General features: G+C 46.2%; 5 protein-coding genes and 1 long non-coding RNA gene across 7 annotated transcripts in view; 3 read left to right on the top strand and 3 right to left on the bottom strand.

Annotated features, from left to right (window-relative positions):
- Positions 1 to 14,796: 14,796 nt before the first annotated feature.
- On the top strand, positions 14,797 to 19,559 carry LOC124485583. The gene is made up of 3 exons (XR_006958075.1): positions 14,797 to 14,877; positions 18,229 to 18,503; positions 19,168 to 19,559. It is a non-coding gene; the product is annotated as an uncharacterized LOC124485583 (long non-coding RNA).
- A 48-nt stretch (positions 19,560 to 19,607) lies between these two features.
- sh2d4bb (SH2 domain containing 4Bb) lies at positions 19,608 to 28,692 on the top strand (the record flags this gene model as incomplete). The annotated part of the gene is given in 6 exon segments (XM_047047199.1): positions 19,608 to 19,750; positions 20,721 to 20,865; positions 21,513 to 21,617; positions 21,619 to 21,646; positions 23,800 to 23,928; positions 28,484 to 28,692. Coding segments are annotated over 6 exon segments (759 nt in total), but the record flags the coding sequence as incomplete, so codon positions are not given.
- Positions 28,693 to 28,899: 207 nt separating this feature from the next.
- bms1 (BMS1 ribosome biogenesis factor) lies at positions 28,900 to 44,249 on the bottom strand. The gene is made up of 24 exons (XM_047047198.1): positions 44,097 to 44,249; positions 43,540 to 43,721; positions 43,148 to 43,338; positions 42,564 to 42,643; positions 42,227 to 42,415; positions 41,974 to 42,116; positions 41,706 to 41,827; positions 38,897 to 39,090; positions 38,670 to 38,812; positions 38,153 to 38,546; positions 37,795 to 38,038; positions 37,556 to 37,657; positions 35,647 to 35,795; positions 34,510 to 34,591; positions 34,311 to 34,381; positions 33,997 to 34,167; positions 33,570 to 33,758; positions 33,126 to 33,306; positions 32,748 to 32,806; positions 31,263 to 31,385; positions 30,943 to 31,090; positions 30,517 to 30,692; positions 29,892 to 30,053; positions 28,900 to 29,507 (listed from the first exon to the last, which is right to left on the bottom strand). The coding sequence occupies exons 2-24, from the start codon at positions 43,713 to 43,715 to the stop codon at positions 29,280 to 29,282; spliced, it is 3,717 nt and encodes a 1,238-aa protein (XP_046903154.1). The 5' UTR covers positions 43,716 to 43,721; positions 44,097 to 44,249; the 3' UTR covers positions 28,900 to 29,279.
- Positions 44,250 to 44,781: 532 nt separating this feature from the next.
- On the bottom strand, positions 44,782 to 48,631 carry mxtx2 (mix-type homeobox gene 2). Its single transcript, XM_047047188.1, has 4 exons — positions 48,426 to 48,631; positions 48,164 to 48,213; positions 45,656 to 45,831; positions 44,782 to 45,504 (listed from the first exon to the last, which is right to left on the bottom strand). Coding segments are annotated over exons 1-4 (951 nt in total). The 5' UTR covers positions 48,428 to 48,631.
- On the top strand, positions 47,920 to 56,038 carry si:ch211-214e3.5 (zinc finger protein 518A). Of its 2 annotated transcripts, XM_047047107.1 has the most exons (4): positions 47,920 to 48,054; positions 48,154 to 48,237; positions 49,382 to 49,464; positions 50,289 to 56,038. In XM_047047107.1, the coding sequence occupies exon 4, from the start codon at positions 50,314 to 50,316 to the stop codon at positions 54,625 to 54,627; it is 4,314 nt and encodes a 1,437-aa protein (XP_046903063.1). In that variant the 5' UTR covers positions 47,920 to 48,054; positions 48,154 to 48,237; positions 49,382 to 49,464; positions 50,289 to 50,313; the 3' UTR covers positions 54,628 to 56,038. The 2 variants fall into 2 exon arrangements, with proteins under 2 accessions (XP_046903063.1, XP_046903062.1); XM_047047106.1 differs by having other exon boundaries at positions 47,920 to 48,237.
- Positions 56,039 to 62,055: 6,017 nt separating this feature from the next.
- adgra1a (adhesion G protein-coupled receptor A1a) overlaps positions 62,056 to 66,890 on the bottom strand; it is an 11,920-nt gene continuing 7,085 nt past the window's right edge. Inside the window, exon 6 of the mRNA XM_047046044.1 lies at positions 62,056 to 66,762. Within this exon, the coding sequence (XP_046902000.1) occupies positions 65,331 to 66,762 (1,432 nt within the window). The 3' untranslated portion in view covers positions 62,056 to 65,330. The remainder of the gene's footprint in view (positions 66,763 to 66,890) is intronic.

Here is a 66,890-nt window from a genome sequence, read left to right as displayed (position 1 = left end):
TAGATTATCTAGACAGGCGTTAGCAATAAGCCAGACTGCAGTTCGTTTTCTGGCTATTTTTCGGAAGCTTCCCTTAATGCCGACTACAGCTAGTCTAGCTAGAGTCATTTGATGTGTGTAGAAACGTATTTAGCATTCTACCTGGTATGCTATATACAGGAAACGTTAGCATTGCTAATAACTGTTAGCACAACATCATACTGTCCTTAGAGCTTGCGGTTGCAATGAGCATACGGTTGGAACAGCACCTCTTTCCAGGTTCAGCTTCCTAGCATATCCTGCTTGAAATTGTCCAAGGTTGTCAAAACTGTCTTGGGTGAAATGTTCAGAGCAAATGAATGATTGAGTGTCGAACTTCGCGGGGATCTTCTCATAGACAACAGCAGCCATGCCTGTTGAATGTTTGGCTCCTTGGGAAGACTGTGAGTGTTAGCCTTCCCTGTACAGCCTGGAACACAGCATTTACGACCGTGGTCCATTTTCAATATCCTTGTTATAATTCAAAACGTTCTTCTTTGTAATTCCTTATAAGTAGCCTACACAGAGCAGCGCGCAACTAAACTAGTATCGGAGATAGACGCTACCTCGGGCTGGTCTGAATGTAAATTCTGGGGCGTGACAAAGATACAGACCAGAGCCAATAAGAGGGCGATCACCGGTCCTACGTAGGACCGGTGGCTTTGTTGAAAAGCTAGCGTTTTACAGCCACATTTTTTCTTTTTGAGATTTGAATAGGAAAAAGGTGTCAATGGACTTTGATATTCACGGTATGTTCAGTTTACCCTCCGAACTGTCGTTTTTCAACAATGACAAGGTAAAATCGGTTTTGCAGTCAATTGCCCCTTTAACGTTTAACTATAAACTATTAACTATATTTACTACAGGAATACAAATGATTGTGTTTGGTTTGTGTTTGGTACCAAAACCAAATACAATAATTTGTATTCCTGTATTAAATATACAAGCGGCTGTGGCTAGGGTTGGGTTGGGTTAGCCTCACCCATGGCTCAGCTAGCCATGGCAGGTTAACAGGACCGGGGACAGAGCAAGGAGACAGGGAGAGGAGACAGGGAGAGGAGACAGGGAGAGGAGACAGGGAGAGGAGACAGGGAGAGGAGACAGGGAGAGGAGACAGGGAGAGGAGACAGGGAGAAGCCACCTGAAAGGGGATTGGCAGCATTCTGCTCTTACCTCAGACATCTATGAATGTTCCATGTCCGAGTTACCATGTTGATCCTAAGGCACTTCTGAGTGCATGCTTATCGTCTTGAGTGCATTTTGCCTTCGCTGACGGGCGGCGCGAGGAATACTGATGCACAACGAGGAGATCTACTGCAGCACTCAGCGTGGAACACTTTGAAGTTGTGCTGGAGACACGCTGCTCCTGAGCTGGTGAAGGTCCATCACACTGGCCCTGTCCAAAGGGGATCAGAGAGGCAGGAAATGAGGCAGGAGAGAGACTCATCAATCAACTCTTCTATCTGTTCTTGATGTTGACAAATTAAACGGCAAATGGAATAACATTGTTTTGTTTGTATGTGAGTCAGGAAAGAGTTTAAACTGTTGTGGAATTAATTATAAGTATTAAGGAGCAGATTTCCTGTGTCTGTGAAAACAAGAAATTAAGTTGCAGTTTTAAACACAGCACAGGGTCAAAATCCAGTTTTATTCAAAATCCTCTAAAAGTGAGAGATACAGAAGTACAGCTGTCAGGGCTCCACTGTCAGTGTCCTTGCTGCCCCCCCCCCCCCCCCCCCCACACACACACACACTTACACAATCACCACACACACTTACACAATCACCACACACACACTTACACAATCACCACACACACACACGCTCACACAGTCACTTTGAAAAAGATGGACTTGGCAGACATCATGGGAGTCAAAGACCAAATTGAAATAAATAGAGACTCATCTCAGTGAAGTGCTGCCTCCCTGAAATCCAAGGGCTTCATTTCTCCTCAGAGTGTGAGATACATGAGGACGGCCTCAGGGTCTGAGCTCTGGAAGATGTCTCCTGCTCAGAGGACGTGTCATTAGGCTGAGATTATGTTACAGGCGGACAGGAGACGGGAGAAAGCTCTTCCTCTGCACTTCTCCTCTGTGTTGGCACATCTGCAGCTCCAGGAATAGGTTTAGTTGGAATGTAAAGTATTACACATTCTTACTCGATTAAGTTATTCCCAAAATGTAGAAATACCTAAATGTAGTCTACAGGGATACACATATGAAGCCTATAGAAACCCAGGATTTCCTAACAATGGAAGATACCTTGGTGGGGGCAGAATGGATATGTAAAGGTACGTTATGTGTGTACAAATGAAGCTTAGCGCAAGTTCAGTCAGGCAAGACCGACCCCTGCACTCAGGCATACTCAATAATGTTTCACTACTTACTTAACTTACTAAGAACGCTCTACTTTCCTTCTACCTATGTTGGGCTGTCATCTGTGTTTCAGGTCGATTAGTTAGCCCTCCCGTCTATCAATCAACGCTGTCATATCTTCCTCGTTGATGTCAGCCTATCACAATAATCCTGTGCCTTTAAATACGATGCTCTCCCTGTGTAGTTTGTCCATGCTTCAAGTGTGCGATTCTGTTGTGTCCCTCCACCTCCCCGTCGCTACCCTAACCCTTGTCTCTGTTCTTCGACTCCTTGGCTGGGTCGTCGGCTGCAGCTGTAACAGACGTGGTCTTGCAAGTTCCGTCAGAGGCACTGTCCGCTCCGACCAGGAGTCGAACTTACCACCTCTGACATCCCAAGCGCTACCACTACCAACTACGCCAACGAAAAGCTAGCAATTAGTTGACGCGGGTGGCCTTTTACATACTTGAGGAGTGAGTTTCACCACACACCGGCTACACAGCCACCGCCACCAGTGTCTGGACTCCGTGGGGGATTATTCTTCAGATGTTGGTCAGGCGCCCTTTGATCATTTATTCCCCATGGGGTCTAAGCTCCAAACACTGTAGTACATTTATCATTCTGGAATAAACATCACTTAACTCATCCCAAGTCTCTCCTGATTGAAATAAATATATCAAGTAAGTATTTATAGACCAAGAGATTTTCATAAATCTCCAATATCTTCTGGTCAAATATCTCTTGTCATGTATCAATGCTGACAAAGCTAACCGGCTAATTACAGGCACCAATCAAGTCAAATCCTGTTAATTAGTTTATGCAAGTGAATTAAAGGAGTCAGCGAGAGAAGAAAAAGCCTCCATGACTGCATCCTCACAGCTAGACTAGGACCAAAGTCTCCACCTCTACCAAGGTGTGGCTTGTCCTGTGTTTATTCCATTTCTCAGAATCCATTAGTGATCCCTGAAGTGGTCTGTCATGTAGCCCTGTCCCTGCGCACGTCATCAGGAACGTGTTGTGGACAGCCAAACCTGCAGCAGCCAGGCATCCCCACAGTGCTGATAGCATCCTAAAGTGTTTGTTTGTCCTGGTCGGTCAACACATAGCACCTTAACCTACACAGCACTCCCAGAACTTCTCAGGCAGTAGCTAGTGTTGTGTGTGTGTTGTCCCTGAGGACTTGTAGTGGTGAGTTTGATTGATAAAGTCGGGCTACTATACTGACAGCAGTCAGCATTTAGTGTAACACTGGAGAATAAAAACAGTCCAATTCTAAACAGAAGACCATCTTTAAAAAAATATTTTCAGAAATATATATGAAAAGATAAATGGGAAATCAGAATCAGAATTGTGTTTAATCGCCAAGTAGGTAAGTGTTCACAAACAAGGAATTTACTGTGGTGGGCAGGTGCCAGTGGCGTAACTATAGGGAGTGCAAGGAGTGCAGCTGCACTAGGGGAAAGGGGGCCCGTCCTCGATCTCATCGTAAAAGTGAGACAACCTGACCGGGCCCCTTAAGGCAATCTGACCGGGCCCCTTGCACCGCTGTAATACCGCAAGTTGAGGATCACATATGATCCAGTGTTATCAATTCGCAAACATTTCTCAATTATGGTGTCAGTTATTCAGAATTATGAGCTATCACCTGCCCAATAAACATTTTAAAAACAGTCAGTGTTAACAACAGCAAATAATTAATTTTTCCTAATTTGCCTTTTGCTGAATGAAACAAATGTCGTTTTTATTAAGTAATATTGCGCTTGAAAAATAGCAAGGATGTCTGGGTAATATTGTTGTCAAAGATTCCCGCCCACCCACACACGATTGTTCCCATCCAGTTGTTGGAATACCACAGACAGTTGTTGTTGGGATACTACAGTTGTGTTGCATTAGTGTTTTGAAGCGAATTAGGCTACCCCATGCCATGCCCTTTAACATAATAGTGGCTCCAGAAAGCGGCAGGAACGAAAAGAGCAAGATGTAAGGGTGGCAAAGCTGTCAAAACTATGCTCATTTGGATTGTGGCGAAGCGTGTTGAAGAGGACGCTACGTCTGACCCCCAGCCCGGCAACAGCAATGAGTGTGAAACTCAGCCACCAGGGTAGGCTAATAATTATATAACGTTTACGGTCTGGTGTATGCAGTTGACATGGCTATTAAACGTCATAAAAATGCACATATAGGCCTAGGCTACCAGGCAGCGGCCAGGTTAGATATAGTAAACTATGTGCAGGATGTAGTCGGAAAATAGCTAAAGCTAGATAGACTAAATGTAAACTAGCATATCTAACGAACATAAAATCAAATATTCACCATCGAAGTGACTGTTTTTTTTTACTAGTACCCAGATAGCACACATGACAGATCGAAACGTCATTCATAACGTCGGATAAGCCTCGGTAAATGATCAGATTTTCTTCTCATCTCCGTGCTCTATTTCAAACGTCGCAGATACGTCGGCTCATGACTGACTGTTCCATTATGCTCATTCCGTGTTGTAGCAAGCATAATCTAGAGCCAGAGACTCGCGAGTCAGAGCCGTTCACTTTTGAAAACCGTAATCTATCTTCACATAGAAGGAGCAGTCGTTACCCTTAATTGTACATCATGAGTAGCCTAAATTTCCTTGCGCATTGCTAAACTGAAAACTCAATAATTTCGCCTGACGATAGGGCCTGCCAAGTCCTTGTTACGCCGCTGGCAGGTGCATATAGTAAACATATAAGAAACATTGAATCTTAAAATCCTAAAGAGTGTTTGCTATCCTTAAATATACAATAAAAATAAAATCGTCGTCGTCGTCGTCATCTGCCGCTTGTCCGGGGATCGGGTCGCGGGGGCAGCGACCTAAGCAGGGAGGCCCAGACTTCCCTCCCCCCGGCCACTTCCGCCAGCTCTTCCTGGGGGACCCCAAGGCGTTCCCAGGCCAGCTGAGAGACATAGTCCCTCCAGCGTGTCCTGGGTCTTCCCCGGGGCCTCTTCCCAGTGGGACGTGCCCGGAACACCTCACCAGGGAGGCGTCCAGGAGGCATCCTAATCAGATGCCCGAGCCACCTCAGCTGGCTCCTCTCGACGCGGAGGAGCAGCGGTTCTACTCTGAGCCCCTCCCGGATGACCGAGCTTCTCACCCTATCTCTAAGGGAGAGCCAGGACACCCTACGGAGAAAGCTCATTTCGGCCGCTTGTATTCGCGATCTCGTTCTTTCGGTCACTACCCATAGTTCGTGACCATAGGTGAGGGTAGGAACGTAGATCGACTGGTAAATAGAGAGCTTCGCCTTTCGACTCAGCTCCTTCTTCACCACGACGGACCGGTGCAGAGCCCGCATCACTGCGGACGCCGCACCGATCCGCCTGTCGACCTCGCGCTCCATTCTTCCCTCACTCGTGAACAAGACCCCGAGATACTTGAACTCCTCCGCTTGGTTCAGGATCTCCTCCCCGACCCGGAGATGGCACTCCACCCTTTTCCGGTCGATTACCATGGCCTCAGATTTGGAGGTGCTGATTCGCATCCCAGCCGCTTCACATTCGGTTGCGAACCGCTCCAGTGAGAGCTGAAGGTCACGGCCCGATGAAGCCAACAGGACCACATCATCCGCAAAAAGCAGCGACCCGATCCTGAGGTCACCAAACCGGACCCCCTCAACACCCTGGCTGCGCCTAGAAATTCTGTCCATATAGGTAATGAACAGAATCGGTGACATAGGGCAGCCCTGGCGGAGTCCAACCCTCACCGGAAACAAGTTCGACTTACTACCGGCAATGCGGACCAAACTCTGGCACCGGTCGTACAGGGACCGGACAGCCCCGATCAGGAAATCCGGTACCCCGTACTCTCGGAGCACCCCCCACATGAGCCCCCGAGGGACACGGTCGAACGCCTTTTCCAAATCCACAAAACATGTGTAGACTGGTTGGGCGAACTCCCACGTACCCTCCAGGACTCCGCGGAGGGTATAAAGCTGGTCCACTGTTCCACGGCCAGGACGAAAACCACATTGCTCCTCCTGAATCCGAGGTTCGACAATCCGACGGACCCTCCTCTCCAGGACCCCTGAATAGACTTTCCCAGGGAGGCTGAGGAGTGTGATCCCCCTAAAGTTGGAGCACACCCTCCGGTCCCCCTTTTTAAAGAGGGGAACCACCACCCCGGTCTGCCAGTCCAGAGGCACTGTCCCCGATGTCCACGCGATGTTGCAGAGTCGTGTCAACCAAGACAGCCCTACAACATCCAGAGCCTTAAGGAACTCCGGGCGGACCTCATCCACCCCAGGGGCCCTGCCACCGCGGAGCTTTTCAACCACCTCGGCGACCTCAGCCCCAGAGATAGAAGGGCCCCCCCCGATGTCCCCAGACTCTGCCTCCACGTCGGAAAGCGTGTTGGTGGAATTAAGGAGGTCTTCGAAGTATTCCTTCCACCGATCCAGGACGTCCCCCGTCGAGGTCAGCAGCGCACCATCCCCACCGTATACAGTGTTGACAGAGCACTGCTTCCCCCTCCTGAGCCGCCGGATGGTGGTCCAGAACCTTTTTGAAGCCGTTCGGAAGTCATTCTCCATGGCCTCGCCGAACTCCTCCCATGCCCGGGTTTTTGCCTCCGCGACCGCCAAAGCCGCGTTCCGCTTGGCCTGCCGGTACACATCAGCTGCCTCTGGAGTCCTACCAGCCAATAAAGTCCGATAGGCCTCCTTCTTCAGCTTGACGGCATCCCTCACCTCCGGAGTCCACCACCGGGTCCGAGGGTTACCGCCGCGACATGCACCGACCGCCCTGCGGCCGCAGCTCCGGTCAGCCGCTTCAACAATGGAGGCCCGGAACATGGCCCATTCGGACTCAATGTCCCCGGCCCCCCCCGAGACATGATCGAAGCTCTCCCGGAGGTGGGAGTTGAAAAATAAAATAAATAAAAATAAAATTATACACAAAATACTGACAGAAATATAAAATATAAAATAAAACAACAAATATGAGAGTGCAGTAGTGCTGTATGTGATGAAGTGACAGAATGTCAGTGTCAGTTGAGGGCCTTGTTGATAAGGCTAGAAGCGGAAGGGAAGAAACTGTTCTCATGGCGTGAGGTTTTGTCCGCACACCCTTGCGCTGTGTTAGCTACATAGAGCAGGTACACAGACCCTGTGCACTGTGCTAGCTACATAGAGCAGGTACGCAGACCCTGTGCGCTGTGCTAGCTACATAGAGCCGGTACGCAGACCCTGTGCGCTGTGCTAGCTACATAGAGCAGGTACGCAGACCCTGTGCGCTGTGCTAGCTACATAGAGCAGGTACACAGACCCTGTGCGCTGTGCTAGCTACATAGAGCAGGTACGCAGACCCTGTGCGCTGTGCTAGCTACATAGTGCAGGTAAGCAGACCCATGAGGTTTGGCGGACCGCAGCCTCCTGCTGTACGGGAGTGGCTGCTCATGCATCAAAATAATTCTGAGTCTACAAACAAACTATACACAAAATGTGCCATATGGTTCTGTATTGTGAATGTTTCATCTGGCAGTGTGTTTAGATTTGTCTATGTTTCCACTCAGGATAAACAACTACATCAGTGAAAGTCAGGCTGTCACTGCTAACCATCACCATTGGGAACGTGCTGGTTAAATCACTGGTGTCTGTGTTTACTATGTGGGGCATCACTGGTGTCTGTGTTTACTATGTGGGGCATCACTGGTGTCTGTGTTTACGATGTGGGGAAGCATCAATTCTACCTGCTGACACATTTCCTGTCTGTAGTGAGATTGTTCACTTCATTGTCTTTGTTACTTTTCCTTATGGAGGCTCATTTTCATCAAATTTATTCTGCGACACGTTTGATGAAAGCGGCCCACTCAGAAGAATTCCTAGTGCTTTCTGGAGTGAGCCCTCTCAGTCTCCGTGATGAGCAGGGGAGGGGCCATGGTACACCCACTTATGGAAAATAAAAGCCATAAATGCAGAGGCTTTAGAGAATAAACATGCAAGTCAGCCAGTTTTACATCTCCATCAGAATTCATACTTGAAGGGCTGCGGGGACTGAAATCTCCCCTGCACAATCTGCACAAGGCCAGCCCCCACACTAACACAGCTGGGAGGACTAGATCAGACCTCCCCTAACCCTACCTGGAGCCAAACCCTCGATCCTCAGGGGAATCAGACACGGCTCCCTTCACCTCCATTTCTCTTTTAGTTTCATTTGGGGGAAGTTACCAAAATATTAACATTGACTTAATTCTCTGTTCTTTGTGCAGAACCCTATCATCGTTCTACACAAATATAGTATGTTCTACTGTAGTATAGTTTACATTGGAGACCACTGAGAGTACTATGCAGTAAATTCTACTATAGTAGAATCTACTGTAGTATATTCTACTATAATGCAATTTCCCCTTAAACTTCAGGAGAGTACCTACCACTCTTACTACGCCTGCTGCTCCGGAATCTTCTGTTGTACCATCAGCAGAGACTCTGCAGGTGAACCATCAGCAGGGACTCTGCAGGTGAACCATCAGCAGGGACTCTGCAGGTGAACCATCAGCAGGGACTCTGCAGGTGAACCATCAACAGAGACTCTGCAGGTGAACCATCAGTAGGGACTCTGCAGGTGAACCATCAGCAGAGACTCTGCAGGTGAACCATCAGCAGGGACTCTGCAGGTGAACCATCAACAGAGACTCTGCAGGTGAACCATCAGCAGGGACTCTGCAGGTGAACCATCAGCAGAGACTCTGCAGGTGAACCATCAGCAGGGACTCTGCAGGTGAACCATCAGCAGAGTCTCTGCAGGTGAACCATCAGCAGGGACTCTGCAGGTGAACCATAAGCAGAGACTCTGCAGATGGCTGAGGCGTGTTGTTCTCCTGCAGCAGCATAGAAAGAAACAGATGTTGGTGCTATGAGATAGCCTAACACGATGAAGACTTTAATCAAAATGTATGTTTTCCAGCAAGCATCCTTGCATGTGATGTAAAAATGTAATTATTTGCTGAGAAGGAATTTTATAGATCAAGCCGTCTGTGCAGCCCAGGAAATCTTTCTGACCGTGCTAATTAGTTTAAATATCATATTCACACTTATCCTCGGCTCTATCTCTTCTCTATACCATCCGCTGTACAGCTTTGTTTTGATTTCTGTTTCTGAGAGATGGTAGTGGTCCAATCCGGGAGCTGGAGAAATGTATTTGGGAAAAAAAGGAAATATCTCAGAGATCGCTCTGTTTGGTGTTGGTAAAAAATGGCAGTTCTGAAGTACAGGATAGGAATGTCAGCATCTGTACTGTATAGATTGGAGCAGTTCTCCCACTCTATCCCTCTATCCCTCTCTCCCTTTCTCCCTCCCTCTCCTTCTTTCACACACACACACACACACACACACACACACACACACACACACACACACACACACACACACACACACACACACACACACACACACACTGCAGGAGCTGGTCAGGGTGAACATAACAGAGAGAACTGGATGGACATTTGAAATATCACAGGAATATCCTCTCATGTCCAGATGTCTGATAACACACACACCCAGCAACGTACATACCCTCACACACACACACACACGCATACTCACCCACACACACATACCCATACACACACACACACATATTCACTCACACAAACATACCCATTCACACACACAAACACATCCTTACCCAAACACACACACACAAAATGAGGTGTACAGGAGTGGCAGCAGCAAGGCAGCTGTAGACAGACCAGTAACAAGGCTGTGCTTTCAGCAGGGCCTCCCTCCTACCACACTCCCTTGAGGGGGGCTATGATTGTCAGGGCAAGTGCAGGCCAAGGCCCCCCAATCTTCTGGGACTTCAAACCAGCCCACAACACAGATTGTGGTCCTGACCTCATGCCCTGCTGGGGTCTCTGCTTATTCTTATTGTGGTCCTGACCTCATGCTCTGCTGGGGTCTCTGCTTACTCTTATTGTGGTCCTGACCTCATGCCCTGCTGGGGTCTCCGCTTACTCTTGCAAACAGGCCGTTCTCCTTGCAGCCTGTCAGGACCTGGCTGGGGCCTGCTGGGACGCTCTGCAACCACCATCACCACTTCCTGTCCGGCACACATCAGGAGGACCAGAAGGACCAGAAACCAGCAGGACCAGAGACCAGGAGGACCAGAGACCAGGAGGACCAGAGACCAGGAGGACCAGAGACCAGCAGGACCAGAAACCAGGAGGACCAGAGACCAGGAGGACCAGAGACCAGGAGGACCAGGGAACTCTGCTGCTGTAGCGCTGTTATCGTCTCCAAGTGAAAGTTGGCTTCAGTTCTTAATTGAGATGATTGGCACGTTACGTAATGAGACACCAATAGTCACAGATTTCCATCATGATTTCAGTCAGTTAATCTTTCTTTTATCCACAGGGGACTAGTGAATAGAGACGTCTACCTGTCCTCCATATATTTATTGCAACAAAAATATATTTGTGCAAAACCGCAAGCAGAGCATTTGGATCTTCCTAGGCTGCTGACAGGCGAGATATTGACAGCAGCTCATGCTATCAAAGGAGCCTAAACGGAAGCTAAGCCCATACAATGCTTACACAGTCAAGTAAACAATCACCCCCTTTCACACACACATGCAAACCACAAAACACACATACACACCACACAAACATACCCTGCCACAGCCCCCTGATGGGAGGAAAATGTTCCTTTTCAGTGAGAAATTAGAGGGAAAGCTCTTAAAGCCTCAGTACACATACTCTAACACCTACCTATACATTTAGAATCGATCAATATATCTATCATCTATCAGTACATTCAGAATATATCAATACATCCATCAGTACGTTTATGAATTATCAGTATATCTATCAGTATATCTATCAAAGCCACTGAACAATTCTGAGCCAAGCTTCTGGCTGAAATCTAATAACCCAGTATGAAACTCAAAGAACAACAACTGTGTTTGAGGTGACTCTGGTGTACCATCCTGAGAACTGTACTTCTGTCATTAAAATCAAATAATAAAATAATAGTGGGAAACTGCAAAGGAAGTGGCTCGGCTTAATGACAGCTCTGTCCTCTGAAGTGCTGGGCCATGGCTGTGTGTATGTTTGCCTTCACACAACTTACTCATCTCCACCCAGGATCAGGCCTCATCCACTCAGCCCAATTAGGTCTGAGAGGCTGGAGGCTGGGAGGGGGAGGCTGGAGGCTTTGGAGGGTGGAAGCTGGGAGGGGGGAGGCTGGAGGCAGGTCTGATTCTCCCTGCAGTCTGACCACCAGACAAGTCTGATTCTCCCTGCAGTCTGACCAAATTCACAAAACGTGAATCTGTGGGCACCAGTTATGTGAGGGTTGCCTGTCTCTGTGACAACAATCCCTTTGGTCGCCCCCCAGTGGTCATGCTGCTCTTCAGAAGTCCTCGTCACATGACAGAGCAGGCCAGTGGGCCTCGTCACATGACAGAGCAGGCCAGTGGGCCGCGTCACATGACAGAGCAGGCCAGTGGGCCTCGTCACATGACAGAGCAGGCCAGCGGGCCGCGTCACATGACAGAGCAGGCCAGTGGGCCGCGTCACATGACAGAGCAGGCCAGTGGGCCGCGTCACATGACAGAGCAGGCCAGTGGGCCTCGTCACATGACAGAGCAGGCCAGCGGGCCTCGTCACATGACAGAGCAGGCCAGTGGCCGGTGTCTCAGCACTGCTAATGACATGCCCCTGCCTCGCTGGCCCCTGCCTCGCTGGCCCCTGCCTCGCTGGCCCCTGCCTCCATGGCCCCTGCCTCCATGGCCCCTGCCTCGCACAATGACACATTACAATTTGCACTTTTTGTATTTTCTGTACTATCCGTATTTTTTTTATTTTTTTTTGTAAATTATGTCTACTTTATATTTTATATTAATATTTTTTTTCTAAATCCCCTCAGCTACACTTTGTTCCTTTTGTATAGTTAGACCACATATTTAAGTTTTAAGATTCCTATATGTTTAAAGTATGCACCTTCCTCCCAAAGTAAATTCCTTGTCAGTGCAAACTTTCATGGTGATTACTAAAACCCTTTCTGATTGTGATTCTCGCTGGCCCCTGCCTCACTTGGACTGGAGGGGCTGGCTTCAGAGGCTGTCATCAGAGGCCAGCCTCTGGGGCCGCAGCCTCGTCATGTGGTTGGACGGTTTGTCTCCAGACCAGTGGCACACCAGGACCCTTTCATCCTGAGAAACGCAGAGGCGGTGCTGCGCTCTCCTGGAAACAGCTGGATGTAAACGTAGGTGTGTGTGTGTCTGAGGAGGGGTATTTAAGTGTACAGGAGTGTGTGATTGTGAGGAGGGCCGTGATATACTAGCGCCAGGGATTGTGAGTAAAAAAAATGTTAATAAATTAAACTGCATGTGTGCATTAACATGTCTTTGGCTCCCACTATATTTCTATCTCTCTCTCCCCACCCTCTCTCCCAGGGCCTCATCTCCAGTTCAAAGGAACTGATCACACTCCACATCTCTCTCATCTTCACGTGACATTCCTCTTCCCAAGCAGCCTGCCTCAGCACAAAGGCAGGTACAGCAGTCTGTCTCAGCACAGAGGCAGGTACAGCAGCCTGTACCTGTAAGGAGACAGGAGAGATGGACAGGGAGAGAGAGACAAGGAGAGAGGAGAGAGGGACAATGAGAGAGGAGACAGAAGAGAGGGACAGGGAGAGAGAGACAAGGAGAAACGAGAGAGGGACAGGGAGAGAGAGACAAGGAGAAAGGAGAGGGACAGGGAGAGAGGGACAGGGAGAAAGGAGAGAGGGACAAGGAGAGAGGAGAAAGGGACAGGGGATGTCCTGCAGAGGAGTGAAGGTGGAGTCAGCTTGGATATGGCTTTGGTGCTAGTGCTGGTTTCAGATGTGGAGATGGAGGCAGCTTCTCCTGGTGGGTCTGTTGTCCTAATACTGCTGCATTGGCACACAGTGATCCCTGGTGGAGGATATCAGTACTGCTATTTACATAACCTAAACCCAATCCCAAAACCAACCAATACCAAACCTGAACTCTACCCAATAACCTAACCGTTGCTTACCTTAACCCAAGAACATAACCTAATCCAATCAATGCAGCCCTCAGATTCCTTTTCTGTAAAAAGCAACTGATTAGAGTTTGTCCAAACAGGACACAGGCAGAGTGAGAGGTCAAGAGTGCCAATCACCAGTGTGTGTAATCAGAGAGGTACCCTGGACATCTATGGGTGAAGATTAACCAACCAGGAAAGCTATCTTAATAAGGCAGTCATTACCATGATCAGCAGGAATGGTATTATCACACTGAATCAGGCTGGAAGTAGTACTTCTGTAGTATCTCACACCACTCTCAGAGTACACACACACACACATATATAAACATGCAAATACAGTACACACACACACTCATAACTATTTATACACACACACTCATTATACACAAACATACATATACACACATAAACAAACCATGCACACACACACATGAATATAGTCACATACAGACACGCACACACATACATACACATGCACATATGCGCACACACACACACAGAGACAGACATGAAGACACATACATACATGTGCACACATGCCCACACGCACACACATAGAGACAGACATACAACCAACCCTGCCTTTCAGAGGCTGTGTGGCTTTAGATTCAGCAGTTACCAGGCAGGGATAACCTGCAGGAATGTAGCAGTACCAGGCAGGGATAACCTGCAGGAATGTAGCAGTACCATGCAGGGATAACCTGCAGGAATGTAGCAGGCAGGGATAACCTGCAGGAATGTAGCAGGCAGGGATAACCTGCAGGAATGTAGCAGTAGGCAGGATGTTCAGTGGGAGCAGCAGAATTATTTTTTCTTTATCTTTCATTCACAACAGCCCACTATGAATCAACATGGGAACTGAGACTAGCCCCAGTCTCCTCCAAAGCTGCCCTGACAGGATTTTGTTGTTCATTAATTACATTTCATAATGACTCACGCTGTTCAACATCATCATTACACCGGTGGGATAATGGTTGTTTGTTTAATGGACGTCTACACTGAACTGAATGGTTACGTGAATAACCACCATGGCTGGATGGCTCATAGACGCCATAGAAGTCCTTGCTGTGTGTGGTAGAGCTGTGTGTGTGGTAGAGCTATGTGTGTGTGGTAGAGCTGTGTGTGTGGTAGAGCTATGTGTGTGTGGTAGAGCTGTGTGTGTGGTAGAGCTGTGTGTGGTAGAGCTGTGTGTGTGGTAGAGCTGTGTGTGTGGTAGGGCTGTGTGTGTGGTAGGGCTGTGTGTGTGGTAGAGCAGTGTGTGTGGTAGAGCTGTGTGTGTGGTAGAGCTGTGTGTGTGGTAGAGCTGTGTGTGTGGTAGGGCTGTGTGTGTGGTAGAGCTGTGTGTGTCTTACCCCCCTCTCTCTCCCTCACTTTTCTTCTCTTTTTTCCCTTTGTTCTGGCCAGCAGGTTGGAGTGGAGGTCATAAATCTGGCACTAGAGGGTGAAGAGCAGAAACTTGGTTATGGGACCAAGAATATTTCCATTACGGTAAGATCTGTGAATTTACAAGGATAGCCAGATAAAAGAGACAGTGGTAGAGTGAGAGAGAGAGGGAGGTGTTAGAGAGAGGAAGAGTAAGAGAAAGACAGAGTGAGAAGTCGAGTGAGAGAGAGGTAGGGTGAGAGAGAGGGAGGGTGTGAGTGAGAGGGAGGGTGTGAGAGGTAGAGTAAGAGAGGTAGAGTGAGGTAAGGTGTGAGAGAGAGGTAGAGAGAGAGGTAGAGAGAGAGGTAGAGTGAGAGAGAGGTAGAGTGAGAGAGGTAGAGTGAGAGAGGTAGAGTGAAAGAGAGGGAGGGTGTGAGAGAGAGGTAGAGTAAGAGAGGTAAAGTGAGAGAGAGGTAAGGTGTGAGAGAGAGGTAGAGTGAGAGAGAGGTAGAGTGAGAGCGAGGTAGAGTGAGAGAGGTAGAGTGAGAGAGGTAGAGTGAAAGAGAGGTAGGGTGTGAGAGAGAGGTAGAGTAAGAGAGGTAGAGTGAGAGAGAGGTAAGGTGTGAGAGAGAGGTAAAGAGAGAGGTAGAGTGAGAGAGAGGTAGAGTGAGAGAGGTAGAGTGAGAGAGGTAGAGTGAGAGAGAGGTAGAGTGAGAGAGAGGTAGAGTGAGAGAGGTAGAGTGAGAGAGAGGTAAGGTGTGAGAGAGAGGTAGAGAGAGAGAGAGGTAGAGTGAGAGAGGTACAGGGAGAGAGAGGTAGAGTGAGAGAGGTAGAGTGAGAGAGTGTGGGAGAGACGGAGTGTGTCAGCGAGAGTTAAAAGTGAAAGGGCGAGGGAAAGTGAATGAGGTTGAGGGAGATAGCAGGGGAGATGGAGAATGTGAGAGAAAGAGAGAGAAAGGTACCGTCAGACCTACATACACTCAGTATATAGTTCAGTGTCTATTCAGAGCAGGGTCTTTTCCAGCAGAAGGTGGAACCAAACTGAAAACAGTGTGAGTATTACATGGCTACACAGCAATGCTATGCTACAAGTATGTAATGAGCAACAGTCTTCTATGCTACCTGCTGGCATGAGATAACTGTCTGTGTGTGTGTGTGTGTATGCTTGTGTATGTGTGTGTGTGTGTGTGTGTGTGTGTGTGTGTGTGTGTGTGTGTGTGTGTGTGTGTGTGTGTGTGTGTGTGTGTGTGTGTGTGTGTGTGAGAGAGTGAACAGGCAGTGTATTATCTTTGTAACAGCAAGTGAGTTTGAGAGATAACGTTACACACTGGATGAAGGGGGTTGCTAAGACGGCAGGTTTGATAACACACGCATACACACACACAATCTCTCTCACACACACATACACACATAAATACTGCCACACTGACCTGTTTGTGGGCCTGTCAGATCCAGACGGACAGATCAGATCCACTAAAGAAGAATTCAGAGGAGTGACAGAAGACAGGGAGGATGAGAAAGAGATCATACACAGATCACAGGGCCAGACAGAAAGAGAGAGATCAACCTGGACTAAAGACTTTCTAGCATCTGAAAAACAGTTGAATGGGAGAGACTGTGTTGTCAGGAATGCCTTGGCAGTGATGTAGGGAACACAACAGATCGCTTAGCCAAACTCCTAAACAGAAGAAACACCAGCATTCATACTCTATTCCTGGCCAAACGGCAACCATCCTAGACACACAGAGAACCAGAGGACAGCAAACTATTCAAGGTTCTTTAAAGGGGCAATTGACTGGGTTTTTGGGGTATTTCACACTGTTCCTTAAGGTCTCCGAATAGGGTATGTAACATTGGTTGGGTTGAAAATGGCCCGGGTGCTGTTCTATGCCCTCTGACAGATCCTCTGAAATGTTCCCGGGAAAAAACACTAGATTTTCTCTTTTTATGGTATGCTCATTAATATTTAGATAAGCTGCGCGCTGATTGGTTGGTTATCAAGAGTGAAGCTGGGAGCAAAAACGCAACACGGCCAACAGCAGCACTCGCTGAAACACCGAAGTTGGAGACTTGAAATAAAAACGCGCAAATAAATCTATTGTGTCTACACAACATTGTTTTCAACAGATTGACTATATATCATTTGAAATGATAACATTACTTGTTTCCACTTCTGTTGTTGAAGCAAACTGGATTGACTTAGGTGGGTAGAACGTTAGGCTACAGCTTAGCAACCAAACCATATCGTGATTCTACTCGGCTTCAGTTAGCTAGCTAGGCTAGCTCTAGATATCTTGCTGTAAAATAACATGACAAAGATCTTGACAAACATGCATTGTGAATTGTAGATTTTCATTACACAGGTTATTTATTTGAATGAAACACAGTCAGGAACATGAATCAACGTTAGCCCCATTGCCAATAAACTAGGCTAAATTATCACACATTCTACCTATGCTCTTGCGTTAACTAGCAAGCTAAACTTGTTTACATGCCTACAGTCTAGGTGTTACTAGTAACAGTTACTAGCAATGCTAACTATCCTGTATCTAGAACCTGCCTTTCTCCAGTTCTTTCAAATAGATTATCTAGACAGGCGTTAGCAATAAGCCAGACTTCTGTTCGTTTTCTGGCTATTTTTCGGAAGCTTCCCTTCTAATGCCGACTACAGCTAGTCTAGCTAGAGTCATTTGATGTGTGTAGAAAAGTATTTAGCATTCTACTAGTACCTGGTATGCTATATACAGGAAACGTTAGCATTGCTAATAACTGTTAGCACAACATCATACCGTCCTTTTACTAGCTTGCGGTTGCAATGAGCATACGGTCGGAACAGCACCTCTTTCCAGGTTCAGCTTCCTTGCAAATGCTGCTTGAAATTGTCCAAGGTTGTCAAAACTGTCTTGGGTGAAATGTTCAGAGCAAATGAATGATTGAGTGTCGAACTTCGCCGGAATCTTCTCATAGACAACAGCAGCCATGCCTGTTGAATGTTTGGCTCCTTGGGAAGACTGTGAGTGTTAGCCTTCCCTGTACAGCCTGGAACACAGCATTTACGACCGTGGTCCATTTTCAATATCCTTGTTATAATTCAAAACGTTCTTCTTTGTAATTCCTTATAAGTAGCCTACACAGAGCAGCGCGCAGCTAAACTAGTATCGGAGATAGACGCTACCTCGGGCTGGTCTGGATGTAAATTCTGGGGCGTGACAAAGATACAGACCAGAGCCAATAAGAGGGCGATCACCGGTCCTACGTAGGACCGGTAGCTTTGTTGAAAAGCTAGCGTTTTACAGCCAAATGTTTTCTTTTTGAGATTTGAATAGGAAAGAGGTGTCAATGGACTTTGATATTCACGGTATGTTCAGTTTACCCACCGAACTGTCGTTATTCAACTATGACAAGGTAAAATCGGTTTTGCAGTCAATTGCCCCTTTAAATATCAAAGTATATCTTGTCTTTGTTCTATCTCTACAGCTGCGTCTGCTAACCAACCCAAACCATCTGGTAGCTCTGTCTCCTGTCCAGCCTGTCTCTACTGTCTCCTGTCCAGCCTGTCTCTACTGTCTCCTGTTCAGTGCATATCTGAGGGGCACCATGATGCAGCAGATTCTGCAGAACATGCACATTGAACCAGAGCTACTGGTGAAGCTGAGCAAGGAACAGAAACACGTTCTGTTCTACAAGATCCGCGAGGTGCAGGTCCGCCGCTGGAACGAGAGGGAGGCCCGCGAGCACGTTACCTAAAGCAGGTTACCTACAGCACGTTACCTAGAGCACGTTACCTAGAGCATGTTACCTAGAGCACGTTACCTACAGCACGTTACCTAAAGCACGTTACCTAGAGCATGTTACATACAGCACGTTACCTAGAGCACGTTACCTACAGCACGTTACCTACAGCACGTTACCTAGAGCAGGTTACCTAGAGCAGGTTACCTACAGCACGTTACCTAGAGCATGTTACCTAGAGCAGGTTACCTAGAGTACGTTACCTAGTGCACGTTACCTAGAGCACGTTACCTAGAGCAGGTTACCTAGAGTACGTTACCTAGTGCACGTTACCTAGAGCACGTTACCTAAAGCAGGTTACCTAAAGCAGGTTACCTAGAGCACGTTACCTAGAGCACGTTACCTAAAGCAGGTTACCTACAGCATAGGCAGTGCCGCAAGCCAGAGTCCATTATAACATGAGTTGATGATTATAATCGTTATTGTTCGAGTTAGGCTTTAAGTAGCCCTGCTACCACCTGCAGCTCCCCATGGACACCCCGTACTGGTGTAACTGACCCGCTGTTAAACTGGTACTACAGCAGTCCTCATGCAGCAACCATGATGTTATTATACAGTAGGTTGCATACAAATCATAAACCATTAATTGATTTACCAATCAATGTTTCTGACTTGCATAAAAAGAAACCGGGACCCAGAAACAAGCTGAGGAGACGGCATCTGCAGCCTGGCATGTTGGAAAAGTTCATACTCAGCCCTGGGTCACCAGCTCCCATTCATCTGTTTTCTCAACTGAAGAGGGTGCAGATGAATGTGACTCCTTGGGAGGGTAAATGATGCAGCTGACAGACAGAGATGCAGCTTCCTGGGATGTTTCTGTGCAGCAGCCTTGATCCTCCTGCTTCCTCAATTCTGTTTGTTTGGAGTACAAGGTGCCGGAACATGTGTCCATGGTAACCTGACATTCTCTGTCTGAGGAGGATATAAACATATTCACACTGATGTGCTTCTATGGGGACTGAATATTTGTGTGTCTGTGTGTGAGGTGTATGTGTGTGTGGCGTATGTGTATCTGATGTGTGTGTGGTGTGTGTGTGTGAATGGTGTGTGCAGGCCAGCAGTGAGGCATCAGCTGGCTGCTGGGCCTGGACGGGGAGGTGTGGGTGATGGGCGAGGCAGAGGGCGAGCGGCCGTTTGAGGACATTATGGAGGAGCTGATGGAGGGCCGAGCACGCAGGCAGGCACAACAGGAGGCAAAGGAACTCTGGTGAGGCTCAACCCTAACCTGCTGTACACTTACCGGGAAGTGGATGTGTCACTAATAACAAAATGTAAATGCATCTGTAGTTTTAGTTCTACCGGACTCATAAAACTGATTCAAAAATCGAATTTAGTATTAAAGTTACATTGTTCAAGAATCAATAGGTATGAAGTTGCTATTGAAAGGGTGAAAATATATTGTTTTCCTCAAAGACTGACTGCAGTTGTCACAGCCAGTATAGAGAACAGAGAAGCAACACTTCACTAAGGTAATGCAAGACTACATTCAGGCCAATGCTGTGTCATTAGAACATAATTCTTGTGACATTCACTGGTTCAATGGACAAACTGTATTATCTTGTTTGGTAGATGTCTCCTCTAAAGTTTTTGCTCACCTTCTCTTATTATGAGTCAAGATGTTCCTGGACTTTGTTGTTCTGAAAGAGCCGGAAGCGACATGTTCTTGACAAACTCAACAATAAAGACTTTCAGGAAAAGGGGAGTGTTGACAGCATGAGACAGACACTAAAGATCTGAGGAGAAAAGAGAGAATGTGATGGAGGAGTAAGAAGAGAGACAGAAGGAGCTGGTCACACACTGTTGCAATGACAGAGTGTGAAGGAGAGTGTATTGATACAGAAGGCATGAAGCAGAGAGCAGAGCTTGGTGAAGGTGTCACATTAGCAGCTCTCATTTCACCTCAGTTCTTATGACTCATCCACAGTGTGACATGTCCATTTCCCACGCAACAATCTCCTCTGTCTTAAAAAAGGATTACAAAATGGTTCTTCTTTCCCTGGTGGAAAATATCCCCTTTTATACCTGTTGTTCTTTGGTAAAAACCTATAATTGTGGAACCATCGTTGAAATAGTGAATGAACTAGTTCCATTTGGAACAGAAGTGTTCTCCTGAGGGTTCTTCTGTCTGGGTCAGATGGAACCGCTCGTGATTCTGAGGATCAGTTTGATCTGCGCAGGCGTGTAAATGAGGCGGAGATTGAGAAGTTTCAAGACGCCATGGACAATGAGAAAGCTTGCTTCGTGGCCGGCAGATGGTAGAAAGAGACCGATGATAGGAAGGCTGCCGAACAAGAAGAGGACTGCATCTGGGAGGCTCTGAAAGTGAGTGAATGAAATCAACAAGAGTGAACTAAAAGAGCTCTGACAGAGGTGGAGTGCATGCACAGTCAAACAGGAGTGTCAGTCAGGATGTGTTAGATCTATAAGGGTTCAGTTCAGTCTGGATGTGTTAGATCTATAAGGGTTCAGTTCAGTCTGGATGTGTTAGATCTATAAGGGTTCAGTTCAGTCTGGATGTGTTAGATCTATAAGGGTTCAGCTCAGTCTGGATGTGTTAGATCTATAAGGGTTCAGCTCAGTCTGGATGTGTTAGATCTATAAGGGTTCAGCTCAGTCTGGATGTGTTAGATCTATAAGGGTTCAGCTCAGTCTGGCCTGAGGCATCAGAGGGGGTGTTGCTGTTCATCCCTGAGAGCTTCTGGCCAGCGACACACTTAACGGAAGTGAAGTTAGTGTCCTCCAGTTCCTGTTTCATCAAAATACTTTAATTACTCAATTCAGAATGATTGGATCTAATTAGTTGTAATTGCCATGCGCTCTCTGTTCTTGTGGTTAATCATTGAAGAGCTGGAGTGAGCTGTGAAGCATACACTGCCAGAGAGCTGTCACACAACATCGGACAGCCTGTTGTCCTGTGGGGATCTAAAGATCAGGGGCATGTGAACGGTCTCCTCTCCTCCGTTTGTCAGACATGTGAGCAGGAGGAGCGGCAGAGGGGCGAGTAGGAGATCCGGCGTACAGAGGAGAGCCAGGGAGCTGTTCATGTGTTGAAGCAGGAGGAGATGAGGAGCGACGGAGGACAACCAGGAATGGCAGGAGCAATGCAAGTGGAGAAAGAAAGAGACAGAAAACATGTAAAAGGCATGTAAATACAATAAAATAACTCAAAACTTGAGAAAATGACAAATACACCACAAAAGCAGACAAAAAAACTGTCTTGAATACCACAACAGCTCAGAAGTTGACACCAATATGTTTGTCTGTCCGTGTGTCGTTCCAAGGCAGCGGATGGGGAGATGAAGACAAAGGCTTGTTGACCCTAACACACACCCTTCAATGTGTACTAGGGGGATAAACACAACAGGCAAATATACAGAACATACACAGTATTCATTCTTTTAAACTGTGTGTCAGAAATATTAATCTATCAAATATTGCACAGTCGGTGAAGTTAAGAAAGCTTTATTGCTTGCGGCCGGTCCACAAGGAGACAAAAACCTCACACGCTAAGGTGATACAAAGTTTGTCCGGTAGCATGTGCACTAGCTACCTATTTAAACAGAACTGCTCTCCACATACATTGGTTAAAACAAAGGCATGCAAATGTCCCATGGCTCTTCTTTCATTGGCTCCCTTGCATAGACCTTGCGTGCATGTGTGTGCGTGTTTGAGCTCTCCGACCCCTCTAAGCTTGACCATATCATTAACATCTTTTATGGCCTCTCCAGTAAGATAGTGGTCAAGCCCAGGTCACCTTGTTTATGTAAGCCTTGTGTTACCCAGAGTTCAGATTTGGGGGGTAGGCCTCTCTTTGCACACAAAGAATGCTGAACACAGTTTCATTCTTATACAGGATAAAAGGTTACATTTTCAACTTTTCTGACACTGTGAAGGAAAAATGCTTACAGGCTTGCATTTGTATTAACTCACAAACCCCTGTCATTCTACCTCTACGCTGCCTCTAAAACCCCTGTCATTCTACCTCTTTGCTGCCTCTAAAACCCCTGTCATCCTACCTCTATGCTGCCCCTAAAACCCCTGTCATTCTACCTCTGTGCTGCCTCTAAAACCCCTGTCATCCTACCTCTATGCTGCCTCTAAAACCCCTGTCATTCTACCTCTTTGCTGCCTCTAAAACCCGTCATTCTATCTATGTGCTGCCTCTAAAACCCCTGTCATTCTACCTCTGTGCTGCTCAGCTCTGTATGGGTCAGACCACCCGGACCCAGCTCTAGAGAGGCGGTGGTCCGCTTGTTCAGATAGGAGCAGGAGCCCAAGCGGGCAGGATACAAGACAAACAGCAACTCCATAGCTACTTGGTTTCATGGTGAGAACTGCAGAAGTGGTAGCTTGTGGAAACAATTTATTTTTACAAAATTGAGAGGAAGCAGGGTGAGAGAAAAGGAGGGAGAGTGAGGAGGCAGAGAGGAGCGGAGCAGAGAAAATAATGCAGAAGAGCAGAGCAGTTGAGGAATGAGAGAAAGAGGAGAGAGCAGGAGGAGGTGGAGAATTGAGAGAGCAGGAGGAGGTGGATGATTGAGAGAGCAGGAGGAGGTGGATGATTGAGAAAGCAGGAGAAGGGGGTGGAGAGGGAGCAGGAGAAGGGGATGGAGAGGGAGCAGGAGAAGGGGGTGGAGAGGGAGCAGGAGAAGGGGGTGGAGAGGGAGCAGGAGAAGGGGGTGGAGAGGGAGCAGGAGAAGGGGATGGAGAGGGAGCAGGAGAAGGGGGTGGAGAGGGAGAGGATGCAGGAGAAGGGGGTGGAGAGGGAGCAGGAGAAGGGGGTGGAGAGGGAGCAGGAGAAGGGGGTGGAGAGGGAGCAGGAGAAGGGGGTGGAGAGGGAGCAGGAGAAGGGGATGGAGAGAGCAGGAGAAGGGGGTGGAGAGAGAGCAGGAGAAGGGGATGGAGAGGGAGATGGAGAGGGAGCAGGAGAAGGGGGTGGAGAGGGAAAGAGAGGGCCGTGCAGTAATTCAGCGCCTGCTGCGGGACTAATTGGGGTCACAGTGTGAGTCCTCTGATTGGACTGTGATCAGATTAATGCCAGTCTGAGTGACGGCCCGGCAGTGGCACAACACGAGCGCTCCTGCTCATGTGTCACCGCAAGACGGATTAGAGCACATGCGTTCTCACACACACACACAACGGCCATTAACAGGTAGAACAAACCTACAGAGCCAGCTAATGGAGCTATTTAGTACCCGTGTTTTTGTGCCTCTCTCCCTCTCCTACCCTCTGTCCTCACCCATCCTCCCCCTGCAGGCATCATCTCCCTGCAGCAGTCAGAGGTCTTGCTGCAGGACTGTGCTGAGGGCAGCTTCTGGGTCCGTGTGAGCAAAAAGATCTGGAAATACACCTTCTCTTACCGCTCTTCTCGAGGCTTCAACTCACGTAAACAACTCACGTCTAGTCAAATCCATAAAATTAGGGATCCCCTTACGAACCGATTGATAACAGAGCCAAAGGATATAGAAAGAACATTCCACAGATATTATGAGAAGTTATATGCACAACCAGAGTCTGCACAAAGAGAGGAGATGAAGACTTTTCTAGACACACTAGACCTACCAAAGATAGGACAGACACAGAACGACGCCCTAACTAGGGACATTTCAATAGAGGAGGTAGTAGCAAACAGATAAAAAAATGGGAATTCGCCGGGTAGTGATGGGTACCCGGCAGAATGGTATAAGACATTCAAAGACGTACTGTCTCCTGTTAGTTAAATCTTTTAACTGGACATAACAAAAAGGCAAATTACCACCAACATGGGCAGAAGCAATAATCACGGTCATACCTAAACCGGGGAAAGATAGGGAATTATGCGGAAATAGTCGTCCAATATCGTTGCTGAATTTGGACTACATGTTATATACTTGTAGGGAGTCAGATGGCTGAGGGAGTCGGGCTGGTAATCAGAAGGTTGCCGGATCGATTCCCCACCGTGCCAAATGAAGTTGTGTCCTTGGGCAAGGCACTTCACCCTACTTGCCTCGGGGGGAATGTCCCTGTACTTACTGTAAATCAGTCTGGAGAAGAACGTCTGCTAAATGACTAATGTAAATGTAATGCTTCTATTATTGCTAGACGACTAAACGCCTTTACACGGGATTTGATCGACGAGGACTAAACAGGATTTTATGTAACATTAGGAGGACTCTGCACATTGTAGATCAGGCTAACAAACAGAAAAGGGACACGATGCTGGTCAGCTTAGACGCCGAGAAGGCGTTTGACAGGGTAAATTGGACTTTCCTATTCAGTGTTAGAAAAGTCTAACTAAATGGAAGCCTATCTAACAAGTTCATTTACAGAGATCAACCAGACAGGGATGCCGTTTGTCACCTTTGTGACCTTGTTCGCATACTTCATTGAACCATTGGCCCAAGCCATACGCGAAAACAGACAAATCCAAGGGGTGGCAGTGCACGGTGTAGAACATAAGGTCGGCTTCTTTGCAGATGACGTCATTGCATTCCTTGAACGGCCTAGTGAATCGTTGCCTGAATTGCTAGATCTCTTGGACTCATATGGACAGCTATCAGGATACAAGATAAATATTTCTAAAACCCAGGTACTCACCATCAATTATACACCATCACAGGAGATCAGGGATAAATTCGATTTAAAATGGAATCCAAAGAAAATTAACTATTTAGGGGTAGAAGTGACTAGAAGCTTATCGGGATTATATAGGGCGAATTATGATAAGATTAACCGAGAATTATTAAAAGATATACATAGATGGACCACCTTAACATTGGACTTCAGCTCAAGGATTGAATTAATAAGAATGAATGTATTACCCAGACTTTTGTATTTGTTCCAAGCATTACCAATAGAGGTACCTCAAGCGCAATTTGTGTCATGGGACAGGATGGTATCCAGATTCATATGGGGGGGGGAGAGACCGAGAGTGAGATTCAGAACTCTACAGCTAAAAAGGGAGAAGGGGGGCCTGAGTCTGCCGAACCTGAGGGAATACTTTCACGCTGCCCAGCTGAGATATGTGTTTTGTTTGTGTAAACTGGACTTTGAAGCTAAATGGAAAGACATGGAAAAGTCATTTGGAATGTGTCCGATACAGAGTATTATAGGAGATAGGGAAACATTTAAGAAGGTTAGAAATCAACTGGATTCGGTCACAAAATGTACCTTTGGAATTATGGTTCGAATTACTTAGACATAATAAGGCGGAGAAGGACGCAACTGTGTTGAAATGGGTGGCTTTTGATAGCAGTTTTACACCAGCTGGGTGTGGTGGTGGATTCAGACAGTGGGCGGATAAGGGCATTACGGCATGGTGCACACTGGTGGGAAAGGGGAAGATGATGGGTGGTGAAAACAGGGAGTCAGATGGCTGAGCGTTGAGGGAGTAGGGCTTGTAATCAGAAGGTTGCCGGATCGATTCCCCACCGTGCCAAATGAAGTTGTGTCCTTGGGCAAGGCACTTCACCCTACTTGCCTCGGGGGGAATGTCCCTGTACTTACTGTAAGTCACTCTGGAGAAGAGCGTCTGCTAAATGACTAAATGTAATGTAAAATGTAAAACAACATATGGTCTGGATTGCCAGGATTTTTACAAACATTTACAGATACAGGATTATTATGAGAAACGGATTAGACAGGAGCCCTCTCTAGAAATGAATCAGGTGGTACAAGTAATGATTGATACATATAAAGGGAGCCGGGTCAGGGCTGTGACTACATTATATAAGGCATTGATGGATGGCAAAATCTCAACAGGGTATATAAAAGAAATGGGAAAGGGAATTTGGTATGGAAATATCTGAAAATGAATGGGATACAATGTGGGGAAAACACAAGACGACGACCTGTTCACGAACCTGGAGAGTTTTCCTGGAAGAATCTGGTATGATTCTTTATCACTTGTAAGATATCAAATAACTATTCTGAAACAAGACAGCCGTGTTGGAGGAACTGTGGGTCATGTGAGGCTAACCATGCACATATATTCTGGAATTGTCACAAAATAATAGGGAATGATCCATAGGATAACACATAAGATTTTGGGATAAAAATTTTCTATGAGCCATGAGTCGATGTATTTGTGTATTCACACAGAGAATACTGTACATGATGGGGACTCGTATCTATTCAAGATACTCACGGTTGCAGGAAAATTGTGTTGTAGAGTGCCCTCTGGTGGACAGACTATGCAACGCCAACACTCATAACATGGTTGAAGGGTGTTTTGTATGGGTTTCTTTTTTATATTAATTTATCTGCCATTATGAGTCTTGATTTGGTACATTGTTTGTTTGTATTGTGAAGGCATAATAATAAATAATAAAAATATCGGCCATGATAAATGCGATACCGATAGTTTGTAAAATGCCTAATATCGGCCTGCCGATATTAACACAGACTATCAAGCACAAATGAATAGAAACATATTTATACTGTATTAGCACTATCTTAAGAAGAAATCTGAGATAAAGTTTTTTGAGGACAAGTTTTAAGCCATCAGAGTTCTTATTTGTTGCAGACAAACCTGGCAGTGTCACATTCTCCTCGATTAAACGACTGTTCCAGTTGCCTGCACAGTGATGGGATGCTCACCTCACACGCCTGCCCCCCCCACACACACACACCTGCCCACACACTCTCTGATACACACCCTTAGCCATAAGCATGGGCTCAAGTTCCCTGCTTAGTGTCTGGCTGACCTTGCTAAGCTCTATTGTTCAGGGGGAAATGTCCATTTCAGCTGCAGGAGCAGACAAAGCATCCATCACAGTCTCAACATGAAACATCCAGGAGACAAGGACATCTCATATTGCTCTGACTCCGACCAGGACATCTCATATTGCTCTGACTCCAACCAGGACATCTCATATTGCTATGACTCCAACCAGGACATCTCATATTGCTATGACTCCAACCAGGACATCTCATATTGCTCTGACTCCGACCAGGACATCTCATATTGCTCTGACTCCGACCAGAACATCTCATATTGCTCTGACTCCGCTGGCCACAGGAGAGAAAGAGAGGGCTTCTACAGAGCACAGAAGGGTTGGGGTGGGTGGGGGTAATGGGAAATGTGGCTTGATACTTTTAAACATTGGATTGGCTTCCTTCCCATCAGTCCCAGAGAGCTTTTTAGATAGTCTCCGGCCCACCCACAAAAAAACGTGGTCAGGAAGTTGGGTCTGGAGTAACTCGGTCGCGTAAAAAGTTCGGTTGAAACACGCCCCATACTCACAGCCCAACAGAGAGTTATCAGACTCATTCTGACTACAATTATGAGTGTGACATCGTCAGGCAAAAATTCAGCAGCAGGATGATAAAGTACACCAAATTAACCAAATTATATGTATTTGGATACTTTTATCCAAATGTTACTACACTAGTTGTTGGCTATAGCTTATCAGCCAACTTCACTACGCTGGTAACAAAAGGCCAACCATGTGTTTCCCCGATAAACGATCCAATCTATTATCAAAATTTAAATTTAAAATAGAAAACCCTGATTATTGCATTGACTGTCAAGCCAACATATATATTGTCAGTTCTTTCTAAACTGTATTTAAGAGCGAGATTGACGAGCTGTGGTACAATCAAGCAGAAGAGACACTGAAACCCAGAGGCAACATCACAAACCAACTGAGACATTTGGGAAGATTGATGACACAAAGTTGATCATCGACGTTGAGAAGTAGCCTATAGGCCTACATGGAGTTGTATGACCCAAGGCACCTATTGTACAAAGACTCAACAAAAATGACTAATGTTGCCACGTAATGTTGAGATGCTGTTGCGACGGCTGTTGGAATAACAAGTTGCCTAAATATAGCCTATGCCATGTTTACGTACCATGTCAGCTTTACATGTGAAAAGGAAAGCTCAGAGGAGGTGAAAGGCTTGGTGACCGGTGCAGAGAAATGCGCGTCTAGTGTGAACAGCCTTGTGCCATTCGTAGCCGATTGTGGTGCTTCGGGGATCTTCGCAGTCAGTGTGTTCCAGGCGTGCCCCTACTGCTTGCATTGCTTCTCTATTAGCCCAAGAACATGGCTGCCACCCTCAGTGATCCAGCTGCTGTTCCAGGAGGGCTCTGATGTGAACTCACCTGACCCACCCAGGTTCCAGTGTGAGTCCCCAGTTCTGCAGAGGCTTGTTCAGATCCATTAATAACCAGCTGCTGACAGGTAGCCTTGTTCCACATCTGTCTATGCACAAGCCACCTGGTAAACATACGCTTTCACTCCAAATAGTAAAACTGGTTTCTGGTGTGGCCGGTTGTTACTTACTGAAGGAAGGTCAACCTGTTGTGGCCATTCATATATTCTTCCTGTTTCCTAAGTGAAGATAATTTGCTTTAAGTGTTCAAAACAATGGAGAATGAAGATTTTATAAACTCAGTTAATTTATTAAATTAAGCTGATTGTAAAATATACTTTAGTTAGACTGCAATGCTGAAAATTGGTGGACAGAACCAGAAAAACATCCTCCTCAAGGTGACTACTACACCAGCGGAGCTCTTACACAAGCCTTCCAGACCCACACACAGTCCTGAGCAGGCTCAGAGTCAGACAGGCCAACTGGGGGTTCTTCCAGCAGAGTTAGATAGTTGAGTGTCTGTTCTCATAAACAGGCTGTACCCCCAGCTCAAACACAGGAAAGCTTATGAGGGAGACTTGATTTATCTTCTGAGTCTGCCCTATTAATCCATCTGTGAGCTGTGGAGAGCAGGAAGTTGTGTGTGTGTGTGTGTGTGTTCAGTCGTCCTGCCCTGTCCCCTTCAGGGAAGACTTCAGTTTCTTCTTCTCCTTCTGACCCATCATGCGGTGCAACTTCTTGCGAGCTTCCTTCTGGCGCTTCATCTTGTCCTCTTCCTGTTTCTCCTTCTGCCGCAGGAAGTCTTTGTGCTTTGCGTGCTGTGCCGCGTGGGCCTTCTTGCTCTTGTAGTTGCTGACTGTGCTCAGGGCGCTGAGCAGCGCTGCCACCTGGTGGTGGAAAGGGTGAAGTGTGTTTTCAGAGATGGGACACCATTCCAACTAGTGGCTGTTTGGAACTGAACAGTACATGACAAAGATGTCTACTCCTGGCTGACCCTAACCCATGGCAAATTAACTACAGATTGGCTGTTGCCTCAGTATGTGGTATGTGTAATCTGGTGTGTATGTGTGATCTGGTGTGTGTATGATCTGGTGTGTATGTGTAATCTGTTGTGTATGTGTGATCTGGTGTGTACGTGTGATCTGGTGTGTGTGTATGTGTGATCTGGTGTGTACGTGTGATCTGGTGTGTACGTGTGATCTGGTGTGTGTGTGTGTGCGTAGGTGTGATATGGTGTGTATGTGTGATCTGGTGTTTTGTGACTGTCCTACCTTCCTCTCGTGGGGCTCCCGTATGACGGCAGTCCTCTGCAGGTGTCGGGGCGTGGCGGCCTTGGCCTGGTCCTGCTTGGGCTTGCTCTTGAAGGGCAGTGCCTTCTGCAGCTGCTTGGGGATGTGCAGAGGGTTGAACCGCCGCTGCACTCGCACTACTGGCTGCCAGGGGGAGAGAGAGCTCAGAATCAAACAAATAAAAGTCAGTCTTGACCTCACCTTGTACAGAGAGTCAGTGCTGGCCTCACCTTGTACAGAGAGTCAGTGCTGGCCTCACCTTGTACAGAGAGTCAGTGCTGGCCTCACCTTGTACAGAGAGTCAGTGCTGGCCTCACCTTGTACAGAGAGTCAGTGCTGGCCTCACCTTGTACAGAGAGTCAGTGCTGGCCTCACCTTGTACAGAGAGTCAGTGCTGGCCTCACCTTGTACAGAGAGTCAGTGCTGGGCTCACCTTGTACAGAGAGTCAGTGCTGGGCTCACCTTGTACAGAGAGTCAGTGCTGGGCTCACCTTGTACAGAGAGTCAGTGCTGGCCTCACCTTGTACAGAGAGTCAGTGCTGGGCTCACCTTGTACAGAGAGTCAGTGCTGGCCTCACCTTGTACAGAGAGTCAGTGCTGGCCTCACCTTGTACAGAGAGTCAGTGCTGGGCTTGTTCCGGAGACCCAGGTCATGTTTGAGCTGCCCCATCGTGCGCATGCCAGTCCAGCTGTCCTTCTGGCCAGCCGGCAGCAGCAGCGACGTCACAGGGTTGTAGAGCTGGGGGACGGACACCGGGAACCAGGAGCGCAGGAATACGATGTCTACATACAGACAGGCACACACCACGCATGTGACGGAATAAAGAGAGAGGCCAGGGACACATCATCCACATTTACCCCTACAGCTCAGCCCTTTATCCATGGTGACCTTGTGTACATGAAGATGCATCATAAGGAGATGGGTGGTTGTGGGTGGGCAGCAGCTCTATGAGCAAGGCCTTGCTCATGCACAGAGTCCTGCCACCCACACAAGCAAGTCCACACAGCAAACACACATACACTAACTCCTCACCGCTCATTAGGAGTCTGTCCTCAAACGTGGCCCTGTAGGCCCCAGCGGGCGTGGACAGGGCCTTTTTGATCTGACCTCTGACCCCACTGACGGTCCTGATGGAGGCCCCCTCAAACTTGGCCACCTCCAGCACCGTGTTGAACATCCCCTGGAACACAGCCGGGTCACTCGTCAAAACAAGCACACAGTGTGTGTGTGTGTGTGCGCGTCCTTTGACCCCAGGCCTGATTGTCACAGTAAATGAATCTGATTGGAAAGGAACAGCTGTTGCTGCTAGCTCACCCCACCAAACTGCTACTAGCTAAGATGGTACACCCTACCTTGATGAAGGAAGTGTTTTTGAAGATCTTGTACGGGTAACCAATCAGCTTGAGCTTCTTGACAATGGTCACAGATTTGTCCAGGTCAAGGACCACTCCTGTGGCAGCGATGCGGAAACTGGACTGAAGGGAAACAGGTTCAATATGCACATCCTCATCAATCCTACCAGGATGTTCACACATACAGTGATGAAGAAAATTACGTCACCCTGCTGAAAATGATGATGAGATGGGTTACATTTATGGAACTATCTAATTGAAAAGTGAATGTCTCAATTATTCCTTATATTATACTCTAAGTTGTATTATGGGAAATGTGATGCTAAGCTCTGACTGAGTAAAAACAATAGAGGTGTGAAACGTTGGTTTTAGCAAAAGAAGTTAGGGGAGTACCACTCTAAGGAATGCAGAGGCCTAGCCGTAAATTAGAACGTACACATAGGGCTAAGCTGCAGGAAAACTCCTCCAAACCATGTCCGAAACTGTCACCCAGGTCAGGCCTAGGTCTGGGTCAAGGGGTTTTCTATGTTTATAAAGCACAAGCATCCCATACCAACTAGAAGAAAGTCTAAGATATGTGTGCACCCAACACGAGCCTGGACATGGTCAGATTTATGTAAGGACAGAGATGCCAACGTGACACAACTTCTTTAATCAGAAACCCTAGTATAGGGGCCAATTGGGTGACGAAGCGTAGAAATGGTCATCAACAGAAAGGTACCAATAATGTGAGGATGCATAATGTATCTGTGACCAACAGTGTTGTACCAATAGCAAAAAATGACACAAATAATAGGCAGAAAATACAGTATATAAGAGGACGTTTGGAGGGAACTTGCCAGTCTGCTCTCGGGAGCTTACTCACTTGGATACCTTTTTTTTACCCTGTGTTGGAATAAACCTTTGCATCAATACTCTGAGTTTCAGTGCATCTGTTGGGACTTAGCCTGATTTTTGACTAGTTTGGACTTAGAATAATTTTCAACGTTGGGACTTAGCCTGATTTTTGACGGGTCAACACTTAGAATAATTTTCATCGTTTGGACTTAGTTTATTTTTCACTTGTCTACACTTGGAATAATTTTCAACCTTTGGACTTAGTTTATTTTTGACTTGTACGGACTTAGGATTTTCCTCACTTCGACACTGATTTATTTTCACTATACACGGGAACTGGAATAATTATTTACGACAACAGCTGCGCCACAGGGTAGCTTGTTCCGATGCATCTTCAATGAATGGACATCCTACACACCATAACCCTACATAGATATAGAAAACATCCTGTGTACTGATCACAGAATAACATCCTGTGTACTGATCACAGAATAACATCCTGTGTACTGATCACAGAATAACATCCTGATCACAGAATAACATCCTGTGTACTGATCACAGAATAACATCAAATCCCTAGTAGAAAACTGTACACCACTAAAACATCCTGTGCCAATATGGTGACTGCCTTAATCCTGAGTCTGTTACCTTGGTTCCTGCTACAGACTGCACCGCCAGGAAACCCGTACCCTGAGGAGTTATGGGGCCTGGAGGCAGACAGTGCAACACACAGACCTGGGTTAACTCTTGTAGCTCAGTGGAAAGAACGCCTGACTGCAGATCAAGAGATCGCAGGTTCAAATACTGCCATTTACTTATGTATGCTGTTTTAGATAAAAGCAATTGCTAAAAGAAAACATTACTATTGTTGTTGAAGCTTAACATAGTTATAGTGGTGCTTGTGGCTTAGAATGATGCTCCTCGCTTAGTGTGATGCTAGTGGTAATGTGATGCTCCTAGCTTAGCGTGATGGTAGTAATAAAGTGGTGCTAGTAGCCAGAGTGAAGCTTGCAGTGCCTCGCTCACCCCAGATGGTGGCGCCACAGTGCATGTGCTGGGGCGTGTACTTGAGCAGGCGGTGACGGCCGTTGTGGTCCTCGATGTGGTAGAGCGGCACGGTCTGGAAGCGGCGCCAGCCCAGCGACAGGATGAGCGGGTCGCGCGTCTTCAGGATGCGGCCGTGCCAGCGGTGCTTCTTTAGCCTCGTCTACGGAACAGCCAAGGGGTCAGAGGTCAGACTGGAGGCTTTAAGTCTTGGTAAAGATCAAGTTTAAAACTATAATAATCATTATCATTATAATAAAGCACTTATTTGTATTGCACCTTAAAAAAAAGAAAAAAGATTTACTGTAAAAACATAATAAAAGCAAACAAGATTAGAACTAAGGTACAACAAGATCAAATAATAAAACAACTTCACACTCGTATGATCCCGGACCTGATTGGTTCACCCTTGTATGACCCACTCACCTGCAGGTATCCCACGTTGCCCTCGCTGGGTCCCAGGGCGCCGAGGATGATGGGATAGTGGGGATCAAAGTGGGTGACAAACTCGCAGGGCAGAGAGGGCACCTCCAGACGCACGTACATGCCGGGACGGAAGCCCTCGTACTGGACACGAGTCTCGTCATCCACGTCATCAAACTCTGTCCTGTTCAGCTGGGGGGTCACATGGTGCACTTTGAAACAAGGCTACAACACTGACACTCAGGGACACATCGAGACCGGATCGTCTGTTAGGAACTGCACATCAAATATATGTGTGCACCCCTGACCACCACAACTCCAAACTCTGCTCCCTCCGCCCCCTCACCTCCGCCCCCTCACCTCCGCCCCCTCACCTCCGCCCCCTCACCTCCGCCCCCTCACCTCCGCCCCCTCACCTCCGCCCCCTCACCTCCGCCTGTTTTTGCATCTCCTCCTTCAGGTCGTCGAAGTAGGTGGCATCCTCGTTGTCGTACTCTGAGTTGAAGCGTTCCTTCAGCCGCCTCTTCTTCTCCAGGCGCTTGTTTTTCTGGACCTCATCCTCCTTCACCAGCTGTTCCTCCTGCTCCTCATCGCTGTCCTCCTGGTCAAACACAAACAGAAGATAGAAGAAATGCAAGCCATATCGTGGTGGTAAGATGAAGTATGAAGTGTTATTGAGACAAAGATCAAGCCACCGGATTCATCCAGTGGTGTCTCTAGTGTGTGGAGTGTCCTGCAGGGTACCTGGTCCCCCTGGTTTCTCCCCTGGTGCAAGGTCCCCGTCTCCAGGTCCTCAAAGTCCCCGTACAGCTCCTCTATAGAACAGGGCAGCAGGCAGGATGTGAGGAGGCACAACGGTTCTCTACTAAGCAACATGGGGGGGGGGGGGGGGGGGGGGGGGGGGTCAGGGTGTGTGTGTGTGTTAAGCCCCTGTTGTCCTCACCATCCTCCTTGAGTAGCATGGCAGCATCTTGTCCTTCCTCCCATTTCCCTGTCACAAAGCAGTCCCTGATGGAGTCCAGCATCTGCAACCGGACGCACATTCCCACACATCTACTGTTACCACCACACATCTACTGTAACTGTTACCACCACACATCCACTGTTACTGTTACCACCACACATCTACTGTAACTTTTACCACCACACATCCACTGTTACTGTTACCACCACACATCCACTGTAACTGTTACCACCACACATCCACTGTTACTGTTACCACCACACATCCATTGTTACTGTTACCACCACACATCCACTGTTATCACCACACATCGACTGCTACTTTTACCACCACACATCTACTGTTATCACCACACGTCGACTGTTACCACCACACATCCACTGCTACTGTTACCACCACACATCCACTGCTACTGTTACCACCACACATCCACTGCTACTGTTACCACCACACATCCACTGCTACTGTTACCACCACACATCCACTGCTACTGTTACCACCACACATCCACTGCTACTGTTACAACCACACATCCACTGCTACTGTTACCACCACACATCCACTGTTACTGTTACCACCACACATCCACTGCTACTGTTACCACCACACATCTACTGTTACCACCACACATCCACTGCTACTGTTACCACCACACATCCACTGCTACTGTTACCACCACACATCCACTGCTACTGTTACCACCACACATCCACTGTTACTGTTACCACCACACATCCACTGCTACTGTTACAACCACACATCCACTGTTACTGTTACCACCACACATCCACTGTTACTGTTACCACCACACATCCACTGCTACTGTTACAACCACACATCTACTGTTACCACCACACAAAGCATGGGGCTTTAAGCAACATTGATTTGGGGGCCCCTCGGCGTCGCTTATCGTTGCCAAAAAAAAACAAAAAGAATATATAGATTTTTACATAATACATTCAACTGTAATTTTATTTGCTCTTGGGGGCCCTCTGGTAGCCACAGGGGCCTTAAGCAGCCACTTAATTCGCTTATGCCTTGGGCCAGCCCTGCTGTTACACATCTGCTGATACTGTAACACACGTGCTGCATCTGCTGGGTGCCAGGGTTGAGTACCTCGTCCAGGTCCCAGTCGCGGCCAGCGTCGGGGGGGAAGCGGGAGCAGTCAGACAGGTCAGCGCGGTGCCTCTTCACCGTGTCTGGACGGCTGACCTTGAACATACCCCCCAGCTCCTCCTCGTCCTCCTCAGCACCATCCTCCACCACTGAACAAAGCAGGAGGATCGTGATTACTGAGTCTAAAAATGTCTATTGTTTGCAGCTTTGCTGCTTGCAGTGCGTTTGATGTTGGCTAAAACGTGTTGTAGATGTCAGCTAAAATCTACAGTTAGGCTGGATTTCTACACTGTATCTAAACAAAGAGGAGGCAATAACATTCCAGAACTGTTCCCTGTGCTGTCCACCAGTCTATATAATAGTTCTCAGGGCTCGACAATAACGATGGCCGGAAGGCCCGGGGCCAGTCAAAAGTAACGTTGGGATAGTTAAACTAGCAACTCACTGGCCCGATCGGGCCACTGCAAATTATTGATTGAAAAAAGAAAGTGCATTATAAAAGTTAACATCCTTCATATGTTTTGCTATCTGCTAAATGAATAAATAAGTTTGCAGCTCGTAGGGCACACAGTTGGCAAATCAAGAGTTGAGTAGTGACTGATGAGTGGTTGTCAAATTGTAATTCTATAATGTCGATACATTTTTAACAACTGGTGCGAGACTGGCGCGAGATAATAAAGTGAAGATGGCAGAAAAGTAGAGCTACAATCTCAAACGGAAGTAACTCTTTTTATGGAACTAAGATGCACTGTGTCGTCTGTCGTATGTTCCCGTCTAAAGCGGACAAAGGTAGATATTTTTACCAAGGCACCGACCATTTTTCGAAAACAATCCCTGACCAGCCATGCTAGCAGACAGCACCTGGTGTGCGTGACAGCTAAGCGGATGGTTGACAATACATCTTCCAGGCCGTTGACCATGCTGGTCAGGAATTATGCACGACTTATAACAACGGCATATCATACAATTAAGACAGGCCAGCCGTTCGCCTCGTTCCCCAGGGCAGCAGAAGGGTGGTGTCGACTTGGGCACTTGGTATCATACTGATTAAATGCTATGGAAGCTTCTCTATATTAGCGTTGAGGCCCAGAGGTTTTGGTTTCAGCCAGATATTTCTCTCCAACGTTCGTTCGCTGAGCAACAAACTGGACGGACTTCAGCTACTAGTATGTAAAAACAGAGACTTTCGTTCATCTTCCGTTTTGTGCTTTACGGAAACATGGCTGAGTGAAATGATCCCAGACTCTGCACTACAGCTAGCAGGTTTCAAACTGCTGAGAGCGGATCGTGACTTCCTGCTTTCTTGCAAAACAAAAGGCGGTGGTATTAGTTTTTTTATTAACAGTGGCTGGTGTGAAGATGTGACAGTGATTCTGCAGCATTGTTCTCCTGATCTGGAAACATTTTTTATCAACTGTAAACCTTTTTACTCGCCACGCGAGTTTGGCCTCTTTAACAAGGCCAAGGACTCACACTGACTTTAAATCACAATCTGCACATTTCAATTTGCACTATTGTATCGTTTGCACTATCTGTATTTTTAGGTTAGATTGTAAATTAGGGCTACTTATATTTTATTTTTTATTCCCCTAAGTATTAGCTAGACCCCCCTTAGTATTAGCCAGACTTTGCTACTTTTGTATAGTTAGTCCACATATTTAAGTTTCATTATTCCTATATGTTTAATGTATGCACCTCCCTGCCAAAGTAAATTCCTTGTTTGTGCAAACATTCATGGCGAATAAAATCCTTCTGATTCTGAATAACATAACTTAAGTCTTTGGTTTTGTTGTAACAATGATAATTACAACTTTTGGAGGGGGGGCCAGTAAATTTCAAACCCACTGGCCCTGTGGGACCAGTGGCAAAACATTTTAATGTTGAGCCCTGGTTCTGTAGGGTTCTTTACCTGTGCCGTAGACCAGCTTGCGCAAGTTAGGAGCAGCCCTCTGTTGCCGTAGAAACGCCTCTGAAGCTTTCTGAGTCAAACCCTCTTTCCAGCGGAGAGCCCCTGACAGGCAGAGCACACAGGGTTAGAGTCGGTTTTAGATCAGAGTCGGATAAATAACGTAAACACATCAACAGTGTTAAGGCTCTTCACAATAAACACACAGCATAACAGAAGGACAACTTGGACAAACCGATTACCTGCAGTTTCATAGCACAGATCTCCATCCTTGATCTCTCCTTGCCGCACTTTTGACTTCTTTCCCTCTTTTCCTAAAACCTTGGTAATACTGACTTCCTGCTCCATGGATTCATTCTCCGAATCACCATTCTCTGCTTCAGAGCAGTGACCAGAGTCTCCAGGGCCAGCGTCCCTCTTTTTCACCTGTTTTTTCTCCTCTCCAGACTCGTCTTCACTGGTCAGCCCCTCCCCCTCACTGGTAAGCCCCTCCCCCTCACTGGTCAGCCCCTCCCCCTCACTGGTCAGCCCCTCCCCCTCACTGATCAGCCCCTCTCCCTCACTGATCAGCCCCTCCCCCTCACTGATCAGCCCCTCCCCCTCACTGATCAGCCCCTCCCCCTTGATGACTTCTCTGTCCTCCTCGCTCATCTCCAGCTCATCTTCGCTGTCCGCAAAAGCCGGCATTTCAGCGACCTCCTCCTCCTCAGCTTTCCGTCTTTTCACAGGTGGAACTTCTTCCGTCCTCTGTTTCCTGTCAGTCTTCTCTTCTCTCTCTAATAACATCTCCTTTACTTCAACGTTCTCTTCTTCTTCCTCCTCCCCTTCACTCTCTCCATCATCACTGCCTTCATCATCACTGCCTTCATCATCATCATCATCATCATCATCCTCCGCCTCCTCCTCCTCCTCCATGAAGACAGCCTTCCTCCTCTCCCTCTTGGCCTCAGGGTCCCAGACCAGACTCTCCACTGGTCCAGGGGAAGCACTCTTCCTGGGAAACACAATCAGGAGGTCAGGATGTCATGTCCAGACACACAGCTGCATGTTCTCTCCTCCCAGGGATGATAAACAAGCTAAGCTATATCCTGGAAGCCCAGCTTCCTGAGGTGCTCACCCACGCTCCTCATCCACGTCGCCTCCAGCCAGTGCCGCCGTCCCCGAGAACAGAGACACCTTGCTGGCGGCCATCTTGGCGTCCAGAGTGGAGTGTGTGCCGATGAGGGATTGAACGAGCTCTGTGGTTGGCCGACCCTCCTCCTGAATTAAGTCATTATACAAATTATTATAATATAAAGCCTGCTGAGTGTGGGCATTATTAACGTTATTATTATTCAGTTGAACCTGCTCCTGGTGGATGTGTCCGCCTGGCAAGTCGATGTAGACGGCGTCCTTGTCGTATACAACTCCGCCCACACCCGCCATTGGGGCGTACAGCAGGCGCTCCTTCTCATTCAAGGCCCTCTTCTTCTGCGCCTCTGGGAGTGGACAGGGGTCGGGCAGGAAGCTGACGTCCGCCACGCTAAAGTCCCCCACACCTGCAGAGGGCGTCATGCGGTATGGGTTTACTGTCTGATGTGTGCAGTTCATATACAGGAGGTGGAGCATGACCACGTGTCAATTTCACAACCACATTATTTTTGTTTGTGTAAAATGGCCATTTGACTTTAACAATTTCCCTTAAATCCCTCATTCATATAAATCTCAGTGGTAGCGATCATTGTCAGTAACAACGCAAAATGCGATATAGCCCTGCTGTGTGAAGAAGCTGCCCCGGTAAATTGTACTACTACGGTACAGTACCAGACTAATGTTCGTCTTGGTAGCAATTGCATTGGTTGAATTCGATTTAACGTTCCGTTGTACAGTTTAGGCTGAAATGAATTATTATCAGTAAAGCAGTTAGCCTAGCAATCACCCAGAAGTTAACGAGCTGCTAAACTAATGTTCTTCTATATAGAGACGCGAGTTTTCGTGACGTTAGTGACGTTAGTAGCGTCAGTGACTGTGGCTAGCAAGTTAACCACCGTTAGCTTCACTTTTCGCCAAAAAAACGTAATTTCTACTTCAACCGTGCAACGGAACGTAAATAAAAATACAAGCAACTCAATCGCTACCAAAACGAAACTTGACACCTAGGTTGTCTATGTAATCCAAATAATTACTGAGGTTTAGGGGGGCAAAAATAAATACGAAGTTTAATATATATGTGAGAACACATTGCCGAAGGCAAAACACACCCAACTGAGTACAATTTCTGGGGAAATTGTAGGGTGTGCTCGCTTCAACGGTTGCAGGTCAGTCCGTCCCCTTAAGTTTTTTCCCCATCTAGTGATATTTTCAAGCATTTAGCCTACTCAAGAACCCCCTTTGAAACAAGCGAACCCCCTTTGAAACAAGCTACTGTAACAACGTTGACACCGGCAGTATTTCAGATGGAATCGCGATTCAAACAGTACCATTTGCTAACTTAAAATATGCCCCCAAAAACGTAAATAAGCTTTACATCTATTTAGGGAGAAATGGCTCATTCAAAAAAAGTTTGCTACGAGCAAGCTAGTTGTGGTGGCTAGGCAAACTTCACTGAGTGAGGAGATTGTTTTTAAGCTCCGGAAATGACATTAAGACTTTTGACATTAAGCTTGGGCTGTGGCACTGAAGCCAGCGACGCACCACACAAGCTTGAGTTTAAACTTTACATACATTCGTTAATGTATCCAATGTCTATAAAGGCGAACAATGGGTTTTGGTGTTTCAAAACCCATTGACACAGTATGACTATGTTTAGCTTGTGTTCTGCTCCTCTCTCCTACCAACCGTCTCTGGAGGAGGGGATCCCTCTCTGAATTGCTCCTCCCAAGGTTTCTTCCATTTTTTCTCCCATTGGGAGTTTTTTATTGTCTTCATTGAGGGTTTAGGTTGGTTGAGGGGCAGTTCTATGGGCGTATGTGAAGCCCTCTGTGACATGCTTGCGTGTAAAAAGGGCTATACAAATAAATTTGATTTGACATTACTTGCTGTACATGCAAGTCTTGATTTGCTTAAATGTACATGTATGATGCTGCTAGTAGTAGTACACCACGGCACAATACGATATTCACTGTGCAACAGCACATCAATCCATGCGTCGATCGCTAACGTGTATTGACGTGGTGACGTAGCAAGCACTGAGTACCCTTCGTTGACTAAAGGCACTTTTTGCCACAAAAACGTTGTAACCTCCTAAACCGTACAACGGAACATAAATAAAAATACAAGCAAAGCAATCGAGACCAATAAGAAAATGTTGACACAGGCGTTGTCTATGTAGTCCAAATATTGACTGAGCCTTACAGTGCGTTCACACTGCAGCGACGCGATGCGAGCGACAACAAGTTTTCTATTCATTTTCTATGAAGCCAGGCGAATCGCTTGCGTGGTGCATTGTGGGTAGCAACGGATAGATTTGAGATTTTCTCAACTTTATGCAGGAGCGATTTTCGCTAGCAATGGTCAATCGGAGTGTTTTCTTGTTTCTCGTAACGTGGCAACCATGGCAAACATTTCTAGCTTTCAAGGTGGAAGAGAAACTAATCGTTTGTGTGGCTGCTTACCCAGTCCTGTACGATACATAACTGTATTTGTACAGAGATGTTAATTTAAAAAAAACAATGCATGGCGCAAGGTTTGCCAAAGTTGTGGGTGCTTGTACTTTCAAATTCAGTTTAGTCACATTAAGTAACTTCGTTCTGTGGTAACTAGCTAGCTAGCCCGGCTGGAACTCCCTATCGTATCGACAGATTAGCAGGGACTGAGGAATATAGTAAAACGTTTTTTTACACATGTCAACGTGTATGTCTATTAAACAGTTTTGTATGTTGTATACAAGTTGTATTTTGATCGATGTTGCAACTACGTAAACCCAAGTCTGCACACTTGGCCATGACAACTACAACAGTGACTTTAGAGAACTACGTTCTATATTTATCTGTTTGAAACGCCCCCGAGCGTGGTGAACTGTAGGAAGGCAAGCGATGGCAAGCGATTCGCGTCGCTGCAGTGTGAACGCAGGGTTAGGGGGGCGAAAAAAAAACAATAATAAATATATATGTGCGAGAACAATGGTGGTGCTCGCCGAAGGCATGAGCACACCCAATAAGTCACAAGGTGTTACCTGGGATGTGCACCTGGCCTTTGTTCTTCAGGTATGTCCCTCTCAGGTAGCCATAGAGTGACACCGTGCGATCACACTTGGGGTCAACCCTCACTTGCTCAGGGTCCGTCAGGTCCTCCATGCTGAAGACAGAGAGCATCAAACGACGACAAAACATTGTGATAAAGTAAGATCACAAATATAGGGACGATGTCTGCGTTTAATCAGTTAATCTTGGCGTCTCTCTAGGTTAACTGAGTTCTTGTGTCATCCCCTTGAGCATCCTCACCGGTCGGCGACCACGTAGGGGTGTGAAGTCTGCCACACCAGAGGGCGGAACTTCATAACGGAGATGAATCGACCGAGGTTCTTCACTTCCTGTGTCTGATACTCGCCGTACACCATCCCAGACAGGTAGAACAGCTTTGCACCCTGGAAGGGAAACGTTTGGTTTGGATTTAACACTTTGAGCAAAGCACCCAGCAGCTTCTCCAGGACGTGTTCTTCAGGCGTGTCCCTGTGAGGGTAGTTGGCATGCTGACCTGGTACACCTCCGTCCAGAAGCGGTGTTTCAGGCGTTTCTTTGTCTTCCGCAGGGCCTTGTTGTTCCTGAAGGAGTCCAGGTGCGTGAGCACCCCCATGATGCGGGGGAAGCCATGGACCTGGCAGATGTTCAGGAACTCAAACGTCTCCATCTCAAAGCCGAAGCTGGCGTCTATCAGCATCAGGACCTGGTGCATTAAACCAGTCTAAGCCAAACTCATCTCAATCATCTAATTCACCTTCCCCTTCACACTCAAACACGTTTCACGCCCTCACACACACATTCACCCCCTCACATTCACCCCCTCACATTCACCCCACTCAAAACACACTCACCAGGTCGGCCACCTTGGCTAAGTCGATCATGGTGCTGATGTCGTTGCTACACTCAATGAAGGTGAGACGCCTCTTCTTACCTGTAAATGTTTATTTGGATGTTAGCATTGCTGTTACAACCAAACCAGGGATATACCTTACGGCTCTCAAACACAATAAATAACTTATCTGTCAGTCTTCAAGTTCAAGTCTTTTATTGTCAGGTACACAGAACAACACAAGGTTAGACTGGGCACTGAAATTCTTAAGACAAGACAACGCAAGCACCTGGCATAACATAACATATAAGTACACGGAACACAATTTACATCAATGCTGAGCTTAAATAAGTGAAACTTCCTACATATACAGATACAATAGATAGTACACTATACTAACCCTAAATGCACAAGAAACCTTTTCCAACCCTATAACCTATTCTAACCTAAGTGGAGTACAGTACAATAGTGCAACGTCAATGACCATACAGGAGCCTGTTGGCGAGGTACAGTAGTTACTACTGTACAGTAGTACAGTAGTCTCCATAGTTAACACTAAAGCTAGGTCAGGGTGAGACATGTACAGGATAGATCATCCAAACTCACCAGAAACGATGGTTACGGGTCCACAAATGTCACCCATCTTTTGCCGTGTAAAGTTTTTAATCAGGCAGCGGATTAAAGTACTCTTGCCGACCTTGGGGGGTCCTACGACCACCACCACCACAGGCGGGGGCTCCAGGGAGCTGCGGTCCACCACAGGGATGTGGTGCTTCTTGGCCTTCAGGTCCTGGGCTCTGGGGAAAGGCAGCAAGGAGATGGCTGGGGGGTGTAACACGCAACTTACCTATCAATGACTTGACTAATATCACAAACTACAATTACACATTTTCATCTATAAAGGGGCTGCAGTTCAAGTTTATACTGTTATATGGAGGAATAAAGTTTGCCAACAAGGATTCACAATACTTTGTCATCATACGTATCAGAAGGCAGACCTGTGGAAGGTTTTGGCCATGCGCACCGCGGACTGAACCGCGAATGCTTTAGGGTTCCTCCTGCGCTCATCCTTCTCCTCGGTCGCTCCTCCCTGCCTCTTGCTCTTTTTCCGCTCCGCCTTCGGCCCGCTGTGCTTCTGCTGGTGCTTCTTCTGCTCCTTCTGTGCATCCTCCATCCTTTCCTGCCGGAGAACACGTAGCATTAGCATCCACAGCAAATGGCTAACAGCGCACACAAGCGTTTTAGTGTCAAATGTGTACGCATTTAAGATCAATGAGCCTGTAAGAGCGCTGCTTCCTCTGGCAAGTAGTAGCTCCACAACACGTTGGCTAACCACGCCACACACAACTATGTCCATCAGTCATTCTGTTCGTTGATGTGCATGAAATATTCAAGTTGCCAGTTAGGGTTAACAAGTACTTTAACTACAGTGAGTGTGAGCCACTTTAGGAGTTGTGCAGTCTCAACGTGCGTTTAGCGAGAAACGTTTAGCAATCGTGCTAGCTTACATCTTTTAGATAACTTAACTGGCAATAATTCTGTTAGAAATACTCACCAGCTACTATCAACAAGTGGTCCCACGTCAATGTTTCAACAGCGTCTATTTAGTTTTCTTCATTCAGATGTTCCAACAATATTTCCAAGCTAGCAAAATAATCTGTGCCCCTGGTCTCACGTGCAAATGTTCATTTGCTTTTCCTGCCCTACCCGGAAGTGACGGCAACCGGTGCAGGTCCGTAAAGGAAACGCGTTCCCAATTAAAAAATTCCGGTTGCAAAATTATTGACAGATCACCGTCGTCCCAATAAATCCAAGCTACCATACTGTTTAGTTTGTCAGTCAGCATGCTTAACCCGCTATCTGCGCAGCGAAAGATACGCCACTTAGACTGAACTACAAACATTACACAGTAGCGGCAGCAGGGCTCTCCTGGTAACCCTCCGACCGAGTATGCAGACACCTTGCTTCGGAATAGCTTAATATAGACATGTTGGCTAAATGATTTTGTTTAAACTGTTATGATAGTAGGTAATAAAACTGGAGCTTAAAACAACGTAATCAAGACACTGTTTATTTCGAATACATATAATAAATACATTGTACTTCATTAGGGTATGAATAAATATCAAATGGCAATGCATTCATAATAAGATATCAATATGATCTAAGCAAGGATAACAGTCAGAAAGTACAGGAGCTATCAATAGGATCAAGGACAACAAGTCTTGTGTTAACCATCATCATCTGTAATCTGACATCAGGGTTCTCAGCCACTTCTCTTCCATTCCACCCAGAACATCCTCCACACACTGTGAGGACAGCTCAGGGAGCAGGCCCTGCACATCGGTTAAGAGTCCCTGGACCCCTGCAGCCTTGTGCAGAACAGACTCCCCCCTGGGTGTGCTCTGGAAGCTGGGCGCTGGGGGAGAGGGGGGCCCCAGGTCCCAGCAGGCAGAGTCTGGGCTAGCAGGGCAGCTGGGGAAGAAGTCTCTGCTGCTGGCATGACTCAGCAGGGGTTGGAGCTGGAGGAATGGGGACAAAGCGCCAGGCGTGGATGGGAACAGGAACACCTGGGCTCCACCTGCAGGGGGGTCAGGGGGGGTCTGCTCCCCAGCAGAGCCCCAGTAGGCCGGGGGAGAGAAAGGGGAGCTGGAGCCCAGGGGTCTCCTGGGTCTGCCTACAACCAGGGAGGGACTGCAGTACCCAGAATCCTGCAGCAGAGACACACCTGACTGGGAGAAGCAGTCCTCATCCCCCTCCAACTGGACGAGGCTCTGCGTAGTGTAGAGGAGGGCTTCTTCTGGGCTGATGACGGGGGACAGGGAGGTAGCATGGAGGGCTGGGGAGGGGACCGAGGCTGGGGAGGACACAGCAGGGATATGGGGGATAACTGCTTCTGGGTGAAAGGAAAGTCTGTTGTCCTTGTTTCTTAGAGTTCTAGCCCTCCTGTTCTGAAACCACACCTGTAAAAGAAAAAGGAAACTAGTCAAATTTGTCAAATGCACATAACAGATTTATACATTACATTAGTTATATTATTATATCTCAGGCTGTTTGTGTGTGTATGTCCACATGAATGCGTCTATGTGTGTGTCTGAAAAGGCACCAGCGTACCTGAATGCGTGATTCCGGAAGGCCTGTGGCCTCAGACAGGCTCTCTCTCACAGTGATGCCAGGGTAGGGGTCCACATCGAAGGCTACCCTGAGGTGCTCCAGGTGCTGCTTGCTGAAGTTAGTCCTCTTCCTGCGGCCCAGGGCCTTGGAGCCCTTTGCTTCACAGCCATCAGCACCTGGAGAAGTCAAACCACAGTTACTTACACTGACCAATGGCAAAAAAAAACACATACATGATGATGGATGCCTTCAATATTTCAAAGATAAACAGAAAACAAAGGTGCACCAAGGAAGAAGCTTTGCAAAATATGTTGAACAAGATACAAACAGAGTAGAGAGCCTTACCCATACTGCTGTTAAACATGGCTGTGTCTTAGTTCTAAATTGTGATATTCTAGAGTTCTGGTCTCAGCAGTGGCACAGTGCTGATTCCCCAGGTGAGGAGAACAGGTTATATACCTGCTCTGGGGGAGGAACACGGTTGCTTTAATTATGGATGTAGAGATGGCCATGATCTCTTAAGCACAGGCCCCTTCACACTCTGCTACTGACAGATAAGGGTCTGAATACAATTTCAAATATATACTCATGAGTGTCCATAATTGTTTGTAACGAGCAACTGATATGGGTGAAAAACGACCTATATACTTTAGTACGAAATTAATACATGTATCCCTGAATCAATTGGCCCTGTGTGTGAGGGTATATTGCCATAAAGTCCAATCCCCATCGGTCATGTGAAGTTAGTGTTATAGTCCTCAGACATCACCAAAAATGAGCTGAAGTTCAATAGCTTGGTCTCCTGTTTCTGGGTTGTAAATAAACAGCTTACTTTTCCACATTAAACAGTAACAATGTATAAACAAGCATGGTATCTTTCAGTGGAACAGCTAAAACACACTGATAAACATTTAAAGTAACCATGCAATCATATATGGATCATATATATTAGGTTTCTATATTTGCACATTAATCCTCAGTAAAGATCTCAACATGAATAACTAACAGCAGTTAATAAGCTGAATACCACTGATAACAAAACATCAGATCAATGATGTGTTGATAATTGTAGTGGATCGTCACATTTGATTAGTCTTTGGAGCATTATGTTGAGAACAAATGCTTAAGTATCACACGGCCTTACGTGAGAACTGATGTGTGTGATTATGACCTCAGCATCTCATTAACACTGAAGGTCAAGAGTTTAAAACAAGGGATCGCATGATTCTTGGGGGAGGAGCACAATTTACACATATAATTGACAACCATAGAAGACACACAATGCCAATGAATGTGCTGATTAATCATTTTCTTTCCTTTGTGTTGAATTTTTGTAAAATGTTTTAACTAAATATCAATTGACCATGTTTGCTTGTATCACAGCTAATGTCATATTAGCACATTGTGGTATAGGTCTGAAGAGGTCTTTCTCCCCGGGAATCTGGATTTACTGTAGTCTACTTGATTCAACAACATGACATCAGGAAAGATTGTTCGTTTAAACACTAGATTGTATTAAGTTTAGTTGAATGTTTCCTTTTAAACCAGTTTTGAAGACATTAAGAAATTATCATAAAATGAATGTGATAATATAAACTCAAGCAACACCATGAGGGACCCTCTGGGTCTTTTCCTGGTTTTGGTGGATTCAGAATGATATTGGATGAAATGTTGTAGCCTTTATCGAACTCTGTGAAGCCTTCTGTAACATTGCTTGTAAAAAGAGCTATACAGATCACATTTTATAGACATGAGCATGTTTTGGTGAAGTTTTGCAATAGGCTAAGTCAAGTCAAAAATGAGCTTCCAGTGTCTGATCTGTACATGTCTGGTTGGGTGCACGCACACACACACACACACACACACACACACACACACACACACACACACACACACACACACACACACACACACACACACACACACCGTTTATCAGAATCTTCCCTTCTTAACATAGAACATGTTTAAAGTAACCGTGATGCTAGAACTCATTAGTGTTGATGTTTAGCTGCACTTATGTGCCTTTGACTTGATACAATGAAATCCTACTGAAATCATCCATTACTGGGCAGAACTCGAGTGTTTGTGTATGCGATTTTGTCTACCATTTACTTAAACGAGAGAGAGTGCGAGAATGGAGGGGGGTATTACTATCCTAGTAATTGGGGCGGTATGAGCGAGACGAAGTTATCTCCAACGTTTTATTGTAGTGGGCTAAATAAAGGAAATGGCGTGCTACGCCATTGCTCATGACTCACGATGCCGTCCACAGCTCTGCACATGCACATTGCCCTGACAATGACGTACCATGGGCTAATGCTTAAGTTTAAAACGCTGACACGGTTCCATTGTGAGGGGATTCATTTATAGCTGTTGTTATCTCTTTAGCTCAAACAACGGTCAGCTCTTCGATGTATAAAAAACATATGAAGAAAGTGTATTTTGTGTAACTGCTCTTTTCTCGAGTCAAACAGGTAATCCATATTCATCCGCTTTAGAAAGCCTCACCAACAGTGTGGGAGTACCCGGATGGAACTGTCATGGCCGCCGTCGCTGACCTGCAAGAGTGAAGAGAAAGGAAGGTAAATTTATCAATGCTGAGCGTTCTGTTAGCGAAAAATTGTTAACAGCATTTATTAACATTGAATCACAAAGCATTCTGCGAATTAAATGAAGAGCCACGTTTAATATTTATACGAGTTGTTTTATTTTCGCGTGGGTGGAAGCCAGCTTTATCTGTAGTACAACCGGTTATCAAACTCATTCTTACATCTTGTCGTAACGCAAAGTAGCCTTTTGCAAGAATAGACGTCAGAATTAAATAGATGCGAAGGTTGTTATGTTTGAAAACATATCCAGCCTAATCATGCTTCCCTAAATTGATGCTGTGTGTCCGCGTTTTTTAAAGTTGTACTTGGAGTAGAGGGTGTTTTCATCCGGAAAAGTATTCGAAAATGCCAGTTTAGGCAATCCACATCTGCACAATCCATGATATTAACAATGACACGAAAGTATGTGAGGCAGTCTCCCAGATAAACTTTTAGTTGCTGTTAAGTTTGTAAATACTAGTTTTGGGGACTTTGTTGCGTTTTGTAGTCTTATGTGGTGAAGTTGTAAGTGGTCCATGTTGAATATCAGTTGTTGTCTAGTCTAGGTTAAATGGCTGGAGTATTTAGAGGAGCCTAAACAACGGGTGTTAAAATAGTTACAGTCGGTGAGTTTGTGGAAGATATTTTGTTCATTGTTCTTTTTGCTTTATTGTAACAGCGTTGTGCATGCATAGGATGCTAGGATGACATAAACGCAAATTTTCATGTGAAGATGTTTTTCTTCCTTAAACACGTTTGGTCAACAAAATGGTTTTCAATAAAGCTCATAATCCTAGACCAGCTAAATGATATGTTGGTTATGAGCTATAGGTTGAAACTGCCACTAAAGCAAATGTTAAAACGGACAGGATTTGGGACCAGAGAATCCTTTAGATAGATCAGATGTTAATATGAAGGGTTAGTTAATATAAAGGGTTAATTAATATGACGGGTTAGGGTTAGTTAATATGAAGGGTTAGTTGATATGAAGGTCTCTACACCAGGCTCATAATCGTGGCCCCAATCAGGATATTGCATTGTTGTATTTAATAGCTTTGTACACAGCAGTGTAGTTACTAATGTGTTACTAGCAGTATTTGTGACTATTCATAACTGTAATGTTGATGTTTGCTTTCAGGTGAGAGACCCGCCTCCCCCTTTGGTTTGCCTCCAGTGAGAGGAGACTCGTTCATGAACAAGCCCTTTTCAGAAGGGGTGAAGGTATATCACTATGATCAACCATTAACATGCATATCCACAGAGGCTCATCTTGGTGTTCCAGCCATGTGACAGTCCTCCTTAAACCATATACAGGCTACAATACCCAACCAATATGCAGCTCTTTAGGCTCGGTTGGGGGACTAGACCAGTGTTTCCCCACACATAGACTAATAAGTGGCGGTGCACCACAGAATCAACACCGGCCACCACATATTGCGTTTCGTATTTTTTTTTTTAACACTATTTAGGTTAAAACACACAGCGTATTCGTTCAGCTGCATTTCCTTTCCCTGCTCTCACTCCGTCTCTCTGTCACTCACGCGTCTTTCTCACATACACACACAGTCACAACATCAGCACACCTTAGCCACGATGCATACATACGCCGTTCTAGTAAGACAGACAGCTATATCAGCGAGCCTTCAGCATTAGTGCCGTAGCTAAAGGTCTAGGAAAGTTTAGGCTACTTTTTGCTAGGTACCTACGAACACGTCTTAATCAAAGGTTCCCCTTTGTTCTTTTGGTGAGCAGTCTCAGGAGCCCTAGCTACTTATATGTTTATTATTAACATATGTGAGATAAATAGTTAGTAGTTTTTCAGACCAAGTTTAGTTGTGTTGTATGAAATAATCTTATTTAATTTAAAACATGTAATAAAAATGTATTTAATTTTATATATATACTTTGTGTAGGCCTTTAAAATGCAATTTTGTTATGCATGTATTTTAATATTTCTTGACAGGAATACTTCATGTGGCAAAATATAGTGTTTCTCTCTAACTACCAGAAAGCATGTTGTTGATTGTCTTGTCTCTCCTTTTCAGAGGAACTTGCAGCTCTGAGTCAGACATGGAGGACGACCTCACAACTCCGGATGACTCTGCCGAAAGCGACTTTAACATTATTGAGGTAGAGGATGATAAAGAAGCCGTTAAGGAATTTGTAAGCAAACATTTGAAAGATCTGGAATCGCAGTCTCCAGGGTTGCTGTACAGCGACACCGATGAAGCGCCCTTCGAGGAAACAGTGAGTCCCAACAAGACGTCCAGAAAAGCATCCAAGAAATCGCCATGCAAGATCCAGCAGGGGGCAGTCTTCTCTGGGAAGATCCTGAGCTTCGGGTGTTCCGAGTGTAAGGATGATGCCACCTACAGCCCCAACGACCTCCTCAAACATTTCCAGGGGGCTCACAAGGGTAACTTGCCAACATACCCTTGTGACCTATGCGGTTTTGTCACCAACGAGTTCCCAGCTCTTCAACGTCATCGCATCGGGCACCGGAACACTTTGGTTACATGTGAGATTTGCAACGACAATGTTCAGTACTCTCTGCTCCTGCTCACCAGGCATTTCATCATGTGTCACAGCCTGAACGGACACTTTCACTGTGAAAAGTGTGAGTTTTCAACGACTGATGCAGGCACGTTTGTTCAGCACATCCATCACCATAATGAAAGTAGGATTAAATGTGTGAAATGCCAGCATGTTAGCTCTAGTAGAAGTGAACACCAGAAGCACCAAAAGGTCCACTCTGGCACCTTCCCATTCTCTTGTCAGCTCTGTGGATATGGGGCAGCAAGAAGGGAGTACCTTAACAAACACATGGTCACATTTCATGGCATGGAGGCTGAAAAGAAAAATGTGTGGCGGGCAATAGAGGACAGCAACAACACTCTGACTAGCTCTTCCGCAGGATTAAAACTCCTACTGAAGAAAAGCCCGTCTGCTGGAGGGGCGTCCAAGGACTCCCAGTGGATGTCAAAACTTCACTCGCTTCCAGGAGGACTGCTTGACCAAAATGGTAGGATGTTCAACCCAGAAAAAAACCTGGAGGAGACCCAACCATTTCTTGAAAAGACTGTTGGTTCTAAAAAGGACAGCAAAAAGTGGAACAAAGGCAAAAATGATCAATCTCCCTCCAAGGCAATGTCATCCCCATCACCATCAAAAGACAGTGACAACAGTTTTGGAGCAGATACTGGAAGCCCCAACTCCAATGGACTTACGGTTCTCATGGTGAAAAATAAAATCTCTCTTCCACCAAATTGCACCACAAAAGTAATGGGGTTCAAGATGGTAGATGGGAAAAAACACCTGGTGCTCAAAGTCATACCAGCAGTGAAGCTAGATTGCTCCCCACAAAATGCAATGTCACTTGTAGAGCAGGAGATGGGATACTCCACCTCAGATAGTACCTCTGACGGAAGTAAACACTCAAGAATCTGTCCAAGCGCCCACTTCTTGGCTGTGTCTCAGAGGAGCGGATCCCCTTTCAGTCCAGACTCTGGCCAGACAAGCACCCCAGGGACTGACCAGGATACTGCAATTATAACAGAAGTTAAGCTTGAGGAGGAGGAAACAAGCATAGGTGAGATGTCATCAAGGTCGGAGGAGGAGAATGGAACTGACAAACTAAATCTCTCACAGAGACTTGATGGAAAACACACACCCAACAACGAACATGCGTCTCAAAAAGCTACCAAAGAATCAGATTTGCTTGTATTTGAAAACAGTCAACTGAAACACGGTAAATTATCAAATTTTACTAAAACCCAACCCTTGTTGTTGAGCACTGCATCTTCTGATGTGGGTTCAACAGCTCAAATACTAGTTTCAGAAGCTTCTAGTTCTGGTACATTTATTAAGGATGATATGCCTGATACTGCATTGTCTGCTGTGAGTGTCCCTGCATTGTCTGCTGTGAGTGTCCCTGCAGCGAACATACTTGCTGATGTTTCTTTGGATGCAGAAATAACTACACAACAACTGCAGCTCAGAGGAGAGATGGGTGGCCCTAGTGAAGATCGAGCACTGAGCACAGCTACATACTGTCATGAATCCATCATTCATGATCCCACTGTACCTGATGGAATTAGTGGAGAATCAAAGCCTTCCATTGACAGATTGAAAAGGAAATCTTCCAATAGCAAGGTTGGGAGCACACCTGGCAAAGACACTCTAGAAAATACAGACTCAGTTGTAAAGGAAAAGGATCCCCCTGTAGATGCCAGTAGAAAGACAAATGCAGAAAACTCCATAGAGAATCATCAAAACCAAGAGGTGTTCAGCTTTCATAATTATTCCAAGGAGACATCTAGTCTCTCCTCAAGCTCCACTCAACCTTCTGAAAGTCTTTCAGAGCATTCAGCAGAGGAGGGGAGTTATTGCAGGAGAGAGTCTCCTGAGTGGAGTCTCACATTAGCTGCATCACCTATGACGGAACATGGTATAGAGGACCAATCAGAAACAGGGAATGGAGAAGAGACCCTTAAGGACATCAATGCAATTGAGAGAGTGTCAGAGAGTGACATTGAGGTGGAAGAATGCATAGCTACAGTAGAGGATCCAGGGTCGCCAATGCCAAATGAAAAGGAGAATCAGGTATTGATACACCAAGATCAACCTAAAGTGAAATTGGAGGAAGAAAGTGTTCCTTTGTCTGAAAAGCCAACAGGAAGTAAAAGTACTTCAGCTGCACTTGGTCGAATAGTAGAAGAACATTCAGATGCAATAATTAGTCATCAGTTGGAGAAAGAAAGAGTAGGCTTTTCTGCTATAGGTCTGGAGTCTGTGAGGCCACCTAAAACTACCCTCAGAATCCTTCAGACTCCAGAGGGAAAGCAGCAAATGTTTCTGCAGACTGCTGATAACTGTTATCCTGTGCCAGTGCAGCTGAAAGGCAACTCTGGGTTCAAGTTGATAACCAAGTCCTCCACTCCCCAGATAAATGTATCATATGTTAAACCAGGAATTGAGAGACAAAGTAATCCCTCAGGGATTGCTCTGACCCTAAATAGTGGCAGGATTGGCATGTCATCAGCATCTTCAGGTGCTAGTGAAAAAGGGCCAAAACTGATATCCGCGGTCCAACCAGGTGTTGGCACGAGTGCAAGCCACTATATTGTCAACAGCGCAGGTCTTAAAAGTCCTCTACTCCTATCCGGCACAGCACAAGGCGCTGCCAGTGAAAACATGGTGAAGGGACAGTCGACTTGTTACTTAGTCCAGAGACCGCTGCCCATTGCTCAGGTTCTCAGTAATGCTGGGAGCAATTTAACAAACGCTAATTCATCACTCTCCTCCCGGCCGGTACTAGCCATGCCCGTAAACTCCAGGGACAAGTTGAACACGTTGCAAACAGGGAGACAAGCCTTCCTGGTCAGGTACATCTCTCCAGCGAAACCTGGGAGTGCCATACCAAACCAATCCAATGAAAGTAGAGGGAATAAGGTTTTACTCAAGATTGTTCGAACTGCTAATGGGATTATCAGCGGTGGGCCACCTGCTTCAGCAAACCAGTCCCTGTTCCTGGCCACCGGTTCTTCTCAGACACCCTGCTTTTTGGTGTCAAACAAATGTAATGCAAACCTTCCCACTGGGGTGAAGAAATTCATCCCCCTAAAAAATGCCGCCCAGAGGCCTGTGGCCCCCTCACAGCTCTCCAGTCTCCAGGCCAACGTATGGGGCAGTAAACACCAACCTGAAGGTGTTGATCTGCAGAGGGCCCATATGGCTTCAAGGCCCATTCGACCTCCAAGCCAAAGGAAGAGGCGTAGAAAGGCATTGTTTGACGAGCTTCCAGAGCCTGTGCCTAAATCGAGGAGGCTCATCAGTAAAGCTTTGCCTGAGAAAGAGGATTCCTCCCTTTGGGTGCCTGTACCCAAAGATGCCGAAAGGACGTTGAGGCTGTCCCCTTTTAACTCCCTCCAGCAGTTCAAGTGTCCCCGCAGGAACCAGCCGGTGGTGGTGCTCAACCACCCAGACGCAGACATCCCGGAGGTGGCGGCTATCATGAGGTTGGTTAACAGGTACAAAGGGTCCGTATCCAAGGTAGCACTGTCTCGGAAAACAGTCCAGGCCCTTCTGGACCTGGGCCCTGTCGGAGGGAACAGAACAGCAGAGACATGTCACTCATCAAAAGTTAGCAGCCCCAAACCTAGGATGATTCTGAGCTCTGCCAGAGAAAGATTTATACTGAAAATGAATCTTAAAAAAATGACCAAGAAAAAATATGAGGTGGTAAAGTCATCCAGTGTTGCAAAGCGGCCGTCAAAATTCAGCTGTTGGTTTTGTGGGCGACTGTTTGACAACCAGGAGGACTGGATAGGCCACGGCCAGCGACATCTCATGGAGGCTACAAGAGACTGGAACAAGCTGTTTTGAAGCTAAGCCCCATGGTGGGTAAAAACACCGTCCTGTAAAGTGGAGAAGATTTAAACGTTTATGTTGTATAGTTTTAAATGACTTACCTTATACTTTATTCTTGACGGTTTCTATTCCCATAATTGTTACATACGAATCACAGTTTTTAATGTGCTACCAGCTGAAACCCTTTTATATGTAAATACTGTATTATGATACCATAAATAACCTAACCTTTCAGTTATGTACAGATTGGATTGAACTGTGAAAACTGGGCACACTGTAATGAAGTTTTAGAGAGCACTGGTGTACAGGAGGACATTAATGACTTTCATTGACTTGTTTGTGTGCTGATATGTACTGAATTCCTCAGGTGATTTCATATTCTGTGATTCAACTGATTTGGTTTGTAGCATACTTTTCATTCTCATTGATCTCCATTTAAAAAGGTTTTAGAGAATACTTTGGGGGGTTATTCTGTTTTACTATTTAGCTTCTTTGAACTTCTTACCTATGCAGGAGTTTAGGGTTGGGGTCATGGAGTTCTATTTCACGTAGGTCATGTTGTTTTCACTTCCTGTTAAGACAGAAACCTGAAAATCATTTTTTATTATTTTGCAAAGAGCTTAGATATCTGAATAGCTTATATATCTAACCTACTTTACCACATCAGCATTTTACCTTGATGACATGTAACATTAAGTGGATAGTAATTGAGGAAACATTCATATTAATAGGTTGTTTATGAACAGCATTTGTTTTGGTCATGAGTAGATGTTGAAAAGCATAGGCATTACTATTGCATGTAAGGCAACTTTGTGTTAAGTGGTGCCCTGTCTCATCTTTTGTGTGTCAAATTTGTTTTTCCTTTTCTCTTCACAATATGCAAGAGTGACTGAATTACGTAAGCATGGGTGATGCTCTAAGAATATTCAGGATGTAAAAAAACGACCAACCTCAAATAATCTATATTTAAACAAACACTACATTATTTTTGACTTGCATTGCAAACCCTTCACACTTAATAAGTCTGATAGGTGCTCCATCCTCAGCTCCTGCCAGGCAACAGTGATGAAGATCCAGATGCAGTGCTCATCTTCACATCAAGGTTGTTTACACAACACAGGGTTTGATAAGGGTCGAAGAGGCTAGTTTAATGAGACAGTGTGACTGAGAAGAGATACTGTGTAAAAGTCAGCATTACCCTCTCAATGGAAAAGTTCCTCACCACCCACCGTTTATGGTTTTCACAACATGGTATTGACATGTGCCATGCCATCCAAATGCCCAATACCTTTTGTAATACATAAATGTAATGTTTATATTTGGTAATACTGAACTGTTGGTGTGTATTGGGATAGGTGAGACAGACTGGCAGATGTTTTAAAGAGGAGATCTTTATACTCTGCCTGTTACCAATACACCACGGACGTAAATGTCATTAGACTGTAAAAAGGTGGTTTGATACATGTAACAAGATGCGTTTTGAGAAACTGTCCGGTTTATGTACACATTCATAATGCTTTATCAGCTTAGTTCATAGAAAGCGTTATTGGGAAACTAGATGGAAAACTGTCTGGAACTGATTGTTCAACATGAATCTAAAGTCAAACAGTTTTTGCTGTTATACGTCAGACAATCAGTGTCATTGACATTGATAATGTAACTTACCTACCCCGTAAACTGTTATTGAAACCCCAACTTCCAGAGGATATTCCTTTCTTAAATCCATACTCCACCTAATACATGTCTGCACTCTGCAACCAAATAAGTATTCCTCTCCCTGGGTTATGGAATGTTCTGTAAGGAAGTAGGAAGTACTTTACCAACCTTTGTTTTTGTCAAATAGGTTGTTGGGATCTATCTTTTCCTGAGAAACAAGTTTATTTTTTTAAGCTAAGTGCCTCAAACGTCCTGCAGCAGGTTCACACTATTGTACTGTATTCACCTCCTCTGTGGTTCTCTCTCCAATAAATGTAAATACTTTTGAAAGGGTTCATATCCAGTGTCTTTCATTTGTAGTATCACAATGTTTGAGTAGTTATCCAAGTGCCAGTACACATCTTTATGGTTAAATAGTTTAAAGACATAGAAACTATGACAAAAACCCCAAAGAAACTTTGTCACTATACTTTGTCAATGCAACTACATATATGACATCTGTGTGTGCCCTGTACTTCCTAAATACTCTGCATCCAGTCATGCTAACTGCTGTCCGAGCCCTTGATGAGGCTAGAACCCTGGTTTAGGTGTTGAACAGGAAGACATATTTTAACAATGCTCTAATATGTTCTAAATGGCTTCTGAACAAGATCACCCGCTGCACATTGTTGTCCGGGTAGAGACCTCCAGTGTCCTGTTCTCGTTCCCAACAACCCAAACTGTCCACACGGGGGCAGTACAGCACTGAATGTTTTCCCAGTTTTGTTGAATAGAACGTGTTGTCATTTATTTGTTTTGCATGCAAAGAAGGAAAACATGATGTGGCACAATATGCTTAGCGGGTAATCTGAGGGGCCAAGCATGAACAATGATCTTAACTCTTCAAAGCTGAATAACCAGTTTAGAATTGAGAGCATAGAGAGTTGGGTAAACTCCAATGACATGCAGGGATGATGGAAGTGAGGAGAGGAGGCTAGGAGGAGAGGCTGGGAGGGGAGGAGGATAGGAGGAGAAGAGGACAGGAGGAGAAGAGGAGAGGAAGCTGGGATGAGTGGAGGAGAAGAGTAGGCTGGGAGGAGAAGAGGAGAAGACGATAAGAGGAGAGGAGGCTGGGAGAGAGGAGGCAGAGAGGAGGAGAGGAGGCTGGGAGGAGAGGAGGAGGAGAGGAGAGGCTGGGAGGAGAGGAGGAGGAGAAGAGGAGGTTGGGAGGAAAGGCTGGGAGGAGAGGAGAGGAGGCTGGGAGGAGAGGAGGAGGAGAGGAGAAGAGGAGGTTGGGAGGAGAGGCTGGGAGGAGAGGAGGAGGAGAAGAGGAGGTTGGGAGGGAGGGAAGGAAGGAAGCTAGGAGGAGAGGAGGAGATGAGGCTGGGAGGACAGGAGAAGAGGAGAGGAGGCTGGGAGGAGAGGCTGGAAGAAATGGGGTGAGGAGGATGGTGGAGGAGATGTGAAGAGGCTGGGGGAGGATACTGGTTGAGGCTGGGGGAGAGAAGACTAGGTCCACAGGCTTGTGCTTGATTCCTAAATAGGTCATGCTTGCATCAGCGATGTCTGTGCTTCTGACTTCATGCTCCTGAAGTGGTTCAGGCGGCTGAGCGGCCCGGGGCATGGAGCAAGGAGGGTGAGAGGGAGAAGGGAGGAGGCAATGAGGCACGACCGAGAGGGACAGGTTGGTGAGAGGGAGGAGGGAAGAGGGGGGAGGGAGGGAGGGGAGAGGGGGCGAGGGAGGGAAGAGGGAGGGAGGGGAGAGGGAGGAGGGGAGAGGGAGGAGGGGTGAGCGGGAGGAGGGGAGGGGGGGAGGGGTCAGCGGGAGGGGGGGAGGGGTCAGCAGGAGGAGACGAGGGGGGAGGGGTTAGCGGGAGGAGACGAGGGGGGAGGGGTGAGCGGAAAGAGACGAGGGGGGAGGGGTGAGCGGGAGGAGACGAGGGGGGGAGGGGGAGAGGGAGGAGGGGTGAGCGGAAGGAAAAGAGGGGGGGAGGGAGGGGAGAAATACCTGAAGACCAGTCGCCACCTCTAACCATGTGTGATATTTAATGGTTGATGATGATAATGGAAACCATCCTCTTTTGGTTCCACTGCCAGGGACAGCTTCTGGTTAGCTAATGCAGTATCATACATTACACATTTATGACCTGCAAATTAAAATAAATGCTACAATGAATGATATATAGTGATATATAGTGATATATAGTGATACCTGCATGAAGGACTGCAACGGCTGGTTAAAATGCAGTCGTGCAATAGCACACAGATTTCAAATGTACATTTTGAATAATAAAAAACGGATCCATTCAAAATCAAAACATGATATATTACTGAAACTCGCCCAGAGATATTCTTGCCCCTTTTTTGTTGTATAATGAATAAAAAATGTTTATAACTCTACGAGTAAGATTTTAATTAAATGGTGGCGAGGGTTAATCTAAAATCTGCTAGGGTTGGGGTTAGGTGTGAGAGGTCTTGCTATTGTACATTGGCATCATTACACAGTTTATCAAGGCATTTATCAAGGCATTCAAATAATTTGTATACGCTTTTGAATGGAGTTGTGTGCGTGCGTGTGGTTGTGGGGGGGGGGGGGTTAGGGTGAGGTTGTGTGTCTTGAAACAATTTATTATTGTCTTTGGTTTGGTCCCTTTCACAGAGGTCATGACATCATCACCAATGGCCTTTTTCACCCTTGACACCCTGCACATTGCAATTTGCACTATTGTATCGTTCTCTTGCACTATATTCTTCTACTCTGTATTCTTAGGTTAGATTGTAAATTATGGCTACTTATATTTAATATTTATTTTTTATTCCCCTTTGTATTAGCAAGACCTCCCTTAGTATTAGCCAGACTTTGCTCCTTTTGTATAGTTAGTACACATATTTAAGTTTAAATATTCCTATATTTTTAATGTATGCACCTCCCTGCCAAAGTAAATTCCTTGTTTGTGCAAACTTTCATGGCGAATAAAATCCCTTCTGATTCTGATTCAAGGATGACTGAGGGCAGTGACATTTGCTGTTCTGACGTCAGAAACATGGCAAATCCATTGGGCTGAATATGAGTGCTGAGAATGTCTTCTCATACCCCCTTTCCACCAAAGTGAACCGGGAGCTAGTTCAGAGCTGGTGCTAGAGCCAGTTCGAAGCTGGTTCAAGAACGGAGCTTACTAAGAACCGGTTTGCTTTTCCACGGGCGAGAGCCACCACAGAGCCACGTCATTACGTCACTGTATACGTCTCATATTTCCCAGCAACGCTAGTGCGGTAGCGCCAAACACAAACACAATATCAACAATGGCGGATGTTTCGTTGCTAGAGCTAGGTTATCGAAAAGGCGGAGCAAATTTATAAATTAGCAGTTTCATCAATAAAATAAGCACATTTTCAGCAACTACACTGCCCACTTCTCGATACATTTTCATTCGGATTCTGATTTACAAGTACCGTTTAGCTGAAATATGAATTGTAAAAACTTAGAGCAATGGCGGCCAAAGCGTTTTGTTGGTCACGGTAACCCCGCCCCAAGCGGTTCTTTATTGGTTCGTAAACTAGACCAGCTCCGAAGTGGTGCTCGTTGCGAACCACGTACGAACCATGTACGAACCACTTTTCCGGTTCCCAGTCTGTCGAAAGAGAAAGAACTGGTTCGCGATTAGGCACCAGCTCCGAACCGGCACCCAAAATGCGTTGGTGTAAAAGAGGTATTAGAGAATGTTTGTCTGGACCTGATGTTTCCTCCAGGATAGCAATGACTCTTATTGAGAGACTTGTTGCTCTTCTTGGTTAGTTGTAACTGACTTAAAACTATTGTACTTGCTGTGTAATATATTTTAGTCGCTTGCTTTTTTCTGCAGGTACACCATTGCATCTTTACGAGGTTCATGTTGTTTAATTGTATTTTGTTTAACTACATTTTCTTATGGTTCTTTCCTTTGGAAATTATTTCGTTTTCACAATGTATGCTTCATGTTTTGGTTACCCGCAATGTTTGGGGCTATCTCGTTGTTATGATCAGTGACCTATGCACTTTTGTAAAGCTCTTTTAGAAGACGCTTTGGATAAAAGCGTCTGCTAAATGCATAAATGTAAATGTAGAGAACACAACCATTGCTGTACCTCCCAGACAGTACCTGTATGTGCCTCTGGAGAGACGTTTAGTCCCTGTCACAGTGTCCCTAATACATGATGAATTCATCTGCAGCCATAACAGGTGGGAAAAGGCTGTTGTAGAAAGCCCTCTGTAGACGACAGATGATTGATCACTCTGGTTTGGATGTCGTGGTGCTCTACAGGTTAGATCATGGACAGTTTAAAAGTGCTGTGGACTGAAAATGGGAACACCTGACCTGCTGACGCTTGTCTGTATATCCACTTCACTCACTATATTAGTTATTTCTTCCACCCCTTTCCTCTCTTGGTTCCTTCCCTCTCTGCTTCTCTTCCAGGGTCAGACTCCAGAGTGCTATGTCTTGTCCATTATTGCTCAATGCTCATCGTAGAAGCACACAGGATAGCTGGAACCTAAAAAGCCACACACAAATGCCTGTGTAAAAGCCTATTATAAATAGGTCATAGAGGTATGTGAATCGCTAAATAAGAGATGGATTGGAGGTAAAGTCAGTAGAAAATTGTTGTACGCGAAACAAACAAGAACACTTATATGGGCAAATCAAATTGGACACTACCAGATTGCATATAGAAACAGGCAATATTAATTAATATTGGTAATATTGTACTGGGAAGCCAAGCATCAATTAAAAGTATATAACATTTGTGACAGGGTGATATAAAAACAGTCTTTTCTCTAGAAGTTTCCTCCACAATAACCCAGCATCTTTGCATCCAGACTTACTGTTTCTAAACCCAGGCTAGTTCATAACCTTTTGACCACCTGGAAATTCAAAGCATTTAAACATACCTCTTCCAGGTACCCCACACAGATCTGCGCACCTTTAACAGAACAAGTATGTGTTCACTGTTTTGAGTTGGGTTGAAGGTTGCAGTTCTGCTGTAGCAGGAGATGCCTGTTCCCTGCAGACGACAGAAGCACAGGGGTGAGGGGAGGCTTTGGGGAGTGATCTGATTCAAAGTGAAAGCATTAATTTCTGTGGGACATTTTAACGACTGGCGCCTAGTTTGCTAAAACTCCAACATCTCTTCTCCTCTGCAGCGCCATGCGACCCAGAGCTGTGGTCTGAGTGGACTTCATTGTCACGCTTCCTCCTATCAAACACTCTTCCTGCTCCCTCCCGCTAACCCCCCCCCGCTCCCTCCCCCCTCCCGCTCCCTCCCCCCTCCCGCTCCCCCCTCCCCCCCCCCCGCTCTCCCACCCCCCATTCCCCCCCCGCTCTCCCCTCCCACTCCCCCCTCCCGCTATCCTCCCCCCACTCCCTCCTCCTCCTGCTCCGTGCTCCCCCCGCTCCCTCCCGCTCCCTGCTCCCCCCTCCCGCTCCCCACATACACACACTCACAACCTCCACCCACATACATACACTCACAACCTCCACCCACATACACAACCACCACACTTAACAGCACCCAGTCTGAGAGACCCCACATGGCTCATGGTGTTCTGCAGACATACATGGATCCATGTATTTCCCCTGTGACATAGTATGTGCTTCAAACAGGCATTAACTTTACACCGCACACATATAAACACATGTATAGTATGTACACATATAAACACATGTATTGACTGCTTCTTTTTGTCTTCTGTGTTTGCATTAGATGTGATATAGATGTTAGTTGTGGGATAAAAACAAGGATACACAAGGGTGGTGATAAAGTAAATTTATTTGAACCTCTGGAAAAGAGAAGATTAGATGGAATTTGGCATTGGGTTTGGTCACAGCAGCGGCCAGTGAAACAAGGAACACGGTACAACACAGGAACTAACCCTAACCTTATAACCCACAATACAGGAACCAACCCTAACCCTAACCTTATAACCCACAATACAGGAACTAACCCCAACACACTAGCATGCATCCTTCCTTCCTTGTCATACTTGAAGCAGTCAATAACTGGACAGAACTTCATGCTGAACAGTGGAGAACATTTCTCACCAATTTAACTGACAGCCTCAAACTTGAAAGGATACATGCGTAAAGTGTTAAAACGGCAAAGGAGAATGGAGTGAAGGGTCAGGTAGAGGGACTATTTAAAGCCTTCCATTGACATGTTATAAAATACAAAGTTATTATAGCATTTTTTGGTCAAATACAAACTCATAAGGAATACAATAAATACTGAGGAACAGTTGGGGTCAACTATTTAGAAAACGAGAATTTACATAAACCTCATGAAAACTTGTTTTCTGTGAACACCATTCTGGTTTATAACTGGTTTCTGGGTCAAAGGGGCTACTGTACATCTTACAGCCATGGCCATTTCTGCTGTATTAACAGCTTAATGATGACTTATGGTTAGTGTCATGGTTACCTTTCAACCTGAGGAGACTGTGTTGCTACTACACATTCCACCACATGCCAACACAGAGGTTGTAGTTTGTCGCTTCTCACAGTGACTTGGCATGTTGGCAGCATGACAAATAAGTGTTTAAAAGCACATTTCTTGTGACATCAAATATTTATTTTGGGTGAAAACGTATTAAATAGTGCTGGTGCATCACTCATCACTCAAGGGTGTTTTAAAAGCATATCACACATTAAAATATTTAATTACTCCTCTGGGAATCCCAAGAGCATCTTTGCACAAGTTCAACTTAAGCTCTTTGTGTGGATGCATGTTTAGAGGAAGCTGCCTTACCTGCCATCAGTCTGCCTTCCCTCAATGAAGGATGACATCCTACTTCCAGCATCTTCTCTCTTTCTTTGACCAAATTTCTCAGTTTCTGAACCCTCCAACAAACATATGACATTAGAGGGGACAGTCCACTAACCTGACTCACCAGATGGTTTGTTACACAAACACCAGGGTTATGTCCCTAGAAACAAGAGCAGGCACTTTCAATAAATACTTGGCAGGTGATGGATGTCTGTCTATCACCATCTATCATAGTTAATTTCAACCAAGCTAGCTGCCTCTAGCTCCCCATGGGACTGATTGGTCCAAACCTGTGATTTGGGCACAACAAATTAATATTTGAGTTTTGCAAGAGGGATTCTCGTGTGGCCGTGATCCAGTGATCCAGCTGTCTTGTAAGGTAAACTGCCCACTGCTTCAGGTGAAGCAGTGCTTGGAGGCTCTCGGGAATTGCAGCCACGTGGTCCTATCAAGGTTCCCCCTGGGGCTTCAGACATCTATGGCAGAAGCATGTGTTACCACCAGGGTTCTAAATTAATAAAAATTCGTTTTGGCGGGTGTTAATAAAAACTCACTAGCCAGTTTGGCCAGTGATGCATGAGGCATTACATGAATGATACATAAGGCTCTGTTTTCGATCATTTATCCCCCTGGCAGTAGTTCCTAGGGTTGGTTAGTTTCACATGAACACTGTGCCGTAATGCAACGTGATAACGTTTTATTCGCCCATTGCATGCGCGTAGTTTGAAGTGAAACCAGCGCGAGAAACTATGGAAACGAACGGAGCGTCCACCAGAAAACACAAGGAAGAAGTAAAACGAAGCACAAAAGATCATTGGAGGTAATGAGAGGTAGCTAGAGTAGTAAAGTAAAGTAAAAAGTTAACTTAATGCGGCGGTGGTTAGGACAAACTTCTGGGAGCGAGAAGAGGAACGAGGCAGGGGATCAGGATATTGATAGCATTAGAGAAACGAAGAAAATGTAATGCCAAATGGCTGACGGGTCGGGAATGGCTTGTGTTTGACAATGAAAATGTTGTCATGTTTTGCAAAGATTGCCGAATGTAGTCTACGCGAAAGAAAAATTATGTTGCTTACTGACAGTCTTCTGTAATGTAAATAGACTGTTCTTATTAAAGATTATATTAGTTTGGTTTAATTAATGCCTGCTTAGGACAAAAACGTTACTGTAAATGCATGGGCAGGAGTCAATCTCATGACACGAATGGACGTTTTAGCCATTTACAATAAATCGTATCCTTACTTAGTCATGTGTTGGTAATTTCACAGACCCTTGCATCATACTTCTGTGATTCATTTTCTGTATTTTTCATGGCAACAATATTAATAAAATGATTCAAATGCATTCAGTGAAACTCATAATTGTTCTTATTTTCAACGGAAAGAATTTGGCTAGTGGAAATTCTGATTGGCTGGTGATCAAAAAAGTTAATTTAGAACCCTGGTTACCACCTGCCCATTTGAATTGGTGTATGTCTGCACAAACACATACATGCAAACCAACACACAAACATACACACCTCACTAGCACAGTTGATAGAAATGCAGTTAACTTGAATTCACTTGTCTTAATAAGTATTTATAACACTTTTAGATGCCTTCTTTAGTGTTGATGAAGTTCAAAACCAAGTCATCAGGCTTTAAGACTCATTGCACTGGCAGGTCTCTGAACCATATCTAACCCTAACACCAACACCAACTCACACTGTCATTGCAGATTTTGAAAAAGGCACTTCAGCGCTCTGTGTGCGACTTGTGTAGCAATGCATATTACTGTGCCAGAAATGGCTCTATATCGTATTTTCTGTATAAAAAGAATGTTATACTTTGTAATTACTCTCGACTAAATTAGGAAAGTGTCATGAAGGTTCCATGAGCTGTTACCAATGCAAATGAAGACCATTTCAAGTAAAGCTTTAAAATCTGTGGTTTTAGCCATATAAATACAAAAGATGATGGATGTCACTATGGTTTCTATGGAGAAGGAGGGGGGCCTGGTATGAGAGTCTAGGATGTCCAGTACAGCAACCTGTCACTACATTCACAGTAGTGCAAGGATGAACTGGAACTAAATGTGGTTTGATGCAGATGCAACTGAACTTCCATAGTCCAAAAGACTGGAAGCAGGTGTGGGGTTAGTGTTTCAGTTTGAAAGGGGGTGTGGGGTTAGAGATAGAAATAGACTAGATGGGATTTGTAGGGAAAAGATTAGTTATAGACTGGAAGGGGTTTGTGGGAGGCATAATAGATGTATAAAGTTGGAGGGGGTAGTAGTAGAAAGCGTTGCTACACAGTGGTCTCATTCTTCCAAGGACCTGTCCTTATGTTGCCAGTAGCGTCTGACCCAAACAGGAAGTCCTCCTGCAGGCTGCCGTTGCGACTAATTGTGGCCCTGCGGCTCAGAGTGGCGTGGGGTTTAGCTTTAGGGACCCGAGGTAGTGTCTGTCTGGGCTGCAAAGCCTGCTCACTCTCCAGCTGCAGCATGACCTCCTCCCTGTCAGCCTGCCTGGAGCTGCAGCTGTACGTGTCCGAGTCCTGTTGGCACCCTGCAACAAATGGCTCTGGGGATCTGGGGAAGGGGTCTACTCTGGGGGGGCAGTACATGTGGTGGTGGCAGGACAGTGTGTCGTCCTGGGTGCTGTGGCAGGAGTTCTGCCGATGCAAACTGTGGCAGGAGGCCAGACGCTTGTCCAGCAGGGGGCTGGGGCAGGCCAGAGGGAGGTCAGGGTGAGGGCTGGGGCAGAGCAGAGGGAGGTCAGGGTGGGGGCTGGGGCAGAGCAGCGGGGAGCCGTCCAGGTGATGGACGCTGTGTGGGCTGTCCAGGTGGGAGCTGTGCACACTGCCGTCCATGCTGCTGGAGGCGATGTGGTAGTGGTAGTCTCTCAGGCAGGGCCGTGGCCGGTTGAAGGAGCGAGACTTGGCCCTGTCCTTCAGGCAGCTCTGCAGGGGCAGTGCCGGCCGCGGGAGCTCATCAGGAAGGGATTGTGGACGGAGAGATGTGGCCTCCAGTAGAGGAGAAGGGGAGGGGCCATGCACAGCCACGCAACACGGGCCAGCGTGATTGGTGGTTTGGTTGGGAGGCTGTGCCAGCTGCATTTTGTAGTGAGTAGCGGGTGCGTGGAGGAGATGTGGGGAGAGGAGTGGCTGTTTCCCAGAGCAGGGAGAGTCTAGGTGGCAGGACTGCTGTTGGGCGGGGCCTGGGGAACGTACCTGTCCATCCTCCTTCCTGCCATCCGGCTTGGCCGGGCAGCAGGACCACCAGCGGTGCCACACGTCGTCCCTCTTGGCGCAGTGCTGGATCAGCAGGAACAGCCCCAGTGTAACAGAGAACGCCCCATACAGGCAACTGAACACCATGTCCAGGAAGTGGCCCTGTGACACGGCCAGCGCGCCCAGCGCCCACGTAGCCAGGAACAGGAAGAGGGTGAAGGCCGCTCCACGCAGCTGGGATTTGAATGAGTGCTCGTTAGCCAGCACTGAGAGGCCGGACGCATGTGTAGGGCAACTGTCGCCTCCACAGTCTCCGTGGCAGAGGTAACCCGACTCAGTGGACGCCAGACGCTGCTGCTCCTCCGTCATGGCCCTCAACTCGTACTTCCTCTCTGGGTGGCGCTTCAGCTGGATGAAGGTACACAAGAAATAGATGCACATCACCAGGACGAGGAACGCCACTGGCCCGTAGAAACCGCCAAGGCAAGGTTCCCATGACATCCAGCAACTGAGAGGTTGGAAGGAAAGAGAGACAGGAGATGAAAAAGAGAGGAGATTGGAAATGGAAAGAGATTGGAGAAAAGAGAGAGATAGAGATAGAGGACAAAGAGAGAAGGTAGATGGAAGGGGATCAGA

Source organism: Hypomesus transpacificus, chromosome 23, assembly GCF_021917145.1.
Source record: "Hypomesus transpacificus isolate Combined female chromosome 23, fHypTra1, whole genome shotgun sequence".
In the NCBI taxonomy this organism is placed as follows: Eukaryota; Metazoa; Chordata; class Actinopteri; order Osmeriformes; family Osmeridae; genus Hypomesus; species Hypomesus transpacificus.
This window is presented reverse-complemented; position numbering and strand designations above follow the sequence as displayed.

What these genes read in the sequence shown, in the direction of transcription:
- bms1 (XM_047047198.1), bottom strand. Translation starts at nt 43,715, where the DNA reads ATGGAGGATGCACAGAAGGAGCAGAAGAAGCACCAGCAGAAGCACAGC. An exon ending in TAGCCAAGGTGGCCGACCTG is followed by an intron (nt 42,416 to 42,563) that starts GTGAGTGTGTTT and finishes TTAATGCACCAG; the next exon opens with GTCCTGATGCTGATAGACGC. An exon ending in CTGTGGCGCCACCATCTGGG is followed by an intron (nt 32,807 to 33,125) that starts GTGAGCGAGGCA and finishes GTCTGCCTCCAG; the next exon opens with GCCCCATAACTCCTCAGGGT.
- mxtx2 (XM_047047188.1), bottom strand. An exon ending in CGGGTACTCCCACACTGTTG is followed by an intron (nt 45,832 to 48,163) that starts GTGAGGCTTTCT and finishes TGACTTCTCCAG; the next exon opens with GTGCTGATGGCTGTGAAGCA. An exon ending in TTCCGGAATCACGCATTCAG is followed by an intron (nt 45,505 to 45,655) that starts GTACGCTGGTGC and finishes TTTCTTTTACAG; the next exon opens with GTGTGGTTTCAGAACAGGAG.
- si:ch211-214e3.5 (XM_047047107.1), top strand. Translation starts at nt 50,314, where the DNA reads ATGGAGGACGACCTCACAACTCCGGATGACTCTGCCGAAAGCGACTTT.